This window comes from Bos grunniens, chromosome 10, assembly GCF_055505025.1.
Source record: "Bos grunniens cultivar Pamir isolate PY7600 chromosome 10, Bosgru_T2T1.0, whole genome shotgun sequence".
Classification (NCBI taxonomy): domain Eukaryota; kingdom Metazoa; phylum Chordata; class Mammalia; order Artiodactyla; family Bovidae; genus Bos; species Bos grunniens.
The window spans coordinates 79,135,540-79,207,628 of record NC_141174.1 but is presented as its reverse complement, the minus strand read 5'-3'; positions in this window follow the sequence as shown (position 1 = coordinate 79,207,628).

The window sequence follows — 72,089 nt, the reverse complement described above, 5'->3', positions numbered from 1 at the left end:
AAAATATCATGAAGACTATGAACCAATGAGTATGACGCTACTGGTGAGGGTACGGCATGGTGAAAACTTGCTTTCTGAACTGGAGCCTGAGCACAAAGGGGCCTGCCCTCTCACCTGAAGGGTAGACGGTGAAAAGAAATCTCGGCAAACAGGCCCAGGAGGAGTACAATTTGCACTGAGGAATGAATTTTCAATAGTAACAAAAGGAAATTTAATTCAATATAAATTCAGATTCATCACATAAGGGAGGGATAGATTATCCTTGATTTCTATTTGGAGACAGAGATTTTAAGAAAACTCTCTCTGTGAATAAAGGAAATACCTTCATTCCTACCCTAAGGCTAGACCCCTGTCAAGAGGCGCACCTGGCAGTTGTGGGACAGGCTGCAGGTGCTTGAAGAGCGCTGCGATGCAAAGCCCAAAAGTAGGTAGCTGAGTCTCCAGAGTGGGAGGCTGAGATACGCAAAACACTGTAAACCTTCTCTTTTCCCAGGAGTTCTTTAAAATCTTTGTCTGCCTGCTCTTTCTGGCTTGATTGAATTAAAGACAAAGATACAAGTCCTTTCCCAGGCTCCTGCTTAAACCAAACGAAGTTGTAAAATGTTTTCTTTTGATAAGTACAATTAAGATCGGCATGTGTTCTCTCCTGGGTACTCAGGAATGAAGGACTCTGGTCCAATTTATATTGGCTGCTCACCCCTGTTTGAACAGAGAACCAGAGACAAGGGAGATATATTAATGGCCGATTATTTTTTGAAAGAATATATTTCCTTTTCACAACCCCCCCCAGGTGACCCCAGTAACACTAGCCACCCTTCTATAACTTTCAGATTTATAGAGATTACTAGGATCTGCCCTTTTAATTCATAGCTTCAAAGCCAGCCAAATCACAGCACAGCTGCCAAAAAAGAACCAGGAATGAAACTCCCAAAGACTTCACTATTTTTTTCCATTCTCCAGACTCATGAGAACTCAGGTTGGGATCTGTGAGCTCTCAGACACTACCAGGTCAAGCAACTTGTTTATCTGAGTGCATATTCATGAATTTGCTGTCACAAGAAGCTGAGAGACTCCTCAGCAAATCAGAAATCAGATCTATGCCCCTGTGCACACACTCACTCAGTGTCTTCTGATCTCTGAAAAGGTAACATGGAGAGAGGACCACATCAAGATCAAGTGTAGAGTAGTTGCAGAGTAGTTGGAGAGATACATCTACTATTTATCTCCTAGATTTTTCTCTTATCTTTCTACTTATATAAAATTCTTGACCATCTACCATGTACAAGTTATAAAAATTGAATAATTAAAATCAACCTTTTCCAGGGAAAATCTAGTAAGACTCTTTTCTCTCCAATCAGTGCAAAACCTTCTCAATGAGCTGATATATATGAATTTAGTTATTGACACTGTAGCTCAGGATAATTATCTTATATCCGGACCCTGCTTCATAAGTCTTATATGGATTCTTCTTCCAATCTACATTAAATTATACAAGAAGGAAGGCATTGTCATTTTCTGTGCATAATGCCTGTGAGATAAAGAAAGCAAATGCAAAAGACATTAGCAGTCTTACCAAATATTGTCATCAGCTTCGTCAACATTTTGCTTTTATACTCAATCTACATTCTACGAGTTGCTTGACCCCACACAGAGCTGACTTCTCCCTTTTAATCAAAATTATCATCTACTTCAGGGTAGTAATGCAATATGATGGTCTTATCCTTGGGAATAACCAGGTGAGCAGTTAACTGTCTGTGTTGAGCTAGGATACCTCTATGTTAGTAGATACAAATTCAGCTATGTCTGAAAGAGAAGCATTAGCTCACTTTGAAATCGCATACAACATTTCAAAAAATGCTCCTTGACAACCTCCAGGTGCAGGTTTGTGTACAGAGTGTGAGTGCCTGGGGAGCATCGTGCACCCACCACACAGATGTAGAAGGCTGGATCGCTGAGCTGGGCAGCTGTGATGTGCAGGGAGCTGTGCTTGGCAGTTGCATCCACAGTCGCTGTGTACCGTCCATTTGACTTTTTGTTGTCACTGTAAGTCATGGTTATCAGGGAAACAAGACCTCTCCCAGTGTCCTGTGTGTACCACCTTAGGTTGTTAAAGGGGCTCACTGTAAAATTGCATTGAAATGTGCAATTCTCTGCCTCCAGGACCACCAGGGATGGAGGACTCTGTTCCACTTGGTTTTTGCCACTCACGCCTGCTCAAAAAGCAAAGAGAGATCTGAGAGATAGCTCACCCATTTTTATTGCTTTCTAATTTGCATCTCTTACTCCTTTCCAGAATGAATCCCAGCTGAACCATAACACGGTCCCAAATTCTTCTCTCCTTCTACCCCAAAGCAATACATGCAATACACCTTTTTGAAAACCTTTAAAAATATTCCCTGGACTTACTGTGTCAACCTGGCTAAAACTCTTCATTAACTTACAACAAAAATGAAGCCACAAAACCACCAGGGAGGATCTCACATGCATCTCCATTCTTCTGCACTGGGCTGTCCCCCAAAACTGACTTGTCTTTTCAATACCTTTTATTTTTTTACATTAACAAAGGATTCTCAGGGATTATGCTTAGCCAATCAGAGACTACATCCCCATTGAGCCAAAGACCAGATTTTGCTGCTTCATACTCAATCATACCCACAGGCAAGGCCAATGCAAATACTGCCATCTTGGGGTCAGAGCTATGGTTGCTCAGAAACTTGGGTTAGGCTTCTTGCTAGGTTTCCTTCTCACTATTTTGAACATAATACTGAATATAAGCCCCTGTAAGTCTCTGTAAACAGAGTAGGTTACTACATAAAACATGTTTAAAGACCCCGGTATGAATTCTGACTTATTGGATAGGAGAGTTAAGCCTCAGTTTTCTCATCTGAAAATATATATGGTAACACTTTCCTGACATTTTTGAAAGATTTAAAAGACATGATGTGGACTATCAGCATAATGGCAAAGGAGGAAGCCTTATCTCTCTTTCCTCCACAGACATGGACTTAACAATGATATTAGCAACAATATACCTTGAAGGACAATGCCAAACCCAGCTAAAAGTAAACACACTCGCGGAAGAACAAGCTGAGAGCAGTCACATTTACAGGGGAGAGAAGAGCAACTTCACTTCACCCACATCCGTCCCTCAGCCAGATGGGCTCAGCCCAGTGCCAAGGAGATAGCCTGTACCCACCGTGTCCCCCATGGGGGAGGAGAGTGACAGTGAAGCTTGCACCCGACCTTCAGTCCTCTCAGGGCACGCTCTGTGGGGTGGCTTTCTATCTTACCTCATGCCCAGTATGACAGGCACAAAGCAATCCCTTGGGATAGTGAGAAACAAAGGAAAATGCAGGACATCTCTTTTGCTGCCAGTCCTGCTCTGTGAACCTGGAAGAGCAGAACTGAGGTTCTTCCTCCACAGGGGAAAAGAGAGCTAATGGGGGGAGGAGAAGGAGCTGGCCTTACTCCTATCATTTCAGAGTAGGAATGGTCTCTATCTCCCCCTATTCAGGACGGAGCAGAGCCTGGTCCCTTGGGATAGTAAGGAACAAGGGAAGGGAGAGTGTGGTTCCACAACCAGCACTGCCCTGCAAGACTGGGAATCAGCGCAGAACTGGTTTTAACCCCACACAGAGTGAAGGGGGCCTTATGTCAGACAATTCAAAGCATCACCCATGGAGCCAGTTTCTACTTGCTTTGGGTCATACTTAGCACTGAATGTCTGGCAGGGCTTGGTCACTAGAACAGCTATCAGCAAAGGAAAAAAGAATGGCATGGTATTACAGCTACTACTGATCTGCAAGGTGGAGAAAGGATACAACTGAGGTGTTTCCTCCAAATGAAAAGATAGGAAACCAACGGGTCCTTGTCCAAATTTCCTCAGGAGTACACTCTCAAAGGGACTGGTCTCTATCTTGCCTCATATTTAGCACTGCTGACTGAGGAAGGTCTCTTCTAGTCAAGACCAGACAGACCATAAATACTGGGAGAGGTACCTGCTGCTTCAAAAGCTCACACAACAAAGCAAATCTACAAGATGCATAAAGAATTGAGAAAACATGATACAATCAAAGGCAGGAAATAAATTTCCAGTAACCAACGGAAAGAAATGGAAATCTGTGAATTACCTTAAAAAGTGTTAAGTGTAGAAGCTTGTGAAAATTTTCTTATTGCTTCTATTTTCTCAGTGAAATAGGAGGCCAACGAACACTTGAGAGTGTGGATATCTGAGGATTTATTCCAAACTTGAAATATAATGGCCAAAGATTTTGAAAGCAAAAGAATGGCAAAAGTTATATCACATAAACACTTACCTTAAAAAAGCTAACATATCATCCCCTCGTATAACAAACTAGGCCTTCAGAATAGGATTATTAGAGGTGAAGACACATGCACATTAAATTAATGCTATTGGTTCTGTTTCTCTGGGGAACCCTAATACAGAGAACTTTTAAAATTCATAAAGAAAGTTCATAAGCAAAAAACCATAGTCTCAAATTTGTATGTACCTAAAAACGACAAAAAGATCTCTGTTCGTTTCCAAGGCAAACCATTCAATATCACAGTAATCCAAGTCTATGCCCCAACCAGTAACACTGAAGAAGCTGAAGTTGAATGGTTCTATGAAGACCTACAAGACCTTTTAGAACTAACACCCAAAAAAGATGTCCTTTTCATTATAGGGGACTGGAATGCAAAAGTAGGAAGTCAAGAAACACCTGGAGTAACAGGAAAATTTGGCCTTGGAATATGGAATGAAGCAGGGCAAAGACTAATAGAGTTTTGCCAAGAAAATGCACTAGTCATAGCAAACACCCTCTTCCAACAACACAAGAGAAGACTCTACACATGGACATCACAAGATGGTCAACATCGAAATCAGATTGATTATATTCTTTGCAGCCAAAGATGGAGAAGCTCTATACAGTCAGCAAAAACAAGACCAGGGGTTGACTGTGGCTCAGGCCATGAACTCCTTATTGCCAAATTCAGACTTAAATTGAAGAAAGTAGGGAACACCACTAGACCATTCAGGTATGACCTAAATCAAATCCCTTATGATTATACAGTGGAAGTGAGAAATAGATTTAAGGGCCTAGATCTGATAGATTGAGTGCCTGATGAGCTATGGACTGAGGTCTGTGACATTGTACAGGAGACAGGGATCAAGACCATTCTCATAGAAAAGAAATGCAAAAAAGCAAAATGGCTGTCTGGGGAGGCCTTACAAATAGCTGTGAAAAGAAGAGAAGTGAAAAGCAAAAGGAAAGATATAAACATCTGGATGTAGAGTTCCAAAGAATAGCAAGAAGAGATAAAAAAGCCTTCTTCAGCGATCAATGCAAAGAAATAGAGGAAAACAACAGAATGGGAAAGACTAGGGATCTCTTCAAGAAAATCAGAGATACCAAAGGAATATTTCATGCAAAGATGAGTTCGATAAAGGACAGAAATGGTATGGACCTAACAGAAGCAGAAGATATTAAGAAGAGATGGCAAGAATACACAGAAGAACTGTACAAAAAAGATCTTCATGACCAAGATAATCACGATGGTGTGATCACTGACCTAGAGCCAGACATGTTGGAATGTGAAGTCAAGTGGGCCTTAGAAAGCATCACTATGAACAAAGCTAGTGGAGGTGATGGAATTCCAGTTGAGCTGTTCCAAATCCTGAAAGATGACGCTGTGAAAGTGCTGCACTCAATATGCCAGCACATTTGGAAAACTCAGCAGTGGCCACAGGACTGGAAAAGGTCAGTTTTCATTCTAATCCCAAAGAAAGGCAGTGCCAAAGAATGCTCAAACTACCGCACAATTGCACTCATCTCACACGCTAGTAAAGTAATGCTCAAAATTCTCCAAGCCAGGCTTCAGCAATATGTGAACCATGAACTTTCAGATGTTCAAGCTGGTTTTAGAAAAGGCAGAGGAACCAGAGATCAAATTGCCAACATCCGCTGGAAAATGGAAAAAGCAAGAGAGTTCCAGAAAAACATCTATTTCTGCTTTATTGACTATGCCAAAGCCTTTGATTGTGTGGATCACAATAAACTGTGGAAAATTCTGAAAGAGATGGGAATACCAGACCACCTGATCTGCCTCTTGAGAAATTTGTATGCAGGTCAGAAAGCAACAGTTAGAACTGGACATGGAACAACAGACTGGTTCCAAATAGGAAAAGGAGTTCGTCAAGGCTGTATATTGTCACCCTGTTTATTTAACTTATATGCAGACTACATCATGAGAAATGCTGGACTGGAAGAAACACAAGCTGGAATCAAGATTGCTGGGAGAAATATCAATAACCTCAGATATGCAGATGACACCACCCTTATGGCAGAAAGTGAAGAGGAACTAAAAAGCCTCTTGATGAAAGTGAAAGTCCACTTTCAAAAGTTGGCTTAAAGCTCAACATTCAGAAAACGAAGATCATGGCATTCAGTCCCACCACTTCATGGGAAATAGATGAGGAAACATTGGAAACAGTATCAGACTTTATTTTTCTGGGCTCCAAAATCACTACAGATGGTGACTGCAGCCATGAAATTAAAAGACGCTTACTCCTTGGAAGGAAAGTTATGACCAACCTAGATAGCATATTAAAAAGCAGAGACATTACTTTGCCAAAAAGGTCCATCTAGTCAAGGCTATGGTTTTTCCAGTGGTCATGAATGGATGTGAGAGTTGGACTGTGAAGAAAGCTGAGTGCCGAAGAATTGATGCTTTTGAACAGTGATGTTGGAGAATACTCTTGAGAGTCCCTTGGATTGCAAGGAGGTACAACCAGTCCATTCTGAATGAGATCAGCCCTGGAATTTCTTTGGAAAGAATGATGCTAAAGCTGAAACTCCAGTACTTTGGCCACCTCATGTAAAGAGTTGACTCACTGGAAAAGACCCTGATGCTGGGAGGTATTGGGGGCAGGAGGAGAAGGGGATGACAGAGGATGAGATGGCTGGCTGGCATCACTGACTCGATGGACGTGAGTCTCAGTGAACTCTGGGAGTTGGTGATGGACAGGGAGGCCTGGAGTGCTGCGATTCAAGGGGTCGCAAAGAATTGGACACAACTGAGCGACTGATCTGATCTGAAATAATATATATTGTGAGTTTTACATACTTTTGTGAACATTTGTTATATTTCACAATAAAATTATTTTTAAACATTGATGGCTCAAAGAAATGGTTGATTAGAAATGCTTACTTCAGAGAAGGATGAAAACAGAATCAGTCCAGGAAAATCAAGAGCAGAAGAGATGAGAGAAGACAAGAGAGGAGAGAGGCAAAGGGAGCAGGAGAGGAAGAGGAGAGAGAAGGAAAGAGCCTTAGACCACAGAGCTGTCCATACCTGTTCTGCTTAAATTAGGGGCAAGATGTTCGAAATACAGTAATCAATTTTCAACAGCACCCTCAACAGAAGCAAGGATAGTTACTAAAGTAGATTTTTACAAACTTCATCAAAAATCAATGTGGCAACAGAAAAAAAAAAATTAAAATGTCCTACAAAGCAATGACAGAGTTCAAAACACTGAGGCAGCTGCAGATTTCAAGGCATTTCAAGTAGATGTGATTCTTCCAAACTCTAAATACCAGTCCTCATTATTTAAATCTTCTTCAAGAAGACAGATGACACAAAATCGTTCTTGTTCTCCAGTGTTGATTGTCCACCTCCCATCCTTGTGAGGACTAATTGTGAACATGTTTTTAGCAACTTTGCCTGGGTCCCCGACTGACAGAGCTGGGAACACAGGCAGATAGTTTCCATTGCCTGAGATGATGCTTCATACACATCTTGTGATGCAATGGGGTGGATTCATCTCTCCCTCCTTCTCCAAAGGCAGCTCTCCCAGCCACATTGTTTTCTCTATGTTTCTAGCACAGGCTTGAAGTTGACTGGACATGTATTACTTACATATCCAGTAAGCAACTGGCAAAAAGCACTGCTAATACTGAGATATAAATATTGACCAGAAAAGAATGCCTGGGTTGAAAATCTTAATAAGGAAAAATGAAAGAGAGAGGAAAAAAGACAAATATAACATTTAAAAATCAGAAGAAAAATGAGCCATTCAAGATGTTGAGCCTGGATAGCTGCCTCAAAATAAACAAAAACTGAGAAAAACAGATAGCCTTAACCTCAACCTCAACTCACACACACACACACACACACACATGCAAATTTAAAGCCAAAACTAATCTGAGATAAATTAAAGTAAATATGAGATAAAATTTTATCATTTAAGGTGCTACAGATTGTGAACAATGAAATATATAACTCAGAATCCATAAAAGAAAATTTTCATAAATTTACTACATACTATTTTTAAAATTCTGCATAGCAAACATAAACAAAGTCAAAAAGATTGTGTTAAACTTTTTAAAGACATATATATGACACTTGTATGACAACTTTCTTAACAGAGAATACTCTTTCAAATCTATATTTAAATGACTCTAATACAGGTATTGTTTTAGTCGCTAAGTCACATCCAACTTTCATGCACCCCATGGACTACAGACCACCAGGATCCTCTGTCCAGGGGATTTCCCAGCAACAATATTGGAGTGGGTTGCCATTTCCTTCTGCAGGGGCTCTTCTGGACTCAGAGATTGAACCCTCATTTCCTTCCCACTGAACCATCTGGGAAGCCCCATAACACAGTAGGGAATGGTAAGATACATGAATAGAAAATTTACACAAAAACATATAAATGACTTTTAAATGAAATGAAGTTCCGTCTCATTCATAAACTTTAATATTTTTTTTAAATTTAAATCTTAGCTGATAAGCAAAAGTCCAAAACCTCAGTCATACACAAAGTTTAAGGAAAAATTGGTGGTAAAACTTATCTAGAAGAAAATTTAGTTGAATCATAAAGACTATGGGTATGTTACTTTCTTAAATAATATTTTATTTCCCTAAAGTGAATACTTAATTATTATATTTTAAGTTTTTAATTATTTTGGCTTTCTTACTTACATGTGCCATTTCTCAATTCATCACTGGCTAGCTTCCAATTTTCTGCTGGGTTTGGGAAGTGATCACTGCTTATTATACAGGCTCTGGTACAGAACATAGGTAGTCTCTGCTTATATATTTTAGTTCTCCTATTTTCAACCTTCACTCCCTGAATGACCTCGGAACACACAAACACACAAACACACACAACATGTCATCCACCCTAATTATTCAAATGTAATTGATGTTTCTGGTCTCTAAATTTTTCTGCAAGGGTACAGCAGCATCCCAATGCTTCTTGTTTCTTTTTTCAATGGCCCCAAGTCTCACTATTTATATGACTTTACCCTGAAATTACTTTAATCCTTGACAAGGAACTATTGCTGTCATACTCTTTTGCTAAACTCACTAATGAGATTTGGGTATGGGGAATATTCACTTCTGATTCTTATGTCCTCGTCATTTGTATGAGTTCTGTATCAACCAGAGACTGAGAGACAAAACACCATAGACTGTGCCACAGAGTGGATCAGATAGTCGGATGCTCAGCACCCAGGCCCCGCTGCTGCTCAGAGTGTGCTCAGCTCCCCCTGCAGTTCCCTTCTCTGTGTCACTCAGAGCACAGTAGTACACAACTGAGTCTGACTCTTGGACTGAAGCTTTCTTCAAGTGGAAGGATTTTGATTTTCTGTGGTATGTGGCTTCAAACTCTCTGCTGATTCTCTTCTCATTGTCCTTCGTGGCTTTCAGGAGGATCTGTGGACCTTCTCTTGAATACTGACCATACCAAAAAAGAGTGGGGTACCCGGTGACTGAATAAGTGCAATTGATGATCACGGTAGACTTTTTTGGAAGAATCACTTAGCTGCCTAACTGGGTTACTGAGTCTCCACGGGTTTGTCCTGGGGAAAAATAAAAGAGTTCTGCGTGATCTTAGGCATAAAGCTCTGGGATAAAATTATGATTAAAGGTTTTGTTGACATAACAGAGGAAAGAATCCAGATTTTTGAAGGCATTTTGCTTATCCAGCAGGAAGAGTATTAACGGTCACTAAGCCTGAAGAAGAACTCATCTCTAGAGTATCTCTGAATAACGTTCTTGACTCTTAACATGAAGAAATGTTGAAGTCACAGTGAAATTTAGTTTCACACAGAAAATGTGTCTGTGTTAGAAAACTGCACCCTCTGGTGTTACAGGACAGAAAAGTGATGCATGTATCCTGGACTCCTCTGCAAATCAGAAAAATGTTATCCTTGACTTTATCCATGAGGCATATGTCAGTCTTCAGGTGGGGCTTGGAAATCTGATCAACAGCTGTCAACACCTCTCAGGTCTGTTTTGTGTTTAGGATACTACCTGACTTGGAAGTTCTTTAACAAAGCATCCCAGGTATTTCTGTAGCTAAGAAGATATCAGTTTTCTTAAGCACGTTAATATGGTGCTTTATAGTCTCAAGTATCCATGTGGGCCAACCTATAATCCACTGACTGTCAAAAAAGAGTTTTGTGGCTGATTACAGAGGAAGTAATAAGAAGTTGCCAGTATTGACTGAATCTCTGTTTCTCAGCATTGTACCCCAATTTATAGAGTAGTGACTTACATTTATTACATGCTCACTGAGTATTTGCTATACCAAGCAAAAACAATGAATAAACGGTCTTTGATTTAGGAATCACTACTACTTGAAATATAGTATTTTATCATTTCTAAAATAATATCATTTGTAAGAAATGCTATCGTTTTAATAAAATATTTTCAGGGGAAAAATTCACACTATCCTATCTATAGTCAAATAACTTTGAATTTCAAAACCATTAAAACATGAAAACAAAAGAACTATCATAACTGAATTTATCAAATCCTTATAGAATGATCTGACATCAATATCTTATTCTTCTGTTTCTCTGATTTCAAGATAAGATGGCTAATCTATCTGAATCAGCCAAGATTAACCCCATACTCTTAGTGAAAATCTAGCTTCAGGACTGATTCTCTTAGAATCCATGTGCCACATTTTGTTGCCAAACTTTAATCAAATAATTTTCCTCCATCAGGTTGGGAAACCTAAAAATGTGGATTTCTGTCAAAAGCCTGGAGCATGAGTTAGTCTGTTCTTTCCCAGCTTTTCAAATTATTAAAGACATAGCTGATATTCATACAACAGCTGATAATAGAATCAATGTGTGATTGATTTAAATGACAGATTCAGGAATCCCAACTATAACTTCATGAATTGTACTTTTCAGGATTGAGACCAAAAAGTGTAATTTTTTTTTTTCCTTGACCCACTGCACAGCTTGTCGGATCTTAGTTCCCTGCCCAGGGATGGAACCAGGGCCCTCAGCAGTGAAAGAACAGACTCCTAACCACTGGACCACCAGGGAATTCCCAGAAGTTAATAACTTTTGAAACTTCCAGATGGTTTTGTTGCAGCCAGTTCGATACTGGTTTATAAGATTTCTTTTGTAATCAGTGTCCTAGAGCAAGATGGCCATCAATGATCAGGGAGAAAGGAAATTTTTTAAACTGGTTTTTTGCTATGAAGTAGCAGCAGCAAAAACAAGTACTTCTTTAGCTTACTGTTTATGAATATTCATTTTTGAAAAAAATAAAAAATCCTGAAGGCTATCAGGATGAAGTTCTGGAGTGGAACACACCTTCTGCAAAACCCTATAACCATGCATCCCTAGACACACATGCTTGGGTACTCAGTTGCTTCAGTCGTAACCAACTCTTTGCAATCCTATGGACTGTAGCCTGTCAGGCTTCTCTGTCCATGGCATTCTCCAGGCAAGAAAACTGGAGTGGGTTGTCATGCCCTCCTCCAGGAGATCTTCCTGACTAAGCAATCAAACCCACAACTCCTGCATCTCCTGCATTACAGGAAGATGCTTTACCGCTGAGCCACAGGGGAAGCCTTCCCCTGACACAAAGATGGAAGTTCAGCTCAGTCTGATTCCTGGAGTTTACTCTCCACAGATTTGTATCAGGCAGCTTCATCAGTCCAAAGTCCATACAAATAATTTCCCTGATGCAGATTTAAGTAATAAAATCAGGCTCAGATTCTCTTTTGGATTCATATAGTCCTTCCTTTCTCCTTCATTTTCCAACTCTGTTGTCAAAAATGGCCTCAGAACTATGCTAGGGAGGAATTCTGAAAAAAATTGACACATTAAACAGAAAGCAAAAAATATGTTTACATGATGCTGGGTTGAAAATAAATAGAAAGTTGCTATCCACACATTTAAAAAAACATATAGGACCAGAACATACAGGAGAAATACTTGGAATTGAGGTCACATTAGAAGATTCATGCAACATTGAAGAAAGACATTTGCAAAATTTGGATTTTTAATTGTTTAATTAATACACAACATTCACAAAACTATACTGCACTTATTTTAAGTAAACTAATTAAAAAGATTTGACATGTGCACACGATTGTGAAGCTATTATTCCAATCAAGATAATGAACAATGCATCACCCAAAAAAGTGTCCTCACATCTCTTTATAATCTCCCCTCAATCCTCTCCCCACCTCCTACTCCAATTTTTATGCAGCACTTCCGTCATGAATTAGTTTACATATTTTATATGATATAAACGGAATCATATGCACTCTTTTGTCTAACTTCTTTCACTCAGCATAATTAAGATTCTTTCATGATTGTAAGTATCAATGGCTCATTCCTTTGTATTGATGAAAAGTCTTCCATTACATAGATATAAAACAATTTGTTAATGTATTCACCTGTTAACAAACATTCTTGTTAGCTGTAGTTTGAGGCTGCTACAAAGTTGCTTTGAGCTATTGTATGTCACATTTTTAATAGACATGTGCTTTCATTTTTCTCTTGGGTGAATATCTGGGAGTGGAATTCCTGGAGCATATGGTAGGTGTTTATTTGACTTTAACTTTCTTATTGTTTCTAATAGGTTTTTTTTTTTTTTATTGATTCACTTGGATTTTATACTCAGATAATTATGCTGTCTGTAACTAAAGATAGGTTCACTTCTGCATTTCCAAGCTGTCTGTTTTTTGTTTCTTTCTCTTGCCTTTTTACACTGGCTAGAATCCCTAGTAAAACACTAAATACAGAAGGTGAGAGCCAAAATTCTTTCCCTAGTGCTGAAATTAGGGGGGAATCATTCATTCATTCACCATCAAGTATGGTGTTTGCTGTAGTTTTTGTAGAGGTTTTTTATTAAGTTGAGGAAATTCCTTAGGTCCTAATTTGCTGTAAGTTTTAAAACAGGAATAGATGCTGAATTTTCTCAATTGCTTTTTCTGTATCTATTGAGGTTATTCTCATTAATTAATCAACTGCTACTTGTCAGCCCCTGTGACTACACTGTTGATAACTTGCCACAATAAAATGTCAAAGAATATATCACTCTCCCATTTTATATAATAAAACAAGGCTCACAAGTGTCTAGAAAGTTCATGACAGAACTAATAATTTTGAATAGAAATCTCTCTGATAGCAAAACTTGATTCCCTGTTTTTTATACTATAGATTATTTTCAGGGGCTTCTCTGGTGGCTCAGTGGTAAAGAACCCACCTGCAATGGTTGGATCCCTGCAGGTTGGATCCCTGAATTGAGAAGATCCCCCGGGGGAGGAAATGGCAATTCACTCTGGTATTCTTGCCAGGATAATCCCATGGACAGAGGAGCCTGGCAGGCTACAGTTCACTGTTGGGGGCCAGAGTGAGGCACTCGGCCCATGGCAAAGGTCATGAGGAAGGAGGCTCGACATACGCAAAGGCGGGATCTAGCCTCAGGAGTCCCCCTGGAAATCCTCGAGCATCTACCCCCATAACCAGAGCCTGCCTACTTTACTACTTTGTGCTCCCACCTACACCTCTGACTTTACGGGGCCTGTCCCCTACCACCTCTTTCGGAGAAGGAGTTAACCTAGAGCTCCAGTTAATAAAAACTCCTGGGCATGACAAGAGTGTTTTAACCTACAAACTCCTCTGAAGGTTCTCTAGCCTGCCTGACAGGCTTGTCCGGCCACATGTGATTGCTCACAGCCTCCCAACCGTGAGAGGCATGAGATGCTTTAAACCTTCTAAAAACAGGTTCCTTAGAAAAGTTAGAAAACTATTAGTATAAGTATAATGGGCTGATTAGAAATTGTATTGGTGAAGGGTTTTACATTTGTTGAGCAAATGTTTGTTGCTAAGTCTCCACATCCCATGCCCTTACACACATTAATGAATATGTAGAAGAAATAAGTATTAACCTTTGATATTAATCATGTTAGACCTTAGGCTAAGTAAATTCTTTCCTTAACTAAAACCCACTACACCCTCACCCTATAGGAACGTAACTGTATTTGGGTGGCGTCTGTTTTAAGAATAATCACCCCTGGAGAAATAAGTGTCCTGGTTGACTGACCGCTGTCACAAGGAGAGGGTCATAAATTGTCAGCAGGCCCCCTGGCCAGAAGATGATGTAACACCCCTAAGACCTCTGTATACATTTGTATGAAGAACCTGACTTTGATAAAAGTCAGGACTGCTGACCCCCTGTGACTTTTGCATAACATCTCAGTGTATAAAAGTAGACCATGGAAAATAAAGAATTGGGATCAGTTCCTCGAAAGACTGGTCTCCCCATGTCACTCTCTCTCTCACTCTGGCTGAGTCTCCATCTGGAGCGCGGAACCTGCCATGCTTACTAATTATGCCTGGGCTTCTAAGTTCCGACCGAGGAGGCCTCAGTGTCTCCTCTCCTTCGGGAGAACGGAAGCATGCCTGTGGCCTACGTAAGTGGTGCAAGCTTCTTGTCTTGAAGTTTTATTGGTCTCCCGCGTACACCAAGCTACTCAGCCTCTTTTCTCCACTGAATTTTCCTGCTGAGCATCTCTAATTAATATCTAATTGAAGCTATTGTATCCTGATGCTCGCCGACGCCATCCCTGCTTCGAACTCCCTGGATCAGCCAGGGCTGGACCCCGGCAGGGGGTCACAAAGAGCTGGACATGACTGAAGCAACAAAGCACACATGCACACAATACAGTCTGTTAACAACTTTCTTCTTTATTTCTGCACATTGAACTAATAAAAAGTGACTAAATAATCACAGATTTGACCCTTTCACCAAAAGAGGACTGCAACACATTAGAAAGAATATCCAAGCTGCAGTTCAAGCCGTTCCTTTCAGATCAGTTGTTAGGCACCTGAGGAGCAATGCACTATAGCAAAGATGACAGATTTTTCTGGGTTTAGGTGAACCACCAGAGTCCCAAAACTTCATTCACAGCTCCTGATCACTCGCTTTCTTTAGTCCTTGAAACTGGCTTGTGATAAAGTGGTCTAGAGGAGAGCTGTTCAAATTAACTAGGATAAACATTTCTAAAAAATTTTAAAATATAAGTGCCATATGATTCAGGAATTCCATTTCTAATTATATCAAAAATTGAAATTTTGGTATTTACCCAAAATACTGAGATATTTATATATCTATGTTTCCATCAAAAGGTGGAAGCAACCCAAAAATCAACAAAAGAATAGATAGACGAAGTATGGTCTATACTTACACTAGAATATTATTCAACCCTAAAAAGGAAAGAAATTCTAAAACATGCTAGCTACAACATAGATGAAACTTGAGTACATCATGATAAATGAAATAAGACACAAAATGACCTGTGTTGCATGACTCCACTTATACAGGATGTCTAAAGTAGTCAAACTCAGAGAGAGCAGAATAGTAGTGGTCAGGAGCTGGAGGGACAGGGGAATGGGGAGTTACTCTTTAATGAGTACAAATTTTCAGCTTTTCAACATGAAAAAAGTTCTAGAGATGAATAATGTTGTTGTTTAATAATAATGCAAATGTATTTACTATCACTGTGTTATACACTTAAAATTATTAATATGGTAAAAAAATGTCTGTTAGGATGGTAAGATTTTTTGAATTAAACAAATTTAAGACTTTTTAAAATTAATTTTTACTGGAGTACAGTTGATTTACAAAGTCAGTTTCCAATGTACAGCAAAGTGAATCAGTTGTACATATACAGCATATCCACTCTTTTTAGAATTATATTCCCATGAAGGTCATTACAAAGTATTGAGTAGAGTTCCCTGTGCTCTATAGTAGGTTTCTTATTAGTTATCTATCTATATTATATATATAGTAGTGTGTGTATGACAATCCCAACCTCCTAATTTATCCCTCCCCTACCTCCCCCTTGGTAACCATTAATTTGTTTCCTATTTCTGTGACTCTACTTCTGTTTTGGAAATAGGTTCATTTGTACCATTTTTTAAGATTCCACATATAAGTATTATAAATATTATATGATATTTGTCTTTGTTTGACTTCAATCAGTATGACAATCTCTATCCATGTTGCAGCAAATGATATTATTTCATTGTTTTTTATGGCTGAATAATGTTGCATTGTATATATGCACCACATCTTCTTTATCCATTCTTTCCATAGGCATATAGGTTGCTTCCATGTCCTTGGTATTGTAAACAGTGCTGCAGTGGACATTAGCGTACATGTATTTTTTCAAATGATGGTTTTCTCCAGATTTATGCCCAGGAGAGGAGTTGCTGGGTCATATGGTAGCACTCTTTTTAGTCTTTTAAGGAACTTCCATACTGTTCTCCATAGTGACTATACCAATTTACATTTCCACCAACAGTGTAGAAAGGTTCCCTTTTCTTCTTTTCTCCACACCTTCTCCAGCATTTATTGTTTGTAGATTCTTTGATGATGGCCATTCTGATCGTGTGAGTGAAAGTGAAAGTCACTCAGTAGTGTCCAACTCTTTGTGACCCCATAGACTATACAGTCCATGGAATTCTCCAGGCCAGAATACTGGAGTGGGTAGACTTTCCCTTCTCCAGGGGATCTTCCCAACCCAGGGATCAAACCCAGGTTTCCCACATTGCAAGCAGATTTTTTTTACCAACTGAGCCACCAGGGAAGCCCAAAGATCAGTGTGAAGTGATATCTCACTGTAGTTTTTATTTGCATTTCTCTAATAATTAGTGGCGTTGAGCATCTTTTCATGTGCCTTTTGGTCACCTGTACATGTTCTTTGGAGAAATGTCTATTGGATCTTCCCCTCATTTTTAATTTGAGTTGCTTGTTTTTTTTTTTTTTTTTTTATGGATCTGCATAAGCTGTTTGTATGTTTTGGAGACTAATCCCTTGTCAATTCTGTTGAAGATATTTTCTCCCATTCTGTGGATTTTCTTTCTGTTTTATTTATGATTTCCTTTGCTATGCAAGAGCTTTTAAGTTTAGTTAGGTTCCATTTTTTTATTTTTGTTTTTATTTTCATTACTCTGGGAGGTAGACCAAGAAGAGATTCTATTGTGATTTATGTCAAAGAGTGTTCTGCCTATGTTATCCTCTAAGAGTTTTATAGTATTTGGTCTTTTATTTAGGCCTTTAATCCATTTTCAGTTTATTTTTGTGTAGGATGTTAGAGAGTGTTCTGATTTCATTCTTTTACATGTAGCTGTCCAGTTTTTCCAGCCTCACTTATTGTAAAGAAGATTTCTACTCTACACAGTTGCTTTTCAAATACAAATATAAGAGGCAGCTACTATACAAGATAGCTTAGCAACCACCCATTACCATTCAACTTTTAAAACACTGAGAAAAATGGGATTCGAGGTAGAAGGAGGTGGGATTCTGTAACAATGATTGAAAGAGAGGGCCTAGAGGGGTGAAAAATCAGGCACATGATGGCAAAAATGCTTTTGGAGGCATGTGCAGTGAAAGGCAAGACCAGAGACAGAACATAATTCATACAGTATTTCGCAAAATGTCCTTCTAAGAGCCACTAATTATTGATCTTTTTGTGGATAAGACTGAAGAGAGGCAGGAAAAACTTACATTATGAAAATTGAGCCGTTCAGTGATAGAGGTGTTAATAAGAAGCAATGAGTATTAGCACAAAGTAGGCACCTTAGAATGTAAATTAAGGGTACTATTAACTCAGCTAACAAAACTAAAATGAATGAATTTATTAAATGGTGTGAAACAACATGATATTCAAAAGAAGGAAAATCACACAGAGATTTCATGACAAAACAATGCCTGTAATATAACATATAGTCAATTAATATTTAATGAATTACTAAGAAAATTAAATAGTCTTGTTTGGGCTTCAGAGACAAAGCAGAACAGGCTTCTGACCTTGCTTCTAACCTGCCTGGACACTGCCCTGACTGTGAGTTGACTGTAAGTAACTGTCTGCTGTGAGTGCAAGACTTCCAGCACCATGGATAAGATGGGGAAGGAATCTTGAGATTGTTGAGCTCCTAGAGGGACCCCCCAAGCCTTAGCAACACTCCAAGTTTTATATGACTAAACAAACAGCATTAACATGAAACCAGAGCTGCAATTTGGTCACAGACTGATGATGATATCAGTTTGCAGCTGCCCTGGGATTGTAAATGGGAGCCCTGAACTGCAATCTTTGAAGTCTCACCCACGGATAGGACTCTTTTCATAATTGGGACTTCAGATGGGCTGTGACCTGGGACTTCCCAGTGCTGAAAACTCTCAGGTCTGGGTATTGACCTCCATCCAAGTCTGGATGTTGGTCAAAACCGAATTTGGTGATGTATCATAGATAATTCTCCAATAAACACCTATATTACTTATTTGTATATAACAAATGGCTTATTTTGTTAACAAATCCTTTGAACCTGAGATAAAAGTGAAAACTTTTGGTAAATCATAAATAAATTGATCATAAGGCAGTTCTATTTCCAGTTCCCACTGCTGGGCATACACACTGAGGAAACCAGAAGGGAAAGAGACACGTGTACCCCAATGTTCATTGCAGCACTGTTTATAATAGCCAGGACATGGAAGTAACCTAGATGTCCATCAGCAGATGAATGGATAAGAAAGCTGTGGTACATATACACAATGGAGTATTACTCAGCCATTAAAAAGAATACATTTGAATCAGTTCTAATGAGGTGGATGAAACTGGAGCCTATTATACAGAGTGAAGTAAGCCAGAAGGAAAAACATAAATACAGTATACTAACGCATATATATGGAATTTAGAAAGATGGTAACGATAACCCTATATACGAGACAGCAAAAGAGACACTGATGTATAGAACAGTCTTATGGACTCTGTGGGAGAGGGAGAGGGTGGGAAGATTTGGGAGAATGGCATTGAAACATGTGAAATGTCATGTATGAAACGAGATGCCAGTCCAGGTTCAGTGCACGATGCTGGATGCTTGGGGCTGGTGCGCTGGGACGGCCCAGGGGGATGGTATGGGGAGGGGGAGAGGGAGGAGGGTTCAGGATGGGGAGCACGTGTATACCTGAAATAAAAAAAAAATAAAAAGAAAAAGAAAAAAAATAAATAAATTGAAATGAAAATCCAACAATTCACACATATTTTTACTGATTTGTAATTCAGACATTTCTGAATGTCCTCAGTCAATTCTTCTAGCTCATACTAATCACTACATGGCAAGGATTTTATGTGGCTAATTTTTGTCCTGAATACATAATTTTACATTTTTAATAAATAAATAATTTAAACCTAAATTTTAGGGATAAGGATTTTTTTATGAATGATAGCTCTGAATATGGCCTCTGAACCTAGAGAACTATTTTCTTAGAATGAATATCTTCTCTCTAACCCTATGCCTGTGCAGCCCTAATTGCTTCCTGTCTGTGCTGCCAACTCCCTGCCCTGGTCCCCACAGCAGGTGGAGAGGGCCCTGGATTTTGGTGCAGGTCCCTCCTACACACACTCACTGTGGGTCTCTCAGTGCACAGAAATACACTGCAGAGTCCTCCAGCTGTGAGGCTGCAATGACAAGTGTGACAGATTTTCTTGCTTTCTGGAAGTTCAATGAGTAGCGACCTTCTGTGGCATTTTGCTGGTTAGAAGAATCCTGACGAATAAGGAGAATCATCCCCCCACTGCTGGGCTGCTCGTACCAGAATAAACTATAACGTGAATCACTGGTGTCATACTTGCAGTCCAGGGTCACAGCTTCCTTCTCCTGCCCTAATACTTGTGGTTGGTCTTGAGTTACCTTCTGGGCAATAATGGATCCTAAAGAAAGAAAATAGAATCAGAATTTTAGGAATGTGGTATGGAATAAAGAAATCCTATTTTAGACCCACTTCTTCCCAGGGTTCCCATAAGACTGCCTGTTCCGCCAGTCCTTAGGTCACAGAGGAGGCACAGTTCCACCGGGACCATCCTTACCTAAACACAGTGAAGCCACGACCACCTTCAGAAGGCTGGAGAGAAGCATGTTTCAGCTCTTCTACTAGATGGAAAACATCTTCTTCTTCAATGTCAAGGCCTTGCAAGGTGAGCCTGACAGGGTGAGGGAAGAGTTGCTGGGCATGTGCTGCTGCTGCCCCACAACAGGAAACAGGGGTTTCCTGGAGTAGCAAGTTGCTGTGGCTCATGTCAACTTCTCTATGGACCAGGAGAGTGTCTCACTCACCCCAACCTTCCTTTTGCATTAACCAGCTCTTCAGTTCAGTTCAGTCAGTCGCTCAGTCGTGTCTGACTCTGCGACCCCATGAATCGCAGCACGCCAGGCCTCCCTGTCCATCACCAACTCCCGGAGTCCACCCAAACCCATTTTCGGTTGATACCAATTACATGTGAAAATAAACACAAGTCAAATTTGATAACAAAAGGAAGAGTGATAATTTGACGAACTACTGTGTTCAGCTGTTGCATCTATGATGGAACTTGTTTTAAGATACTGCATGTAATGGATTATGGAAACAACATAAGATGTAATGATCATTTATCCTCATATCTACATATGCTTTCTTTCACTTAAGATAGAAAATAAATTGCTTTATGAAAAGAAGAAAAATCTGTTTGTGTTAATTACTGCAGCTTTCTCAACCTACATGTCAATATAGCAATCACTATAATTCTTCACCACAACATCTGTTCAGTTATCTAATTTGGGACTTAATAGTAGGAGAAAAGATAATCTCCCTTTGCAGAAGGCTAGGATGAATCTCGCAGACATGGAGTCCTGTCACAGTGGTCCCTTTCTCTTCTCTATTTGTTCTGACAGCCCAGGTCTGTTCAGAGAGGGCAAATAGATGCTAGATTTTGGACATCGGGTTATCAAACCTTTGAATTTATATTGTTCCGATTAATTCAATTGGAACCCTCTCAGTCAGGTCTGACTCTTTGCCACCCCAGATCTGCCAGGCTCCTCTGTCCATGGCATTCTCCAGGCAAGAATACTGGAGTGGGTAGCCATTCCCTTCTCCAGTGGATCTTTCCAACCCCAGGATTGAACCCAGGTCTCCAGCAATGTAGGCAGATTCTTGACCATCTGAGCCACCAGAGAAGCCCCCAAAAGCCACACAAAGCCTCTATATTCTGTGCACCTAGTTCTAAGGGAATATACCACAAGAGACCTCCATAAGACAGTTGATCATAAATAAGACCACTACTGATCATAATATTTGTGTAAGACTGTAAAAGGAAAGCCATGCCTAAGGATATTACTAAACAACATGGTGTCAACTACAAACTGGCACTTGCCAAGAGTATTTGCCAGCCATTGACTAACAGTAAGGGCATCTGTCTTCTGCCTCTGCAGAAACTGAACTCTGTGCTGCTGCAGCTGCTGACCTTCAACACCCCGCTGAGGGGAGTGCAGGGTGGAGAGTGAGGCACTCTGTGCTCCAGGGAAACTGGTGAAACAGGACTTTACATGGTTAGATATTTTCAGGAACTGATTTCATGATCCCAATCCTTGCATCTCTTCATATCTAGAAATGCACTAAATCCCTTCATGGTGACGTCAGCTCCTTGTGACTAGCAGAAAATCTTTTGTAAAGTAAGCACTTGATTGCATTGAATTCCCCCTTCACCAAAATCTTAAATATTGACTTTCCCCCGCTACCTCTTGGAGCAGTCTCTCAGAGCTATCTGAGCTTCGGTCTCCCCAGCTGCAGTCCTCATTTTGCCCCAAGTAAAACTTAGCTCTCAACTCTCACGTTGTGCATCTTTTTAGTCAACAATGGCAAACAGCAGAGAGCTGTTACCTACAGTGGCCTACCCCTTATATAACTTACCTTCTTATTTCAAAGTAATCACAGCCTCAGCTAAACTGGTTGAAGTTTTTTCAGATCCTGTCCTGGAATCTCCATTAAATCTGATAGTACCACACATAGCACAAATTGTTCTCCAACCTAAAACCCCCAACCTTTTTCTACCAATCAGTTGACTAATATAAAATATTAATTTCCCCTCAGGTTATTCAACTTTGTTACCCTTCTCAGTGAAAGGTTCTTCTGATAGCACCTCTGCTATTCAAAATACCTTCATGTCCTGAACAGATTTTTTTAACACTCTCATACCAAATGTGAATTAATGTGTTTTAAAATAATCTTATCTTAAGTATTGAAAAGAAACAATACCAGGCTGTCTATGTAATAACTATTCTAAACTCCTTTTTAAACCAATCATTAGCAAAAACGAAATTAACAAAGTAGCTGAACTTGTGGATCTATCTTGGATACATTAAATTGCAAAAAGTATACTTACAGTGGTAGTTATAGGTTTTTAACACAGTTCATATATCATGTATGTCTGTTAAAGTGAAAGTGAAAGTCGCTCATCATGTCTGACTCTTTGTGACCCCATGGACTATATAGCCCATGGAATTCTCCAGGCCACAATACTGGAGTGGGTAGCCTTTCCCTTCTCCAGGGGATCTTCTCAACCCAGCAATTGAACCCAGCTCTCCCACACTGCAGGTGGATTCTTCACCAGCTGAGCCACAAGCAAAGCCCAAGAATACTGCAGTGGGTAGCCTACCCTTTCTCCAGCAGATCTTCCCAAACCAGGAATTGAACCAGGGTCTCCTGCATTGCAGGAGTCACCCTTTCTTATTTCTTTAACAAACATCTACTCATAATCAACTATGTAAATGGTGAATGCTCAATTCAACATATAATAGTAAGTGAAAAACACTATAAGCCCATTGTAACAATAATTCTTTAAAAAGGTAAGCTGAATATTCACAATATTATATGATTGCAGAATTATCAATATCATATTTATTGGATATCACACATTTCCTTATAATTGGCATGAAATATATAATCAGAAAAATAATAAATGCTGTTTTCAAAACACAGTATTAAAAAAATCCATTCATAATAAGGATTGGGAATTGATACCAAGAGGTTATTTATAGAAAAGGAGTGTGAGTGGCAAATGTAAAGGCAATCTTACATTTCAAAACAAAACAATGCTAACTCCCTTCAAGAATTCAGTAAGCAGCAATTATCCATAAAATGTGTCATACTTTCTGGGTCATCTTGAACCTAACCTTCTTATTCTATGCTTGTCTAACGCATCAGTTTCCACTTGCAGGCACACAATATGACAAATGCTACTTTGAAGGTTGCACCAAAGGAAGGGGGCTGCCCCAGTCACAAGTATGAGTACAGGTAGCTGGTGCCTGGAAAGCACTGTGTCCTTGCTGCACAGAAGTAGACAGCTGAGTCTCCAGTTTGGATGGTTGTGATGTGCAGGGAGAGATGTTTGGTGTTCTTATTCAATAAAACAGTCAGTCTCTGGTCTTTTTTTTCACCCATATTTGAATGAATAGCTATAAGGAGTTGGGGACCTTTCCCAGGTTCTTGTTTATACCAAGGGAAGTAGTCTGAAGCTGTGTCTGTATAAGTGCAGGTGATAACAGAGCTGTTTCCTTCCTGGACACTCAGGGTAGAAGGATGCTGCTCCACCTCATTTCCAAGGCTGACACCTATGGAGAAAGTAGAAGTCAGAAGAAGGAGAAGGGTTGTCAGATTATTAAGTTCCACAATTTACCTTCCCTTTTCTACAATAACTAAAGAAACCTGAATAAAGTCAGTCTCAGCGTCTAACGAATATCTACTAATACACTGTTTCCCTTAAACCCTCAACTCATAGTCCAGCTGCAGCCATAAGAACGTGATCAAAACTCCAATGGGTGTCTTCATTATTTTTCCCATTTAGGATCAATTGTGGACCCCCAGTCTCCAACCAGGAGACCTGCTTCTATTACCAAGTGATCCCTTCTTTTCTCTACTGGTTTCTTTCGTTGTCTACCCAGCCAATAAGAAAAAGGCTCTGCTTCTGCCCAAAGCCTATGCATTCAGAACCCACTCACATGAACCCTTCACATGTTCTGATCAGCAGAGGTGCACCACCATCTGGTGGTCACATCTCTAACTACTGAACTCTGGCTAAATGTCCTTTCATGGCTGTGCCTACGAGGGACATGCATAAAAACAGCAAAGGTCAAACAAATTATGTCTCAGATTGAAGTAATCTCAATTCAGTTCAGTTCAGTCACTCAGCCATGTCCGACTCTTTGTGACCCCATGAACTGCAGCATGCCAGGCCTCCCTGTCCATCATCAACTGCCAGAGTCCACCCAAACCCATGTCCATCAAGTTGGTGATGCCATCCAACCATCTCATCCTCTGTCATCTCCTTCTCCTCTTGCCCTCAATCTTTCCCAGCATCAGGGTCTTTTCAAATGAGTCAGTTCTTTGCATCAGGTGGCCAAAGTATTGGAGTTTCAGCTTCAACCTCAGTCTTTCCAATGAACACCCAGGACTGATCTCCTTTAGGATGGACTGGTTGGATCTCTTTGCAGTCCAAGGGACTCTCAAGAGTCTTCTCCAACACCATAGTTCAAAAACATCAATTCTTCAGCGCTCATGCACAGTAAGAATGTAGAGATAGAGAATTTGTTTATAAGCTGAAAAGAGGTAGATGCTGTTGCTCTTTATTCAATGATGGGCCTGATATATAGTTTTTAAATTATAAAAGCACCATGATTTACTCTCCTAAACAAACAAACCATATATATATATATATATATATATATATATATATATATATATATGAAACTATCAAGTTCAGCCAATATACCATTTTCATTTGCCTGTTATGGAGGAAAACTCTCTCTAAAAGGAGCCTGTAAGCCAAAGTAACAGAGAGTAACAGAGAGAAGATCATTTGACATTTCAACTGCCTGTTATGTCAGACTATCTCCCCTAAGCTGGGTTTTAGTGGCACCTTGCTTTTCCAGAGAATTGACAGTAGAAACAGTTGAAATGTATCCTAAAATGCAATTACTAAACGGCAGAGAGCTAAGTGTTGCAGTTTGCATTAGACAGCTTTTCTTTGCTCAGCAACAAGGGTCTAGAAGAAGGAGATAGAAAAAGAACATTAAGGGGGAGGTGAGGATATCCAGTTTATCCTCTACTTTCTACTGCTAGCTCATTTGATCTATTTTTTAATTATATAATTTTTCATTCTGTCATCTTGGATCTAGTTCCTGTTTTGTAAAATGACATTAAACTAAACCCTGTCTACAGGCTCAGCTCTAAATTCTTTTATACTATTTAGCAGAACAAATCTTTATTGAGGCCTGCTTATATACAATGTAAAGTGATGAGAGAGAGTGGGGAGAAACCCCTTGCACTCTGGAACCCCAAAACTATTTTCGCATCCCCTGCAGTCTTCGGGGGCTGCAGTTGTCACTAATTAACCCTAGGACCTTCCTTGGAATGAATCCCTATCTGTGATTTCATTTCTCCTATAAGATCAAGGAGAATATAAATCTATAGTAAAATGGCATAATGGGACATGGCTCACTGAATGTAAGCATCATCATAGACAGTGAGGTCAAAGGGGCTTTGTGACTGAATTGGTAAGAAGATGTTCTTTTGGTGATTCATTCTATCTATAAGTCTTATTTCATCTTGTAGAAATAAAAGAAAAAACATCTGCACGAGTGGAGGACCTGGAGGAAGTAGATGAATTGCCAACAGGTAAAGCAAGAGGCTCTTTCTAAAGCAACCAAATTGCTTTCTGGCTTCTGTCTTTCTCCTTGCAAGTGCAGGTGGGGATCACCTATATCATTTTTAGAAACAGTGCAAAATGAAAATTTGAAATCTTCTTTACAAGAAGCAGAGTAAAGTTTCAGTAGGTAATGTTTCTAGTGGGCTTCCCTGGTGGCTCAAATGGTAAAGAATTTGCCTGCAATGCAGGAGACCTGAGTTCAATTCCTGGGTCCATCCCTGGGTCCAATCCCTGGGTTAGGAAGATCCCTTGGAGTAGGAAATGGCAACCCACTCCAGTATTCTTGCCTGGAGAATTCTGTGGAAAGAGGAGACTGGCAGGCTACAGTCCATGGGGTCACATAGAGTAGGACAGGATGGATCGACTAACACTTTCACTTTCAATGTTTCTAGTGGCACCATTTTTCTAAAATGCTTTAACTCTTCATACAAATTAGTTTCGTGTATCTGAATCTAATTTGTTGAGACTTTCGGTCATCTTGGGTTCACGGAAAAATTAAAGAGAGGACGCAGAGGTTTCCAATATACTTCCCACTCCCACACTTGCATAACCTCTCTTCTTATCAACTTCCACATGAGACTGGTCTATTTCTCACAACTGATGAGCCCATATTAACACATTATAATCACCCAAAGTCTACAGTTTACCAGGATTCACTCTTGGTGTTGTACATTCTATGGGTTTACACAAAGGTGTAGTGACATGTGTTCACCATTATAGTACCACGGAGAGTAGTTTCACTCCTAAAAATCCTTTGTGCTCTGCCCATTCATCCTTCCACTCCCCTCAATCCTTGCAATCACTGGTTTTCACTGTCTTTATAATTTTTCATTTCCCAGAATGTCATATAGTTGGAATCATATAATAGGCAGCCTTTTAGATTGACTTCTTCACTTAGTATCATACATTTAAGTTTCCTCTGTATTTTTATGGCATGACAGCCCATTTCTTTTTAACACTGAATAGTATTCCATTGTTTGGATGTACCACAATTTACTTATGCATCCTCTTGTTGAAGGACATCTTTGTTAGTCCCAAATTTTGGTAATTATGAATAAAGCTGCTATGAACTCCCATGCTTTCTCTTAGCTTGTGGCAACTGCCATCAGTGTTTGGTGCTCCTTGGCTTTCAGACACATCACTCCAGTCTCTGCCTTGTCTCAACATAAAAAGTTATTTTTCTCATATTTGTTATTCAGTTCAGTTCAATTTGCTCAGTCGTGTCCGACTCTTTGCGACCCCATGAATCGCAGCACGCCAGGCCTCCCTGTCTAGCACCAACTCCTGGAGTTCACTCAGACTCATGTCCATCGAGTCAGTGATGCCACTCAGCCATCTAATCCTCTGTTGTCCCCTTCTCCTCCTGCCCCCAATCTCCCCCAAGCATCAGAGTCTTTTCCAATGAGTCAACTCTTCTCATGAGGTGGCCAAAGTACTGGAGTTTCAGCTTCAGCATCATTCCCTCCAAAGAAATCCCAAGGCTGATCTCCTTCAGAATGGACTGGTTGGATCTCTTTGCACTCCAAGGGACTCTCAAGAGTCTTTTCCAACACCACAGTTCAAAAGGATACCAGGACTCAAAAATCTGAATACAGACTTTAAAAACATTGCATTTAATTCCCTTTTCACTTTGAAGGAACACACACGTGCAGTTAACCAAAAAATTGAGTCATCTCTTTATATTTGTTGATCACCATATATTTTTCCAAGCATTTTCCATCACAGAAATTTGTATGTAGCTTACATTTTATCTGTCAGGTGCACTAGATTGTTTTAACAGGACACTGAATATTGGCATCTACATCAGTTATGACAATGGCTCCATATTAGAGCTTTGTATGCATGAGAGATTTCTGGGAAGAAGAAGGGCAAAAAAAAAAAAAAAAAGTGAAATGACAGTCCTGAAGGATCTGATCTTCAGAGGAAAAAATGCTGAATTATGAATCTGGAAACCCAAAGAGGTAACAAGGGTACTTGAACGGTGTAGTACTGTGGAGGGCTGGGGCTGAGGCAGCTGCAGTTTGGGTACAGGCTGCAGGCTGCCTGGGAGCACTGTGCCTCCACCACACAGAGGTAGGTGGCTGAGTCTTCCAGCTGGGAGGCTGTGATGTGTAGGGTACTATACCGCTCCTTAGAATTCACTGTGGAACTCATCCTTTCATTCTTCTTCGTCCCGGAAGCTATGAAAAACAGCCTGGTGAGGCTGCCTCTGGTATTCTGCTGGAACCACTGCACACTGTTCACTGTGTCAGAAAAATTGCACCTCAGAGTAGAGTTGGCTCCCTCCTGGAGGCTCAAGACTGAAGGACTCTGCTCCACCTTCACTCCCCTCACCCCTGCTTGGAAAGAGAGAGAAGCAAACACATATGATGTCACGGATAGGGTTTCCAGACCAGAAAAGTATCTCAGGAAACACCTGAGGATGTAGGACCATCTAGGAGCTCCAGGTCAGCTTTCCTCCCCTCCCTCCCATTGACAGCTGTGGAGACTCCCCAGTTCCCTTTCTGGGATGACCCCAACTCACAGCAAATCTGGACCCACAGAAACCCTATCAGGGCTCCCCATTTTCTCTTCATGATCCCTTGCCCAGTTACTGAGGTGCCTTCGCCTCTACTCTGAAGAATATAGAGTCTTGGGGCCAGAGAAATTTTGTTCTTACTGTCAGTATGTTCCACCAGAATCACTGAGTACCAATCACATCTGAGGTGAGTCAACTCACTTAACAGGAAACTCCACCCACCGTGGCCTAGTGAGACTGCAGTAAGGTCAGCAATTTCTCCAAAATTGAGGTTTGGGGGGACAGAGCAGAGAGGTAAAAGAAATATTTCCGATATGTGAAGTCGTAAAGAATTTTTCTTTCTTAAAAGACTATATGTAAGAGAAGATTGTGGGATAGTGTGTGAGGAAAGGTAGATGGTATTTCTACAAGAATTGTGTCAGGATGGATTACGCAGAATCTTGAGGAATTATACGGAAGGATGACCCATTTTTCAAATTGCATAGTTTGGCAGAGACTTTGATAATTTGGTTATGTGAAAATTCTGATCAAGGAAAACTATCTGATACATGCATTGTTTATTGCAGAAGTAAATACAATTTCTTGAAATCATTTAGAAACCAAGATATATAGTTGGCCTCTGCACAGAAATGATCCCAATAAGAATTTGGTTGTTGAAAAACAGGACATGCGTATAATGTTCACTCTGCCTTAATTTGCACCTCTCTCTTCCTACTGTCCAACTCTTGGATGCCCTGTTGGCCCACAGCTAATTCTGATCTGGCCACACTTTTTTGCTCAAATTCAATATTGTCTTTCTCCTTTCCTTCTATTTTTGTTCCTTATTCTTTCCTCTTTCTATTCTTGTTCTTTCTACTCTTGAGGAAATATATGAAAAGGTAGGAGGTCTGGGGTATTAGAGTAATTCCTGGGTCAGTGGGTTTGGGGAATTCAGTCATAAAAATTTTAAAAATGAATCCAGGTAACGCAGATGTTTTCTGTTGAGCTTCCATGCTCTCAGAGCTCAGTAGTATCTCTATTTCCCTACCTCTGCTCAGAGAATCATCCTCACCTTGGATTTACAGAGGTAAGGGCTACAGCTTTCCAAACCTTATATAGAATGACAAAGCTGAAATCTGAGATGAACTTTACACAAACACTGTTCCCCTCTCTGCACCTTTGCTGTCTATAATTTGACTGTTCCCCATGCTCTCTGGGCTCCTCTCTTAACTGTTCCATCTTTAGAATCATCAGAAAAAGTTTCATGCTGGGTAAAGCCTACAGTGACCCCTACTGGACTGAAACCATCAACAAAGACCCCTTCAGACTAACAATTGCAGCATCACAAATCCCCAGTCCCATTCACTGCATGCTTCCTGATGAAGAAAGTAGTCAGAAAAAAAAACAGTCACTGCCTAGATTGAATGGAAACTAAAAGTAAACTTTTACTCTTAAAATGTCATTTGATGGAAATTTATGCCTTAAAAAATTTGACAAATTTCATCTTGTGCTTTTTTTTTCATTTCTTTAGTTCAAAATAAATCCTTATTTATAAAAGTTGTGCTATAAATATGGTAATTTACTTAAAAGAACAAAATTTTGCCATTTGCAGCAACAGGGACGGACTTGGAGGGCATTATGCTAAGTGAAATATGTCAGAGAAAGACAAATACTGTATGATATCATTGGTGCATAGAATCTAACAAACACAATAAACTAGTGAATATAACAATAAAAGCAGACTCATAGAGAACAAACTGGTGGTTATTAGTGGGGGCAGGGCCAATAGAGGGGTGTGGGTGTGGGAGATGCAAACAATTGGGTATAAGGTTGGCTTAAGGATGTATTGTTACAACACAGAGAATATAGCCAATATTTTGTAATAACTGTAAATGGAAAGTAACCTTTAAAATTGTTACATAGCCATTGTTATGGCTACAGTCCACAGGGTCACAAAGAACCAGACAGGACTGAAGCGACTGAGCACACACATACATAAGTGAAAGAAACCAATCTGAAAAAGCTACATATCATATGATTCCAACTATATGATATTCTGGATGAAGCAAAACTATGGAGACAGTAAAAAGATCAGTGTTTGCAAGGGGTTATAGCAAAGAAGGGGAAAAAAATTTACAGAACACTTTTAAGAAAAGAAAGCCTAACCAATGAGTAAAAGTCAAAAAGTTTAATAGTAAAATTTAACAAACTTGGGTAGCTCAGCTGGTAAAGAATCCGCCTGCAATGCAGGAGACCCCAGTTTGATTCCTCAGTCAGGAAGTTCCCCTCGAGAAGGGACAGGCTACCCACTCCAGTATTATTGGTTTTCCCTGGTGGCTTATACAGTAAAGAATCTACCTGACCTGGGTTCGATTCCTGGGTTGGGAAGGTCCCCTGGAGAAGGAAATGGCAACCCACTCCAGTATTCTTGCCTGAAGAATTCCATGGACAGAGGAGCCTGAGACAGAGGAGCCATAGACAGAGGAGTCCATGGGGTTGCGAATAGTCAGACACAGCTGAAGTGACTAAGCACAGCACAGCACATACAAAGTTTGGGGAATTTTTTGTGTTGTTCTCAGTTCATCAAAGACTGACTTTCACTTTTATGCTGAGTTTAGAAAGTCATCATTGCTTGTCATAAAGAACTGTGGAGAGCACGGCTATTCTTTGCTTACAAGTGACCTCACTCAGGCCTCCTGTTTTCGTGCTCCCCAAAACCCTCAGCACTCACACATGTGCACTTATGAGGGCAACACCGTCTTTCTCAATTATTCAAAGATGATCGGTGCCTTGTTTTCTTAACCTTTGCACAGGTGTTCAGCACGCATTGTGATGCATCTCACACTAGGTCTAGGTTCCTTCTTCAACTATTCTACAAGTCTTCGTTCTTCCTTATACTTCTCATCCTCTGAAATTTGTTGATAGCACTCTGCGCTGCTAACTCCTTTTCTGTTCTCTGTATTTTCAGGTGTATACCCATTCTATTTTATTTACTATCTTTTAAATAGAGTTTCAGGGGTATAAAGAGATGAGTGTGAATAAAATCCTTTCCTCTCTTTCCACTGTTTCATTATATATGAGATCCTGTTCCTCCTCCTTTCATCCTATCTTTCTCTACTAAGAATGATAATTTTTGGAGGCTGTGGCTCTCCTATCACCCCTCACGCCATGCTCTGTCAGGAAGACATTGTGCAGACCACACCTCAACTGGCACACTTTGATTCTATGAAAGTATAGTAAGGCATAGTAATACCCACCTGGGTGACTTGGAACAACTTGTGGAAGCAAGACTTTGCAACAATATGCAAAACACCACTTCATTGCTTATGTGGTTTTACCTTGAAATTACTTTGACCCTGGAAAAGGAACTATTGGTGTCAGAGAGTTTTCAATTTCGCTAATAAGTTGGGTATGAGGAATATTGCAAGAGAGTTCCAGAAAACCATCTATTTCTGCTTTATTGACTATGCCAAAGCCTTTGACTGTGTGGATCACAATAAACTGTGGAAAATTGTGAAAGAGATGGGAATACCAGACCACCTGACTTGCCTCTTGAAAAACCTATGTGCAGGTCAGGAAGCAACAGTTAGAACTGGACATGGAACAACAGACTGGTTCCAAAGAGGAAAAGGAGTACGTCAAGGCTGTATATTGTCACCCTGCTTATTTAACTTATATGCAGAGTACATCTTGAGAAACACTGGGCTGGAAGAAGCACAAGGTGGAATCAAGATTATTGGGAGAAATATCAATAACCTCAGATATGCAAATGATACCACTCTTCTGGCAGAAAGTGAAGAGGAACTAAACAACCTCTTGATGAAAGTGAAAGAGGAGAGTGAAAAAGTTGGCTTAAAGCTCAACATTCAGAAACTAAGATTATGGCATCTGGTTCCATCACTTCATGGCAAATAGATGAGGAAACAGTGGAAACAGTGTCAGACTTCATTTTGGGGGGCTCCAAAATCACTGCATATGGTGACTGCAGCCATGAAATTAAAAGACACTTACTCCTTGGAAGGAAAGTTATGACCAACCTAGATAGCATATTCAAAAGCAGAGACTTTGCTAACAAATATCCGTCTAGTCAAAGCTATGGCTTTTCCGGTGGTCATGTATGGATGTGAGAGTTGGACTGTGAATAAAGCTGAGCACTGAAGAATTGATGTTTTTGAACTGTGGTGTTGGAGAAGACTCTTGAGAGTCCCTTGGACTGCAAGGAGATCCAACTAGTCCATTCTAAAGGAGATCAGTCCTGGGTGTTCATTGGAAGGACTGATGCTAAAGCTGAAACTCCAGTACTTTGGCCACCTCATGTGAAGAGATGATTCATTGGAAAAGACCCGGATGCTGGGAGGAATTGGGGGCAGGAGGAGAAGGGGACAATAGAGGCTGAGATGGCTGGATGGCATCACCGACTCGATGGGCATGAGTTTGATTAAGCTCCCAGAGCCGATGATGAACAAGGAGGCCTGGCATGCTGCGGTCCATGGGTTCGCAAAAGTCGGACACGACTGAACTGAACTGAACTGATGGGGAATATTCACTTCTTATTCTTATGCTTTAGCCATTTGTATGTTTTTTGCATCAACCAGAGACTAAGAGACAAAAAACCATAGGCTCTGTTGGAACCAGAGTGGATCCAGGCCCCATTGCTGCTCAGTTTGTACTCAGTTCCCCCTGCAGTTTCTGTCAGTGTGCCACTCAGAGCACAGTAGTACACAGCCGAGTCTGACTCTTGGACTGAGGCTTTCTCCAAGTGGAAGGAGGTGATTTCTGTATTGTATGCAGCTTCAAAACCTTTGTTGTTTCCCTTGTCGTTAGCCTTCATGGCTTTCAGGAGGAGCTCTGGACCTTCTCCAGGATACTGGACACACCAGAAAAGAGTGGGGTACCTGATGGCTGAATAAGTACAGTTCACAGTCAAGGTAGCCCCTTCCAAAAGGGTCACTTGGCCGTCCATCTGTCTCACTGAGTCTCCATGGGTTTGTCCTTGGGGAAAATAATAGAGTTCTCTGTGATCTTGGGCATGAAACTCTGGGATAAAATTATGCTTAAAGGTTTTGTTGACATAACAGAAGAAAGGATCCCAATTTTTAGAGGGGTTTTGCTTACCCAGCAGGAAGAGTATCACAGCCTGGAGAAGAGCTCATCTCTAGAGTGTCTCCTGAATAACGTTCTTGACTCTTAACATGAAGAAATGTTGAAGTCACAGTAAAGTTTAGTTTCTGTGAGGTTTAGACACAAGGAAATGTGTCTGTGTTAGGAAACTGCACTCTCTGGTGGACAGGGACAGAAATGCGATGCATGTATGAAAGAAAGTGAAAGTGAAGTCTCTCAGTCCTGTCCTACTCTTTGCGACCCCGTGAACTGTAGCCTACCAAGCTCCTCTGTCCACGGGATTCTCCAGGCAAGAATACTTCCTTCTCCAGCGGATCTTCGCGACCCAGGGATGGAATGCAGGTCTTCCGCATTGCAGGCTGACGCTTTACGCTCTGAGCCACCAGGCAGCTTGATGCATGTATACTGGAAAGAAAGTGATGTTGCTCAGTCGTGTCCAACTCTGTGTGACCCCATGGGCTGTCGCCTGCCAGGGTCCTCCATCCATGGGATTTTCCAGGCAAGAATACTGGAGTGTGTTGCCATTTCCTTCTCCAGGGGATCTTCCTGAACCAGGGATCGAACTTGGGTCTCCCACACTGCAGGCAGACTCTTTACCGACTGAGCCACCAAGGAAGCCCAAGTATCCTGGTCTCCTTCCTAAATTACAAAAACGTTATCGTTGACTTTATCCATGAAGCACATGTCAGTCTTTAGGTGGACCTTGGAAATCTGATCTGATAGACAGAGGGCCTGATGAACTATGGACAGAGGTTCGTGACATTGTACAGGAGACAGGAATCAAGACCATCCACAAGAAAAAGAAATGCAGAAAAGCAAAATGGCTGTCTGAGGAGGCCTTACAAATAGCTGTGAAAAGAAGGGAAGTGAAAAGCAAAGGAGAAAAGGAAAGATATACCCATCTGAATGCAGAGTTCCAAAGAATAGCAAGGAGAGATAAAAAAGCCTTCCTCAGTGATCAATGCAAAGAAATAGAGGAAAACAACAGAATGGGAAAGGCTAGAGATCTCTTCAAGAAAATTAGAGATACCAAGGGAACCTTTCATGCAAAGATGGGCTCAATAAGGACAGACATGATAAGGACGTAACAGAAACAGAAGACATTAAGAAGAGGTGGTAAGAATAAACAGAAGAAGTGTACAAAAAAGTTTTTCACGACCCAGATAAGCACGATGGTGTGATCACTCACCTAGACCCAGACATCCTGGAATGTGAAGTCAAGTGGGCCTTAGGAAGCATCACTACAAACAAAGCTAGTGGAGGTGCTGGAATTCCAGTCGAGCTGTTCCAAATCCTGAAAGATGACGCTGTGAAAGTGCTGCACTCAATATGCCAGCAAATTTGGAAAACTCAGCAGTGGCCACAGGACTCGAAAAGGTCAGTTTTGATTCCAATCCCAAAGAAAGGCAATGTCAAAGAATGCTCAAACTACTGCACAATTGCACTCATCTCACATGCTAGTAAAGTAATGCTCAAAATTCTCCAAGCCAGGCTTCAGCAATAAGTGAACCGTGAACTTCCAGATGTTCAACCTGATTTTAGAAAAGGCAGAGGAACAAGAGATCAAATTGCCAGCATTCACTGGATCATCAAAAAAGCAAGAGAGTTCCAGAAAAACATCTGTTTCTGCTTTATCGACTATGCCAAAGCCTTTGACTGTGTGGATCACAATAAACTGGAAAATTCTGAAAGAGATGTGAATACTAGACCATCTAACCTGCCTCTTGAGAAACCTGTATGCAGGTCAGGAAGCAACAGTTAGAACTGGACATGGAACAACAGGCTGGTTCCAAAGAGGAAAAGCAGTACGTCAAGGCTGTATATTGTCACCCTGTTTATTTAACTTATATGCAGAGTACATCATGAGAAACACTGGGCTGGAGGAAGCACAGGCTGGAATCAAGATTGCTGGGAGAAATATTAATAAACTCAGATATGCAGATGACACCACACTTAGGGCAGAAAGTGAAGAACTAAAGAGCCTCTTGATGAAGGTGAAAGAGGAGAGTGAAAAAGTTAGCTTAAAGCTCACCATTCAGAAACTAAGATCATGTCACCTGGTTCCATCACTTCATGGCAAATAGATGGGGAAACAGTGGAAACAGTGGCTGACTTTATTATTCTGGGCTCCAAAATCACTGCAGATGGTGATTGCAGCCATGAAGTTAAAAGATGCTTACTCCTTGGAAGGAAAGTTATGACCAACCTAGACAGCGTATTCAAAAGCAGAGACTTTGTCAACAAAGGTCCGTCTAGTCAAGGCTATGGTTTTTCCATTGGTATGTATGGATGTGAGAGTTGGACTATAAAGAAAGTGGAGCACCAAAGAATTGATGCTTTTGAACTATGGTGTTGGAGAAGACTCTTGAGAGTCCCTTGGACTGCAAGAAGATCCAATCAGTCCATCCTAAAGGAAATCAGTCCTGAATATTCATTGGAAGTACTGATATTGAAGCTGGAACTCCAATACTTTGGCCACCTGATGCGAAGAGCTGACTCATTTGAAAGACCCTGATGCTGGGTAAGTTTGAGGGCAGGAGGAGAAGGGGACAACAGAGGATGAGATGGTTGGATGGCATCACCGACTCAATGGACATGGGTTTGGATGAACTCTGGGAGTTGGTGATGGACAGGGAGTCCTGGCATGCTGCATGGGTTCACAAAGGTCAGACACAACTGAGCAACTGAACTGAACTGAACTGATCTGAACTGAACTGATTTGAACTGGAAATCTGATCAAAAGCTGTCAACACTTCTCAGGTCTGTTTTGGTCTTAGGACACTACCTGACATGGAAGTTCTTTAACAAAGCATTCCAGGTATTTTTGTAGCTGAGAAGATATCAATTTTCATAAGCACTTTAATATAGTATTTTATATTCTTATGTATCCATTGTGGGCCAACCTATAATTCACAGACTGTCAGAAGAGTTTGTGGCTGATTACAGAGGAAGGGATAAGAAGCTAGGTCATTATTGAGTGAATCCCTGTTTTTCAGCATTGTACCCAAATTTATAAAGAGTAACTGAGAATTTTTTGTTGTTTAGTTGCTGAATCAATCATGTCTGACTCTTTTGCAACCCTAAGGACTGTAGCCTGCTAGGCTCCTTTGTCCATGGGATTTCCCAGTCCAGAATACTGATGTCAGTTGCCATTTTCTTCCCCAGGGGATCTTCCCAATCCAGGGATCGAACCTGAGTCTTTTCATTGGCAGGCAGATTTTTTACCACTGAGTCACCAGGGAAGCCCTGACTGATGTTTATTACATGCTCACTAAATGTTTGCTATACCAAAAAAAGTAATGAATAAAGGGTCTTTGATTGTGGAATCACTACTACTTGAAATAAAATATTTTCTCAGTCCTAAAATAATATCATTTGTAAGAAATGTTATCTAATAAATTTTTTAAGGGAAAAAGTCACACTGTCTTATCAATAGTCAAATAATCCTGAATTTCAGAATCATTAAAATCTGAAAACATAAGAAATATCATAAATGAAATTATCAAATCCTTGTAGAATTATCTAAGAGCAATATCTTATTCTCCTACTTCTTCCTTGACTCTAAGATAAGAGGGTTGGCCTATGTAAATCAGACAAGTACTAATCCTATTATATATTCTTAGTTGATATCTAGCCTCAAAGATACTTTCTATTCCATCTGCCACATTTTGTTGCCAAACTTTAATCAAATAATTTTCCCTCAGTGTTTGAAACCCTGAAGATGGGGATTTGTGTCAAAAGCTCAGAGAATGAGTTAGGACCCTCTTCCTTCCCAGCTTTTCAAATTGTTAAAGACCTCTCAGCTGATATTCACATGACTGCTGAAAGTAAAATTAATGAGTGAATGATTTAAAATTACAAATTCTGGGCCCACCCATAACTTCATGAATCACATTATCCAGAGTTGAGACCCACAAATCTGTAATTTTTAAGCACTCCCCAAGAAGTTGGGTGGCAGCCAGTCCAATGTTGGTTTACAAGTTTTCATTTGGGACAGATGTCCTAGAGCAAGGTAGTTGTCAAAGATCAGGGAGCAACAGGATGTTCCCAGAACTGCATACATTCTCAAAACTCTCTTTTTGAGTACCAGCAGAAAAAACAAGCACTTCTTTAGCTCTCTTTTTATGACCATTCGTTTTATAAAACAAAACCTCTGAGGAGTATCAAGATGAAGTTCTAAGAAGCATTCATCTTCTGTAAAGCCCTGTAAACATAGATCCCTAAACACACAGATGGCAGCTTAGCTCATTCTGTTTCTGAGAGTTCACTCTTCTCAGATTCACATCACGGAATTTCATGAGTCCAGAGTTAGTACATGAATCATTTCCCAAATCCAGATTTAAATTAAAAAAAAACAGGCTTGATACTGCTTGGATTCACATATCCCTTCCTTTCTTCTCACCTTCCAAATCACATACTGAAAAACTGCCTATAGAAAGAAATTCTGGAAAATCAGTTACAGACTTCAGTTCTGGTAGGTGGGTTTCCCTGGTGGCTCAGATGGTAAAAAATCTGCTGGCAATTCTGGTATATAGAAAGAATGCAAACTAGGTTGTAATGATGTAGGACTGAAAAATAAATGTATAGCACATGGATGCAGATAGTTGTTATCTCTACTTTAAAAAAAAAACATAGTTTAAGGTCAATGAGTACATATAGGAGAAGTATTTTTGCACTTTGGGGCCATAAAAGAAGACTTGTACAACACTGAATAGAAGTATTTGCTGTATTTGGATTTTAATGGCTTCATTAATGCATGAAAGTGAAAGTGAAGTCTCTCAGTCGTCTCCAGACTCTTGGCGACCCCATGGACTGTAGCCTACCAGGCTCCTCCGTCCATGGGTTTTTCTAGGCAAAAATACTAGAGTGGGTTGCGATTTCCTTCTCCACGAGACCTTCCCAACCCAGGGATTGAACCCGGGTCTCCCGCATTGTAGGCAGACGCTTTTACCGTCTGAGCCACCAGGGAAGTCATTAATGCATAGTTCTCTTTAAAATAAATTGTACCTCCTTAACTTAATAAGATTGACATATGTATAGACTTGTGAAACCATCACCATAATCAAGATAATGAACAATGGACCATCCCAAAAGTCTCCTCTTGTCTCTTTTTAGTCTTCTCAGCCCTCTCTTCACTTCCTACTCCCATTTTCGAGCAACATTTCTCTCATAAAATAGCTTTCATATTCAGTAATCTCAAATAAATGGTATGATATGTACCTTTGATAGCTTCTTTCATTCAGCATAATTATGTTAAGATTCTTCCATGGTTATTATAACCATGTTTCATTCCTTTGTACTGTTGAGTAGTATTCCATTATATAGATATGATTTATCTATAGATACATTTATCCATTCACCTATTAATGGGCATTTAGGTTAGTCCTAGTTTGCGATTGTTATAAATAAAATTGCTATGAACATGTGTGAATAAGATTTTTTATAGTCACACTTTCATTTCTCTTGGGTCAATATCTGGGAGTGCAATGACTGGAGCATCTACGTTAGGTATATATTTGACTTTGTTTAACTTTCTTATTTTTTCTAGTAGCTTTTTTGTAAATTCTTTTGGATTTGATGCTCAGATAATTATGCTGTCTGTGACTAAAGATAGATTCACTTCTTCCTTTCCAAATTGTATGATTTTTGTTTCTTTCTCTTGCCTTATTGCACTGGCTAGGACCCTTAGTACAATATTCAATACAAAGTGGTGAGAGTCAAAATTCTTCCTTTATTCCTGAAATTTGAAGGAAAGCATTCAATCTTTCACCATCAAGTGTATTTGATGTAGATTTTTTGTAGAGGAACTTTATTAAGTTAATGAATTCCCTTAAGTCCTAATTGGCTGGGAGTTTTTAATCAAGAATAGATACTGAGTTTTGTCCAATGGTTTTTCTGTAGCTATAGAGGTTGCTGTCATTAATCATCTGCGACTTGTTAATTTCTGTGGATACATTACTGATAAATTGTCACAACAAAATATGAAAGAAGATATCACTCTGTCATCTTACAAATAGTAAAACAAAGCTATCTAGAAACTTAAATTTAGAGTTAATAGTTTTGAACACAGACCTATCTAATAGTAACAATCTGTTCCCTTTTTTCCCCTATAGATTTTTTTCAGAGAAATTTTGAGAGAGAGAGGGCAGCAAAATTACTTCTCGAATCTTTAAAATATTTTAAGACAGTCTTTTAATAGGTTCTGTACTTATGCAAATTGAACTAATTAAATAATTATAGATTTGGCCCTTTTGCCAAAAGAGGAAAGAAATATAAGGAATACTCATGAACTTGTTTACAAAACAGAAACAGACTCACAGACATAGAGAATGAACTTTATGGTTGCCAAAGGGGAAGGATGGGGGGAGAGATAGTTAGGGAGTTTGGGATGGACATGTACACACTGCTATATTTAAAATGGATGACCAAAAAGGACCTAATGTATAGCATAGGAAACAGTGCCTAATGTTACATGGCAGCTTGGATGGGATGGGAGCTTGGGGGAGAATGGGTACATGTATCTGTATGGCTGAATTCCTTTGCTGTCCACCTGAAACTATTACAACATTGTTAATCAGTTATACTCCAATATAATATAAAGTTAAAAAAAAATTCAAGCTGCAATTCAGAAGATGACCATGAGGTAGTACCTTGACCATTCCTTCCAGACTACTAATTACTTGGCACCTGAGGAGCAATACACCATACCCAGGGTGACAAACTCTTCTAGGTTTCCATAAACCACTACAATTCTGAAACCCCATTCATGACTACTGATCACTCTATTTCTCTTTCCCTTGAAACTGGCATGTGATAAAGTAGTCTAAAGCATAGTTTTTCAGACTAACCAGGATAAACGTTTCTCAAAAATTTAAAAATTGTACTGCCATGTGATCCAGCAATTCTACTTCTGATTATATTATATTCAAAACACTTGAAAGAATTTGAATATATAACCCAAATACTGAGATATTCATATATCCATGTTTCTACCAAAAGATGGAAGGGATCCAAATGTTCATCAACAGTTAAATGAGTAGCAAAAAGTAGTGTATATGTACAATGGAATATTATTCAACCTTAGAAAGGTATTTTAAAAAATTTACAACATGGATGAAATTTGAGGACATTATAGTAAAAGAAATGTCACAAAATAACCAATATTTTATAATTTGACTTATAGGAGTTATCTAATGTAGTCAAACTCATAGAAAGAGAAAGTAGAACAGTAGTGGCCATGGGTTGGAGGGACAAAGGAATGAGGAGTTAGTCTTTGTTTTTTGTTTTGTTTTTTTTTTTTTTAATTTTTGGTTGCACATTGAGGCATGGGGAATATCAGTTCCCTGACCAGGGATCAAATCTGTGTCCCCTGCATTGTAAGCATGGAGTCTTAATCACTGAACTACCAGGGAAGTCCTGAAGAGTTAGTCTTTAATACGTATAAATTTTCAATTTTCAAGATGCAAAGAGTACTAGAGATGGACGGTGCTTGCTGAACAACAATGTAAATGTACTTAGTATCACTGGGTTGAACACTTAAAATAATTAAAGTAGTAAAACTGAATGTCAAAATGATAAAAACTTAATTTTAAAAAATTTAAGGGAGTATTTTAAGAATTCTAATTTACACATCTGCTACCAAATGCAAATATAAGAGGGAGTTATAATACAAGACTACTTATCAATCATCCATTACCATTCAGATTTTAAGGCGCTGAGAAAATGAGGTTAGAGGTAGGAGGAAATTGGAGACAAGGGTATTTTGGACTATGTTAACACTGATTGAAAAAGAGGACCTAGGAGGCGGTCCTAAGATGGTGGAGGAATAGGACGGGGAGACCACCTTCTCCCCCACAAATTCATCAAAAGAACATTTAAACGCTGAGGAAATTCCACAAAACAACTTCTGAATGCTGGCAGAGGACATCAGGCACCCAGAAAAGCAGCCCATTGTCTTCGAAAAGAGGTAGGAAAAAATATAAAAGACAAAAAAAGAGACAAAAGAGGTAGGGATGGAGCTCTGTCCCAGGAAGGGAGTCTTAAAAAGAAAGAAGTTTCCAAACACCAGGAAACACTCTCACTGCTGAATCTGTGGCGAGCCTTGGAAGCACAGAGGGCAACATAACAGGGAGGAAAAATAAATAAATAATTAAAACCCACAGATTATGAGCCCAACGGTAACTCCACCAGAGGAGAAGCAGCACAGACGCCTGCAACCACCACTAGCAGGCAGGGGCTGGGCAGGGAGGCGCGGGCTGCATTGCTTAGAGTAAAGGTCGGGCCTGAATGCCCCGAAGGTAATCAGAGCAAAGTAACTTGGGCTAGCAAACCAGACTGTGGGATAGATATGACGTGAAAAGCTCTAACCTAAGACTCCGCCAGGACCATGCACAGAACAAAGGACTGAACAGAATTAGCCAGCTGCCGACCATCCCCCTCCGGTGACAGGCAGCCAGAGCCGGAAGGGGGCAATTGCAGCCCCAGAGAGACATTATCTACCAAACTGCAAGCAGGCTTCTTTGCTAACTAAGACTTCTTGGGGTTCAGGACAGTCATCATCCACCTGAGAAAGTGTGCTAGTTGTACACCCAGAAAACTGAGCAGCAGGAACGGGAGAGGCGATAAGTCACAGTGACCACACTCACCAAACACCTCATCACCTAAGCTACTCGGACCTGGAAAGAGCACAAAACGCAGGCACAATGGAGTCTGCGCCTCTGAGGACTACCCGAGTGCCTGGACCTGAGTGGCTTAGACCTAGGAGGTGCATGCAGCCCAGGGCCGGCCTTGGACGGTTCCCGGTGGAGCAACCTAGAGCCTGAGCTGTGTGGGCAGGGAGGGCACATGTGCCATGAGCGAGCACAGGCCCAGTGTGGCTGAGACACTGCGAGCACACACCAGTGTTATTTGTTTGCAGCATCCCTCCCTCCCCACAGCACGACCGAACAAGTGAGCCTAAAAAAAAAATGTGTCCACCACCGCCCCCCTTGTGTCAGGGCAGAAATCAGACACTGAAGAGACCAGCAAACAGAAGAAGCTAAAACAGAGGGAACAGCCTTGGTAGTGAAAGGTGCAATAGATTAAAACCCTGTAGTTACTACTGACTACATAGGAAGGGGCCTATAGATCTTGAGGAATATAAGCTGGAACAAGGAACTATCTGAAAATGAACTGACCCCACACTGCCGACAACACCACCAGAGAAAGTCCTAGATATATTTTTATTATTTTTACAATCATTCTTTTTTTTTTAACTTTTTAAAAATTTTTAAGTACTCTATTACTTGTTTAATTTTCATTTTTAAACCTACTATTACTTTTCAAAAAAAAGACCCTATTTTTTAAAGCAAACTTCATATATATATATATATATATATATACATATTTTAAATAATTTTTGTGACTTTTGTTTTCTTTTCTTTAATATTGTATTTTTGAAAATCCAACCTCTACTCTAGATTTTTAATCTTTGCTTTTTGGTATTTGTTATCAATTTTCTACCTTTAAGAACCCAATCTTCAGTACCCATTTTTACTTGGGAGCAAGATTACTGACTTGACTTCTCTCTCCTCCTTTGGACTCTCCTTTTTCTCCAGCAGGTCGCCTCTGTCTCCTCCCTCCCCCTTCTCTTCTCGACTCAACTCTGTGAATCTCTGTGTGTTCTAGACGGTGGAGAACAGTTAGGAACTGATTACTGGCTGGATCTGTCTCTCTCCTTTTCATTACCCCCTTTTATCCTACTGGACACCCCTGTCTCCTTCCTCCCTCTTCTCTTCTCTGTATAACTGTGTGAACATCTCTGAGCGGTCCAGACTGTGGAGCACACATAAAGAAGTGATTATTGGCTAGCTTGCTCTCTCCTCTTTTGATTCCAACTCATCTCATTTGGGGGAGAAGGCAATGGCACCCCACTCCAGTACTCTTGCTTGGAAAATCCCATGGACAGAGGAGCCTGGTAAGCTGCAGTCCATGGGGTCGCTAAGAGTCGGACACGACTTCCTGGAGAATCCCAGGGACGGTGGGGCCTGGTGGGCTGCCATCTATGGGGTCGCACAGAGTTGGCCACGACTGAAGTGACTTAGTAGCAGCTGCAGCAGCAGCATCTCATTTGGGTCACCTCTAACTCCCTCCTCCCTCTTCTCTTCTCCATGTAACTCTGTGAACCTCTCTGGGTGTCCCTCACTTTGGAGAAACTTTTCATTTTTAACATAGATGTTTTATCAATGGAGCTGTATAGAAGAAGTCTTGAGACTACTGTAAAAATAAGACTGAAAACCAGAAGCAGGAGGATTAAGTCCAAATCCTGAGAACACCAGAGAACTCCTGACTCCAGGGAACATTAATAGATAGGAGCTCATCAAACGCCTCCATACCTACACTGAAACCAAGCACCACCCAAGGGCTAACAAGTTCCAGAGCAAGACATACCATGCAAATTCTCCAGAAACACAGGAACACAGCCCTGAGCTTCAATAAACAGGCTGCCCAAAGTTACTTCATAACCATTGACATCTCATAACTCATTACTGGACACTTCATTGCATTCCAGAGAGAAGAAATCCAGCTCCACCCACCAGAACACTGACACAAGCTTCCCTAACCAAGAAACCTTGACAAGCCACTGATACAACCCCACCCACAGCAAGGAAACTCCACAATAAAGAGAATTCCACAAACTGCCAGAATATAGAAAGGCCACCCCCAAACGCGGCAATATAAACAAGATGAAGAGACAGAGGAATACCCAGCAGGCAAAGGAACAGGATAAATGCCCACCAAACCAAACAAAGAAGAAAGAGATAGGGAATCTACCTGATAAAGAATTCTGAATCATGATAGTGAAAATGGTCCAAAATCTTGAAATCAAAATGGAATCACAGATAAATAGCCTGGAGACAAGGATTGAGAAGATGCAAGAAAGGTTTAACAAGGACCTAGAAGAAATAAAAAGAAGTCAATATATAATGAATAATTCAATATATGAGATCAAAAACACTCTGGAGGCAACAAATCCTAGAATAATGGAGGCAGAAGATAGGATTAGTGAAGTAGAAGATAGAATGGTAGAAATAAATGAATCAGAGAGGAAAAAAGAAAAACCAATTAAAAGAAATGAGGACAATCTCAGAGACCTCCAGGACAATATTAAACACTACAACATTTGAATCATAGGAGACCCCGAAGAAGAAGACAAAAAGAAAGACCATGAGAAAATACTTGAGGAGATAATAGTTGAAAAATTCCCTAAAATGGGGAAGGAAATAACCACTCAAGTCCAAGAAACCCAGAGAGTCCTAAACAGGATAAACCCAAGGCGAAACACCCCAAGACACATATTAATCAACTTAACAATGATCAAACACAAAGAACAAATATTAAAAGCAGCAAGGGAAAAACAACAAATAACACACAAGGGAATTCCCATAAGGATAACAGCTGATCTTTCAATAGAAACTCTTCAGGCCAGGAGGGAATGGCAAGACATACTTAAAATGATGAAAGAAAATAACCTACAGCCCAGATTACTGTACCCAGCAAGGATCTCATTCCAATAAGAAGGAGAAATCAAAAGCTTTACAGACAAGCAAAAGCTGAGAGAATGCAGCACCACCAAACCAGCTCTCCAACAAATGCTAAAGGATCTTCTCTAGATAGGAAACACAAAAAGGGTGTATAAACTCGAACCCAAAACAAAAAGTAAATGGCAATGGGATCATACTTATCAGTAATTACCTTAAACGTAAATGGGTTGAATTCCCCAACCAAAAGACAAAGACTGGCTGAATGGATACAAAAATGAGACTCCTATATATGTTGTCTACAAGAGACCCACCTCAAAACAAGAGACACAAACTGACTGAAAGTGAAGGGCTGGAAAAAGATATTCCACACAAATAGAGACCAAAAGAAAGCAGGAGTAGCAATACTCATATCAGATAAAATAGACTTTAACATATAGGCTGTGAAAAGAGACAAAAAGGACACTACATAATGTTCAAAGGATCAATCCAAGAAGAAGATATAACAATTATAAATAGATATGCACCCAACATAGGAGCACCACATTATATAAGACAAATGCTAACAAATATGAAAGGGGAAATTAACAATAACACAATAATAGTGGGAGACTTTAATACCCAACTCACACCTATGGATAGATCAATGAAACAGAAAATTAACAAAGAAACACAAACTTTAAATGATACAATAGACCAGTTAGACCTAATTGATATCTATAGGGCATTTCACCCCAAAACAATGAATTTCACCTTTTTCTAAAGTGCACACTGAACCTTCTCCAGGATAGATCACATCCTGGGCCATAAATCTAGCCTTGGTAAATTAAAAAAAAAAAAAAAACTGAAATCATTCCAAGCATCTTTTCTGACCACAATGCAGTAAGATTAGATTTCAATTACAGGAGAAAAACTATTAAAAATTCCAACATATGGAGGCTGAACAACATACTTCTGAATAACCAACAAATCACAGAAGAAATCAAAAAAGAAATCAAACTACACATAGAAATGAATGAAAATGAAAACACAACAACCCAAAACCTGTGGGACACTGTAAAAACACAGCTAAGGGGAAAGTTCATAGCAATACAGGCATACCTCAAGAAACAAGAAAAAAGTCAAATAAATAACCTAACTCTACACCTAAAGCAACTAGAAAAGGAAGAAATGAAGAACCCCAGGGTTCATAGAAGGAAAGAAATCTTAAAACTTACGGCAGAAATAAATGCAAAAGAAACAAAAGAGATCATAGCAAAAATCAACAAAGCCAAAAGCTCGTTCTTTGAGAGGATAAATAAAATTGACAAACCATTAACCAGACTCATCAAGAAACAAAGGGAGAAAAATCAAATCAATAAAATTAGAAATGAAAATGGAGAGATCACAACAGACAACACAGAAATACTGAGGATCATAAGAGACTACTATCAACAATTATATGCCAATAAAATGGACAACGTGGAAGAAATGGAAAAATTCTTAGAAAAGTACAACTTTCCAAAACTGGACCAGGAAGAAACAGAAAATCTTAACAGACCCATCACAAGCATGGAAATTGAAACTGTAATCAGAAATCTTTCAGCAAACAAAAGCCCAGGTCCAGAAGGCTTCACAGCTGAATTCTACCAAAAATTTAGAGGAAAGCTAACACCTATCCTCTCAAACTCTTCCAGAAAATTGCAGAGGAAGGTAAACTTCCAAACTCGCTCTATGAGGCCACCATCACCCTAATACCAAAACCTGACAAAGATGCCACAAAAAAAGAAAACTACAGGCCAATATCACTGATGAACATAGATGCAAAAATTCTTAACAAAATTTTAGCAATCAGAATCCAACAACACATTAAAAAGATCATACAGCATGACCAAGTGGGCTTTATCCCAGGGATTCAAGGATTTTCAATATCCGCAAATCAATCAATGTAATACGCCACATTAACAAATTTAAAAATAAAAGCCACATGATTATCTCAATAGATACAGAGAAAGCCTTTGACAAAATTCAACATCCATTTATGATATAAAAAAAAAAAACTCTCCAGAAAGCAGGAGTAGAAAAAACATACCTCAGCATAATAAAAGCTATATATGACAAACCCACAGCAAACATTATCCTCAGTGGTGAAAAATTGAAAGCATTTTCCCTAAAGTCAGGAACAAGACAAGGGTGCACACTCTCACCACTACTTTTCAACATAGTTTGGAAGTTTTGGCCACAGCAATCAGAGCAGAAAAAGAAATAAAAGGAATCCAAACTGGAAAATAAGAAGTAAAACTCTCACTGTTTGCAGATGACATGATCCTCCACATAGAAACCCTAAAGACTCCACCAGAAAATTACTAGAGCTAATCAATGAATGTAGTAAAGTTGCAGGATATAAAATTAACACACAGAAATCCCTTGTATTCCTAAACACTAATAATGAGAAAATAGAAAGAGAAATTAAGGAAACAATTCCATTCACCATGGCAATGAAAAGAATAAAATACTTAGGAATATATATACCTAAAGAAACTAAAGACCTATATATAGAAAACTATAAAACACTGGTGAAAGAAATCAAAGAGGACACTAACAGATGGAGACATATACCATGTTCATGAATTGGAAGAATCAATATAGTGAAAATGAGTATACTACCCAAAGCAAACTATAAATTCAATGCAATCCCTATCAAGCTATCAACCGTATTTTTCACAGAGCTAGAATAAATAATTTCACAATGTGTATAGAAATACAAAAAACCTCGAATAGCCAAAGCAATCTTGATAAAGAAGAACGGAACTGGAGGAATCAACCTGCCTGACTTCAGTCTCTACTGCAAAGCCACAGTCATCAAGAGAGTATGGTACTGGCACAAAAACAGAAATATAGATCAATGGAAAAAAAAATAGAAAGCCCAGAGATAAACCCACACACCTATGGACACCTTATCTTTGACAAAGGAGGCAAGAATATACAGTGGAGAAAAGACAATCTCTTTAACAAGTGTTGCTGGGAAAACTGGTCAACCACTTGTAAAAGAATGAAACTAGAACACTTTCTAACGCCATACACAAAAATAAACTCAAAATGGATTATAGATCTAAATGTAAGACCAGAAAATATAAAACTCTTAGAGGAAAACATAGGCAAAACACTCTCCAACATACATCACAGAAGGATCCTCTATGACCCACCTCCCAGAATATTGGAAATAAAAGCAAAAATAAACAAATGAGACCTAATTAAAATTAAAAGCTTCTGCACAACAAAAGAAACTATGAGCAAGGTGAAAAGACAGCCTTCAGAATGGGAGAAGATAATAGCAAATGAAGCAACTGACAAACAACTAATCTCAAAAATATACAAGCAACTCCTGCAGCTCAATCCCAGAAAAATAAACGACACAATAAAAAAAAATGGGCCAAAGAACTAAATAGACATTTCTCCAAAGAAGACATACAGATGGCTAACAAACACATGAAGAGATGCTCAACGTCACTCATTATAAGAGAAATGCAAATCAAAACCACAATAAGGTACCTTTTCATGCCAGTCAGAATGGCTGCTATCCAAAAGTCTACAAGCAATAATGCTGGAGAGGGTGTGGAGAAAAGGGAACCTTCTTACACTGTTGGTGGGAATGCAAACTAGTATAGCCACTATGGAGAACAGTGTGGAGATTCCTTAAAAATCTGGAAATAGAACTGCCACATGACCCAGCAATCCCATTGCTGGGCATACACACCGAGGAAACCAGAATTGAAAGAGACACGTGTACCCCAATGTTCATAGCAGCACTGTTTATGATAGCCATGACATGGAAGCAACCTAGATGTCCATCAGCAGATGAATGCATAAGAAAGCTGCGGTACATATACACAATGGAGTATTACTCAAACATTAAAATGAATACATTTGAATCAGTTCTAATGAGGTGGATGAACCTGGAGCTGATAATACAGAGTGAAGTAAGCCAGAGAGACAGAGAAGGCAATGGCAACCCACTCCAGTACTCTTGCTTGGAAAATCCCATGGATGGAGGAGCCTGGTAGGCTGCAGTCCATGGGGTCGCTAAGAGTCAGGCACGACAGAGCGACTTCACTTTCCCTTTTCACTTTCATGCACTTGAGAAGGAAATGGCAACCCACTCCAGTGTTCTTGCCTGGAGAATCCCAGGGACGGGGGAGCCTGGTGGACTGCCATCAATGGGGTCGCACAGAGTCAGACATGACTGAAGCGACTTAGCAGCAAGCCAGAGAGAAAAACATCAATACAGTGTACTAAAACATATATATGTAATTTAGAAAGATGGTAACAATAACCCTGTATGCGAGACAGCAAAAGAGACACAGATGTATAGAACAGTCTTTTGGACTCTGTGAGAGAGTGCGAGGGTGGGATGATTTGGGAGAATGGCATCAACATGTATAATATCATATAAGAAACGAATGGCCAGTCCAGGTTTGATGCAGGATACAGGATGCTTGGGGCTGGTGCACTGGGATGACCCAGAGGGATGGTATGGGGAGGGAGGTGGAAGGGGGATTCAGGATTGGGAACACGTGTACACCCGTGGTGGATTCATGTTGATGTACGGCAAAACCAATAAAATATTGTAAAGTAAAAAAAAAAAAAAAGAAAGAAAGAGAGGTGGGATGAGGAGGGAGGTGGAGGGATGTTCAAGTGGGAGGGGACATGGGTAAATCGATGACTGATTCATGTTGATGTTTGGTAGAAACCAACACAGTACTGTAAAGCAATTATCCTTCAATTAAAAATAAATAAATTTAAAAAAAAGCAGAGACATTACTCTGCCAACATAAGTCCATCTAGTCAAGGCTATGGTTTTTCCAGTGGTCATTATGGATGTGAGAGTTAGACTATAAAGAAAGCTGAGCACCAAAGAATTGATGCTTTTGAACTGTGGTGTTGGAGAAGACTCTTGAGAGTCCCTTGGACTGCAAGGAGATCCAACCAGTCCATCCTAAAGGAAATCAGTCCTGAATATTCATTGGAAGGACTGATACTGAGGCTGAAAACTCCAATACTTTGGGCACCTGATACGAAGAACTAACTCATTGGAAAAAACCTTGATTCTGGGAAAAATTGAAGGTGGGAGAAGAAGGGGACAACAGAGGATGAGATGGTTGGATGGCATCATCGACTCAATGGACATGAGTTTGAGTAGACTCCAGGAGTTGGTGATAGGCAGGGAGGCCTGGTGTGCTGCAGTCCATGGGGTCACAAAGAGTCAGACACAGGTGACTGACTGAACTGAACTGAACTGATCTGAAAGACCAATAATAAACACATATTTTTAACTGATTTTTAATTCAGACATTTCTGAATTTCCTTAGTCCATTCTTCTAGTTTAATCTAATCACCAAATGATAAAGATTTTTGTGGTTATATTTGTCTTTGATAAGAAATTTAAATCCAAATTTCCAGGGATAAGAATGTTTTTGATGAGCGATAGCTCTAGACATGGTCTATGAACCTAGAGAAATACTTTCTTAGAATGAGTGTTTCCCCCCTAAACCTACACCTGTGCTGCCACAGTACTAACCACTTCCTGTCTGTGAAGGCAATTCCCTACCCTGGTCCCTACAGCAGGTAGATGTATCAATTAGAACTCTAGGTTTTGGTACAGGTCCCTCCTACACGCCTCTCACTGTGGGCTCGTTCAGTGCACAGAAATACACTGCAGAGTCCTCCAGTTGTGAAGCTGAGATGATAAGTGTGATGAATCTGCTTGCCTTCTGGAAATTCAATGAGTAGCGACCTTCTGCAGCATTTGGCTTGTTACAAGAGTCCTGGTGAATGAGGAAGGTCATCACCCCACTGCTGTGTTGCTTGTACCAGAATAGACTATAAGTTGTATCACCGGTGTCATTTGTGCAATTCAGGGTCACAGTTTCTCCTGCACTGACATCAGTGGTTGGTCTTGAGTTACTTTCTAGGCAATACTGGATCCTAGAGGAAAAAAATAGAAGTAGACTGTAGCCATGAAATTAAAAAAAAAAAAAAAAAAAACACTTGCTCCTTGGAAGGAAAGCTATGAAAAAGCTAGACAGAGTATTAAAAAGCAGAGACATTACTTTGCCAACAAAGATCTGTATAGTCAAATCTATGGGTTTTCCAGTAGTCATGTATGGATGTCAGAGTTGGACCAGAAAGAAGGCTGAGTGCTGAAGAATTGATGCTTTCAAACTGTGGTGCTGGAGAAGACTCTTGAGAGACCCTTGGACTGCAAGGAGCTCAAACTAGTCAATCCTAAAGGAAATAAACCCTGAATATTCATTGAAAGGACTGATGCTGAAGCTGAAGCTCCAATACTTTGGCCACGTGAGGCAAAGAGCAGACACATTGGAAAAGACCCTGATGCTGGGAAAGATTGAAGACAAAAGACAAAGGGTGCAGCAGAAGATGAGATGATTTGATAGTATCACGGACTCAATGGACGTGAATTTGAGCAAACTCCAGGAGATAGCAAAGAACAGGGGAGCCTGGTGTTCTGCAGTCCATAAGGTTATAAAGAGTCAGACACAGCTTAGCTACTGAACAAAACCAATAGAGATTTAGGAATAAGTGATGTAGAATAAAGAAATTCTACTTTACACTCAGCTAGGCTTCCTTCCCAGGGTACCCTTAAGACTGCCTGTTCCTTTGGTTCTTAGGTCACAGAGGAGGCACAATCCCTTCAAGACCATCCTTACCTAAACACAGTGAAGCCACGACCACCTTCAGAAGGCTGGAGAGAAGCACGTTTCAACTCTTTCACTAGATGGAAAATATCTTCTTCTTCAATGTCAAGGCTTTGCAAGGTGAGGTGAGCCTGACAGGGTGAGGGAAGAATTGCTGGGTATGTGCTGCTGCTGCCCCACAACAGGAAACAGGGGTGAGTTGATGTAGCAAGTTGAGTAGCAAGTTGATGTGGGTTACATCAACTTCTCTATGAACCAGGTGAGAGTCCTACTCACCCCAAACTTCCTTTTGTATTAACCAGTTCTTCTACTGATAGCAATTACATCTTAAAATAAACATGAGTTAAATTTGATATTGCAAAGAAGACCTCCCCCACCCCCACCCCACACACACAATGCTGTGTTGGGTCATTGCTTCTGTGAAAGAAATGAGTGAGTAGCTCTTATTTAAAAATATTATCTGTAATGTATTATGGAAATAATATAAGACATACTAACCATGCAGCCTCACTTTTGTGTTCAGTACTTCCACCTAAGGTAGAAATAAATCACTTTATGGTAAGAAGGCAAAGCACTTTTGCTCTTCTATTCTGCCTATTGTTACAATAATGCTTCTCCTCACTATCAATATTTTTAGTTGCCCATATTGGGGCTAAAGCAGGAAAATCTAATCATCCTTTTCTAAAGAGTTTAGGCTGAGGTTGCAGAGATTGACTCCTGTCACAGAAATCCCTTTTTATTCTCTACTAATTTTGACAGTCCAGCTCTGTAGATATCTTAGTTTTGTCATTAGGTTATCAAGCCTTTGAATTTATATTCATCCCATTAACTCAACTGGGACCATAAATGAGCCATACCAAACTGTTATATATCCTGTATACCCAGCTCTAAAGGAAGTACATAGCAGGTGATCTCATACACCTCCATAAGACAGCTAACCCTAAGATCACCACTGATTCCACCCCCAACCCTACACCTGTGCCACCACATCCCTAAGCACTTCCTGTCTGTAATAAATCTTTGTGAATGAATATAACAGGAAAGCCATGCCTAGGGATATGACTCCACACCATGGCAAACAACAAAGACCCACTGCCTATCACAGCCTATTTCTTGATAAATTAGCCAAAATTTATCTTCCCCCGATAGCTCAGCTGGTAAAGAATCCACCTGCAATGCAGGAGACCCCCGTTCAATTCCTGGGTCAGAAAGTTCCACTGGAGAAGCAATAGGCTACCCACTCTAGTATTCTTGGGCTTCCCCTGTGGCTCAGCTGGTAAAGAATCTGCCTGCAATGCGGGATACCTGGGTTCAATCTCCGGGTTGGGAAGATCCCCTGGAGAAGGGAAAGGTTACCCACTCCAGTATTCTGGCCTGGAGAAATCCATGGACAATATAGTCCATGGGGTCACAAAGAGTCAGACATGATTGAGTGACTGTCACTTCACTGTTCACTTCACATCTTCCTGTCTCAGTAATGACAGCCTCAGAGAAATTGTTTGAAGCATCTTTAGATTTTGTAGTGGAATCTTTATTAAGTTTAATGAAACCACATAAAGTAGAAATTGTTCTCTAATTTAAAAACACCCAACTTTTTCTAACAACTGGTTGACTAAATATGAAATATCATTCATTTCTCTTCATATTATTTAAGTCTTTTAAACTTCTCAGTTAAAGGATCTCATGACTGTATTCTGTTACTCAAAATACATCCATACCCAGAACAATTCTTTGGACAGTCTCATATCAAACTCTGAATTTATATTTTTTTAATTTTTGGAATGAGTTAGGTATGGGTGGGGGGTGCTTCCCTGGTAGCTCAAATGCTAAAGAATCTGCCTGCAATGCAGGAGACCCCAGTTAAATTCCTGGTTTGGGAAGGTGCCCTGGAGAAGGGATAGGCTACCCACTCCAATATTCATGGGCTTCCCTGATAGTTCAGTCAATAATCTGTCTGCAATGTGGGAAATCTGAGTTTGATCCCTAGGTGGAAAGATCCCCTTTAGAAGGGCATGACAACCCATTCCAATATTCTTGCCTGGAAAATCCCAGTGGACAGAGGAGACTTGGTGGGCTACAGTCCGTGGGGTCGAGAAGAGCTGGACACAACTGAGTGACTAAGCACAGCACAGCACAGGAATGGGGAGTTTGTCGTTACAAAAGGAGAGCGTAGGGAGTTTTAGGGAGTGGTGAAACTGTTCCGTATCATTATCCTATGATGACTTCATGATCTCTACAATGGATTAAAATTCAAAATAAACAGAAATATAAATCACAAATAGTCAAATTGTCTATGTAATTACTTAGGAATTAAGATTTAAAGTACTGAACTCAAAATAGCAAAATAGGAACCTTCTACCATCTTTTCACCCCACCAAAAACACGAATTTTCACAGTAATACTCCAAGGGAGCTTTGAGAAGTTCAGAAATCCAGCAGAGAAGTTCCAACACACTGTCTGATGTCAGACACACTGAAGAGGGTTAGCGGAACAATTTCACATTACCTTCATCACTCCTCCCCTCAAAGCACACAGCTGGACTCCAGGGGAAACATTCTTGACCTGCGATTTCTCCACAGAGGAAAGTGAGGGCCTGTGAGTTAGCATCTGCTCTCCAGCTTTGGGAGAACCTACAGAAAAGACTCTCTCCTTTCTCACCTCACCCAGAATACTTAGGTGTGCTGCTCAGCTGGGGAGTGGGGAGCACCTGGGAACAGCAGCCAGGTCTCCAGGAGGACATTAAAATGGACACGTTTCCTACAATCAGGGCACTGGCTCCATCAAGACTGCCCACCAGTCGCTGGATGCCTTGCCTGCCAATCATCAAAAGTGGCCCAGGGATACCAGCCATCACACAACATCTGACTCAAACACCACCCCACCCTGTCACTGCTCCCAGGGCACAAAGAACAGCCAGAGTGAGGCTTTGCAGATGCCTAGTGAGCAAGTGCAGAAGGCGGCCCCACTCTGCTGGCCTGGAAGAAACAAGACAGGTGTAAGCAGCCAGCATGCCCCTAAGGAAAGGAAGAAAAATGGAGGCTATCAACACCCAGAATGGCCTCCTAGGATCAAGAGAAGGCCATGAAGTTTGCAGTAAATTGTCCAGACAGGAGAAAGCAAATACACCATTTGATTTGCAATCATTTGAACATGACATTTTCAAATCACTTTCTATCTTACTTTTCCTCAAATATACAAAAAATATATACTATTACTGGGCACTAAAGAAAAACACATGTCACATTTTCTCAATAAGAAAGTGGTCAATGCACATAAAGGGGATGTCAAACAATGTAAAATTGTAATTTATTAATATTTCTCATACAGCTATTTCAAAGCTGATGTTTGGGAACAAGACAATGAAATGGGAATGCTCAGTTCAATATTTAATATTAAGTGGAAAAGATACTAATTAAGATAGGAATTTATAAAAAGAGTAAACTGAATATTAGCAACATTGTGTGATCATAGAATTGTCAATATCATATTAATTATATAAAGCATTTTCTTATATTTGGCATGCAATTTGTATAATCAAAAAATATGCTGTTTTCAAAGCACAATATTTTTAAAATCCATTCATAATAAGGATTGTGATATGGATAACAGGAAGAGTATTTATAGAAGAGTCTGAATGGCAAAATGTAAATTTGGTCTTACAATTTAAAAATAAATCAGTAAATTACTAACTCTCTTCAAGAATTCATTAAGCAACAGGTATCCAACAACATGTTCTAACCCTTTCTAGCTACCCTTGAGCCTAATATTCTTATCCAATGCTTTTTATGGCTTCCCTGATAACTCAGTTGGTAAAGAATTGCCTGCAATGCTGGAGACCCCGGTTCGATTCCTGGGTCTGGAAGATCCCCTGGAGAAGGGATAGGCTACCCATTCCAGTATTCTTGGGCTTCCCCTGTGGCTCAGCTGGTAAAGAATCTGCCTGCAATGTGGGAGACCTGGGTTTGATCCCTGTGTTGGGAAGATCCCCTGGAAAAGGGAAAAGCTACCCATTCCAGTATTCTGGCCTGGAGAATTCCATGGACTGTGTAGTGCATAGTGTAGCAAAGAGTTGGACACGACTGAGTGACTTTCACTTTCTTTCACATGTTTTTTATGACTAGCACATCAGTTTCCACCTGCAGACAAACAATATAACATTTGTCATATTTGAAGGTTGCACCAAAGGAAGGGGGCTGCCCCAGTCACAGGTTTGAATACAGATAGAAGATGCCTGGGAAGCACTGTGTACTTGCTGCACAGAAGTAGACAGCTGAGTCTCCAGCTTCAGTGGTTGCGATGTGAAGGGAGAGATGTTTGGCTGTCTTATTCAATAAAACAGTCAGTCTCTGGTCTTCCTCTTTGGCCTTATTTGAGTAAATACCTATAAGGAACTGGAGACCTTTTCCAGATTCTTGCTTATACCAAGGGAAATACTCTGAGTTACCATCTGTATAAGTGCAGGTGATAACAGAGCTGTTTCCCTCCTGGACACTCAAGGCAGGACTCTGCTCCACCTTGTTTCCAAGGCTGACACCTATGGAGAAAGTAGAAGTTGGAGAAAGGTTGTTAGATTACTTAGCTCTAGGGTTTACTTTCCCTTTTCTACAATAACTAGAAGAAACCTGAATAAAGCCAGTCTTGGCATCTAAAGAATATCTACTAATACACTCTATTTCCCTTAAACCCTCAACTCACAGTCCAGCTGCAGCCACAAAAATGTGATTAAAGCTCCAATGGGTATCTTCATTATTTTTCCTATTTAGAATCAACTGTGGACCTGCAGTCTCCGGCCAGGAGAGCTGCTTCTGTTACCAAGTGATCCCTTCTTTTCTCTAGTGGTTTCTTTCATTGTCTACCCAGCCAATAAGAAAAAGGCTCTGCTTCTGCCCCAAGCCTACCTATCCATTCAGAACCCACTCAATGAACCCTCCACATGTTCTGATCAGCAGAGGTGCACCGCCATCTGGTGGTCACATCTCTACCTACTGAACTCTCTGGTTAAATGTCTTTATCATACTTGTGCCTATGAGGGACTCTGATGCATAAAAACAGCAAAGATCACAAATTATGTCTTAGATTGAAAATTTAAATGCACAGTAAGAATATAGAGATTAAGATTTACACCTCTGCACACAACTGAGTCATTTTTAGTAAGTTAGAAGGAGGTAGATGCTGTTGCTCTTTATCCAATGATGGGCCTAATATTAGTTTTGAAATTAGAAAAGCACCATGATTCACTCTTAAACATAAAAATATAAAACTTTCCTTTTCAGCCTGTATACCATGCTCTTTTGTCTACTATGGGGAGAAAATCTTTCTAAAAGGAACATGTAAGCCAAAGAAGAGTATAAGAGAAAAAAGATCATTTGATATTCCAAATTCCTATTATCTTAGATTGTGTTCCGCTAAGCCAGTCTTGCCTGTTAATTGTGACTGTAGTTAACAATACTGTACTTTTTCATTTGAAAGTTACTCTGAGTGCAGACCTTAAATAACTGACCATAATAACAACAAGACAAAAACCCTGGTAATTATGTGCAGTGAAAGATGTGTTCACTAACCTTATCAGTGTTATCACTTCAAAATATATACATGTATCAAATCATTATATTAGACACCTCAAACTCACACATATCTTAAAAGCAGTGAATGACTAAGCCTTAGTGGAATTTCCTCCAGAGTACGAGTATGAGTCAGTTCTACTGGCATGCTTCTGCTGCCTTGGCCATCGCTGGCTCAAAGTGTATATTCTATGATTTTTATTCCAAACTCCACTACAATGTAGTTTCCCCAAGTCACTGACAATGACATTTCCCCAATAAAAGGTTCTTTCCACAAGACATTTCCCCTTAACTTCTGTGAGCTTCCAGAATTATCTTCCTCTGCCAAAACCACTTTGATTACTTGGAATTTTCTGATTACCTCTGTGAGAATAAATCCAAGAAAGCCTCAATATTGCCTGTGTCTTCTAGAGAAATAGTGCAAATAGAAGATTGACCCTAAAGAACCTGTCATAAGAAACAGTCCCTGGGCAACCAAGACTAGCTCATTTCCAGAGATAGAAGCCCCTCTCCTGTGATTTGGATTCTCTGGCCCTGTGGATTACAAAGAATAAATTAACCTCTGTTTCATATCTCATACCTTTAAAAACTTACACAGCTATGGTGAAGAATATCTACTCTATATATAAATATGTATATTTATTAAAATGTGCAGGTTTTATGTGTGTTAAACTTCTTGCATTGCAAGCAGATTATTTACCACCTGAGCCACCAGGGAAGCCCAGGTAATACACAAAGTTTGGAACAATTTTGTATGTGACGTTCTTAATTCATCAAAGACTAACTTCCACTTTTCTTCTGGATTTAGAAAGCAATTTTTGCTTGTTATAAATTCCCTGGTGGCTCAAACAGTAAAGAATCCGCCTGCAATGCGGGAGACACGGGTTTGATCCCTGGGTCAGGAAGATCCCCTGGAGAAGGGAATGGGAACCCACTCTAGTATTCTTGCCTGGAAAAATCCCATGAACAGAGGAACCTGGCAGGCTACAGTCCATGGGGTCGCAGAGTCAGACATGACTGAGCGACTAACACTACTATAAAGAATTGTGGAGAGCACTGGTGTTCTTTACTTATAAGTAATCTCACTCAGGCCTCCTATTTTAGTGCCCGCCACAAACCTTCCACCCATACATACACAGGCACTCGCAAGAGCAACACCATCTTTTCCAACTGTTCAAAGATAACTTGTCCTTCTTTTTTAAACTCTTCCACAGCACACATTGTGACACCTCTTGCACTAAACCTAGGTTTCTTCTTTGTCTAGTCTGTAACACAAGCTTTAATTCTTCCTTACACTTCTCACCTTCTGAAATTTTGTTGACATCACTATGTGCTGTGATCTCCTTATCTATTCTTTTTGTGATTGCAGGTTTATACCCTTTCTGATTTCTTTACTATCTTAGAGATAAGTGTGCATTATTAATCTACTATGTTTATACAAATTTCAGAGAAAACATTTTATTGCACAACATTTTGTATTGTTTAAAGTATACTTTGACCAAACCTAGGTCTCCCGCATTGCAGGCAGATGCTTTATCCTCTGAGCCACCAGGGAAGGGTTATGTTTATACAAATTTCAGAGAAAACATTTTATTGCACAACATTTTGTATTGTTTAAAGTATACCTTGACATGCATTTTATTTATAAAATTTTAAAAATAAAATTCGCCTTTAAACCAATCTAATAAAAAATTAACTAGATATAAACCAACAATGCATAACTAATATATACTAGATTTAAACCAACAGTGCATAACAAAAATATATTAATGTTATGACTATAGCTCATTCATAAAGCCTACAAATACAGCCTTTGAAAAAAGTAGAAGAAAATTTTCATGAAGGTGGAAGAATGAAGTAAACAAAAATATTTTAGAAGCAGCAGGCATTTCAAGGTCAATAACATTTTAAATCATTCTTACCATGATAGCCACTGCAGAAACAGAAAACATATGTTGTTTACTTCTGTGCTTAAAACTTTCTTCCAGGCAACAAAAATACTCTAGTGTGCCAATAAACAGATGTTAGTAAATAGGATTGCACCAATATTTGAAAAGACCAGCAGTATATTTGCAGTGCAATACAGAGATTGATTGCTCTATTATTCTTTTTAATATACCATCTTCTCTTACTTCCTTATCTTTCACAATTTCAAGATTATTACAAAATACTCAATATTTTGCAAAACTCTATAAGGGGAAATCTGAAAAAGAATACATATACTATGTGTATACATATTATACTCACGTACATAACAATTACTTTGCTGTACACCTAACACTAACACAACATTGTATATCAACTATACTTCAATTTAAAATTAAAAGTTTATTAAAAGTCATGGTTTTGAAGACTGTAGCTCTGCTAATACTCCTCCTGCATGCTTTGTCATGAAGACACTATGCAAATGACACCTTCTCTGGTGCACTCTGGCTCAGTATATTGTATACAGTATAAAGTATATTGTATACTAAAAGTATAATAAAACTTGGTAAAGCAAAACCCATCAAGTTGGCCTGGAACAGCCTGCAGGGCATGGATTTTGACTGCAAGGATGAGCAAGGGACTATTGCATTGTTTATGTGGTTTAACCTTGAAATTACTTTGGTCTTTGATAAGGAACCATTGGTGTCCGACAGTTTTTAGGTTCACTAATAAGAGGTTGGGTAAAGGGAAATTTCCCCAGTGATGCAGTGGTAAAGAATCCACCTTCAATGCAGCAGACCCAGGTTAGATCTCTGGGTCAGGAAGATACCCTGGAGGAGGGCATAGCAACCCACTCCAGTATTCTTGCCTGAAGAATTCCATAGACAGAGGATCCTGGAGGGCTACAGTCCATGGGGTCCCAAAGAGTCGGACATGACTGAAGTGACTGAGTACTCACACAAGGGAAATGTTTACTTCTTGTTCTTATGCTCTAGACATTGGTATGATTTTTGTATCAACCAGAAACTGAGAGACAAACCACCATAAACTCTGCTGGGACCAGAGGGTATCAGAGACACTCAGCATCCAGGCCCCATTGCTGCTCAGAGTTTGTGCTCAGCTCCCCCTGCAGTTTCGTCACTGTGTCTCTCAGAGCACAGTAGTACACAGCCGAGTCTGACTCTTGGACTGAGTCTTTCTCCAAGTGGAAGGAGATAGTTTCTGTACTATATGTGGCTTCAAAACCTTTGTTGGTTCCCTTGTCATTGGCCTTCATGGCTTTAAGGAGGAGCTCCGGACCTTCTCCAAGATACTGGACATACCAGAAAAGATTAGGGTACCCAGAGATTGAATAAGTGCAGTTTATAGTCACGGAAGTCCCTTCTGAACGACTCACTTGGCCATCCATCTGGGTCACTGAGTTTCCATGGGTTTGTCCTGGGCAAATTATAAAAAAAAAAATTCTGTGTCACCTTGGGCATATTTTTCTAGGATAAAATTATGGTTAAAGATTTTGCTGACATATTAGAAGGAAGAATCCATGTTTTAAGAGGCATTTTACTTACCCAGCATTAACAGTATCACAGTCACTAAGCCTGGAGAAGAGCTCATCTCTGGGGTGTCACCTGAATGAAGTTCTTGACTTTTAAGAGGAAGAAAGGTTGAAATCACAGTGAAGTGACAACTCGAAGCCTGCATTTCACACAGGAAATGTGTTGGTGTCAGGAAGCTGCACCCTCTCGTGGACAGAGAGAGGAATGGGACGTGTGTAACCTAGTCTCCCAAACATGTTCTCATCCCCAGCTTTATTTTTGAGACATATACCCGTCTTCGGGGCTTCCCTTGTAGCTCAGTCGGTAAAAATCCTCCTGCAGTGCAGGAGACCCGGGTTCGATCCCTGGGTTGGGAAGATCCCAACCCATTTCCTTGGAGAAGGAAGTGGCAACCCATTCCAGTATCCTTGCCTGGAAAATGTCACGGACAGAGGAGCCTGGTGGGCTGCAGTCCATGGGGTTGCAAAGAGTTGGGCACGACTGAGCGACTAACACTAACACTATACCCGTCTTGAGATGGCATTTGGAAATCTGAACAAGTTGCTCTAACCTCTTAGGTCTGTTTTGTTGTTAGGCCTCTACCTAACAGAAGTCCTTTAACAGAACATCCCTAGGGTATGTCTTTAACTGAAAAGATACCAATTTCCTTGAGCGTGGTAAAACAGTCCTTTACATCATCATGTATTCCATGTGAGCTAGTCGTAATTCATTGAATATCAGAAAAGCATTTGGGGTTGAACTTAGAAGAAGTAATAAAAAAACCAAGTCATTACTGAGTGATTCTTTACTTTTCAACACTGTACCCTAATATGTAGAGCAGTCAACTGAGATTTATTACATCACAAAATATCTGTCCAATTAAACAAAAATGATGAATAAACAATCTTTGAGGAATCACTACTTTATGAAATGCACTATTTCCTTGGTTGGTTGGTTTAGTCACTAAGTCTTGTCCAACTCTTGCAACCACATGGACTGTAGCCTGCAAGGCTCCTCTGCCCATGGGACTCTCAGGCAAGAATACTGGAGTGGTTTGCCATTTCCTTCTCCAGGGGATCTTCCTGACCCAGGAATCAAACCCGGATCTCCTGCTTTATAGGCAGATTCTTTACCAACTGAGCTATGAGGGACTAATCCTAAATTATATCAATGGTAAGGAATTCTATCTTTTAATAAAATCTTTTAAGGAGGAAAAGTCACATATCTTACTAATAGTCATGTATTCCTGAGTATAAAAATCATTTGAAAATGAAAATATGAATTCTAGTCAGAAATAAACACCATAAATTGAATTTATGAAATTCTACTTGATGTTCTGATATGAATATCTTATTCTCTCACAGTTTCAAGCTGGCTAAGTATTAGTCATTTAGTCCTGTCTGATTCTTTGTGACCCTATTGACTGTAGCCTGTCAGGCTCCTCTGTCCATGGAATTCTCCAGGTGAGAATACCAGAGTGGGTTGCCATTCCCTTCTGCAGGGGATCTTTCCAACCCAGGGATCGAACCTGTGTCTCCCTCATTGCAGGCAGATTCTTTACTGTCTGAGCAACAAATACTAATCTTACTAAATCCTACTAATAATACACTCAGTAGATATCTAATCTCAAGTACACTTTTGATTACTTAATGTAATAAGTAATAAGCAAAATGTAATACCAACATTTTGATGCCAAACTTTAACCAAACAATTTTCCTCCACCATATCTGGAACCCTAAAGATGTGAATTTCTGTCAAAAGCCTGGAGCTTGGGTTAGGACTGTTCTTTCTCAGCTTTTCAAATTGTTAAAGATGTATAAATTGATATTTATACAACAGCTGATGATAGAATCAATATGTGCATGATTTAAAATTACAAATTCTGGATGCACCACTAATTTCATGAATCATTTTTTCCAGAATTGAGACTTGTGAATTTGTAATTTTGAAAGCTCCCTAGGAGGTTTTGTTGAAAACAGTCCAACAAAATTTCGTTTATGATCAATGTCTAGACAAAGATAGTTGCCAAGGTTCAGGGAGAAAGCTGTGGTCTCAGAATGGAAAAATGTTTCCATGACTACACTGTGCTAAGTCACTTCAGTTGGGTCAGACTCTTTGTGACCATATAGACTGTAGCCCACCAGGCTCCTCTGTCTATGTGATCCTCCAGGCAAGAATACTGGAGTGCATTGCCATATCCTCCTCCAGAGGATCTTCCTGACCAAGGGACTGACTCTCATGTTGGTTCTTTACCACAAGCACCACCTGGGAAGCCTATGACTATACAAGTTGTGTTAAATGATTCTTCTCTGTGAAGTACCAGCAGCAAAAAGAAGTCTTCTTTAGTTCACTTTTTTTTTTAGCTGGCTTTTTATGAATGTTCATTTTATTTAAAAAAAAAAAAAAAGAAAGAAAGAAACCAAAAAACCCTGAGGGCTATCATGATAAAATTCTGGAGAAGGAAACAGCCCCTAAAGCCCCTGTAATTATTAGTCCCTAGACACATAGATGGAAGCCTAGCTCAGTTTCTTTCATGGAATTGACTCTCCACAGTTTCAGATCAGGACGTTCAATGAATCCAAAGTCAACATGTGACTGGTTTCCCATATTCCAATTAAGTAGGAAAAGCAGACTCAGATAGTCATTGGCCTCACATATTTCTTCCTTTCTGCTTCACCTTCCAAATCACATTGTCAGAACCTGCCTCAAAATTATGCTAGAAAGGAATTCAGGAAAAGCAGCTAAAAACTTTTATTCTGACATAAAGGGGGAAAGCAATACGGATTTGACGATGCTGAGTTGAAAAACTAAGTATAGAATGCACGGATGCAGAAAGTTGTTATTCATGCTTAAAAAGAAAACATATTTTAAGGCCAGTAAGAATGTAGAGGACAAATATTTGCATTTGAGTCACACCAGAAGTCTTGTACAACAATGAAGAAAGATATTTGTTAAATTTGGATTTTAATGCCATTATTAAAGCATAATTTTCATAAAAATATACTGCACTTATTTAAAGTAAGCTTTCATAAGATTAGAGAAATATGTGTGTATTTCTCTAATCTTAAAATTAATCATAAAAATATATGCATAATTGTGAAACCATCATCACAATCAAGACAATGAACTGTGCATCACCACCAAAAGTTTCCTCACATCTCTTTGTCGTCCTCTCGACCCTTTTCCCATCTCCTTGTTATTAATTAGTTTACATATTTTATAACATGATATAAATGAGATAATGTATACTTTTTGTCTAGCTTCCTTGATTCAGCATAATTATTTTAAGATTCTTTCATGGTTATAAATATCAATGGCTTATTCTTTTGTTTTGCTGAGTAGTATTCCATTATATGGATACAAAACAATTTTCTTATCTATTCACCTGTTGATGTACATTTAGGTTAGTCCCAGTTTAGGGCTGTTACAGATAAAGTTGTTATTAATATGTGTGAATAAGGTTTTTTTTTATAGACATGCTTTCATTTCTCTTGGGTCAATGTCTGGGGTGAAATGGCTGAATCATATGGGAGGTGTATATTCGACTTTAACTTTGTTATTTTTTCTGGTAGATTTCTTTCATAGATCCATTGGATTTTATACTCAGACAATTATACTACCTGTGACTAAAGATAAGTTCACTTTTCCTTTCAAAACTCTTTGTCCTTCGTTTCTTCCTCTTGCCTTATTGCACTGACTAGAACCCTTGGTACAATATTAAATACAAGTGCTAAAAGCCAAAATTCTTCCCTTTTTCTTGTCTTTATTCATGAAGCCTGGTTCTTTCTATACTGCTACTTTATTTAAATCATGGTTTGACCTGTACGGAATCATCATGATTGTGAGACTTCCATAAGATTATGAGAGGTCTGTGGACAGAAAGGAGAATAATTTTCAGATGCACTCCAGAAATCTGAAGCATCTATACATCTCATAAATTTGAACCACAGTTACTACCCCAGCACCTTCTAGAGTAAAACCTGGAGACCCTCACAATAAAAGACAAATACACAAGCAGTAAGTGGAAGCCAAGATTTCAATATAAATACGGTTGAGAAAAACTCATCATTTTTTTCTTATACACCACAGAAATAACCTAAATGCAACACGGAGATTAAAGAAAAGGAATAAATGCTATATCTATAATTTCAGTCAAATTAGAGAGGAATCCAAATATCAGATAAGAGCTACCAAAATCAGATAAGCTTGCACAAATACATATGTTCTGAAGAGCTATAGTGAGTGAATCATGCCAGGTCGAAAGGAAATCTTTCCAGATCAAATCCATGTGTTAATACACTTCCAAGTATTAAAATAATCCTTTTTAAAAATGTCAGGTTATGGTTTTATTATTGATTTTATTATTTTCCCCTGATCAGTCAATTTCTGCTTTATCTTTAATTCCTTCACTTTCTTTCATTTTGTTTTATTGTTCACACTAATTTCTTGAGTTATATACTATAGATATTTAATCTAAATAACATTTTTGTACTTGGAAATTAAAAATAAATATAAAAAAAGAAAGTTAAATTAATTATGTATAGAGACATGAACATGTAGGAATATAGAGAGGGAAATTTGGTAAGATAAGGTAAAAACTAAAATATAAAGAAAAATATTAAAAGTCCTTTACAACTGAGAAAAATTGCATAGTAGTCACCTTAGAAAGTAAATATGAGTACCATGGACTCACACCAAACAGACCTAAATCAAACTAATTCAGAAATAGTATAAAACAGCATGGTCTATAAAAAGAGACATCATTCTGAGAGGACCTTCATTATTGAAAACAATGCCTATAACATAATTGAAGGAAACCAGAATCAGTTCAGTTCTGTTCAGTTCAGTCACTCAGTCGTGTCTGACTCTTTGCAACCCCATGAATCACAGCACACCAGGCCTCCCTGTCCATCACCAACTCCAGGAATTCACTCAGACTCATGTCCATCGAGTCAGTGATGCCATCCAGCCATCTCATCCTCTGTCGTCCCCTTCTCCTCCTGCCCCCAATCCCTCCCAGCATCAGAGTCTTTTTCAATGAGTCAACTCTTCGCATGAGGTGGCCAAAGTACTGGAGTTTCAGCTTTAGCATCATTCCTTCCAAAGAAATCCCAGGGCTGATCTCCTTCAGAATGGATTGGTTGGATCTCTTTGCAGTCCAAGGGACTCTCAAGAGTCTTCTCCAACACCACAGTTCAAAAGCATCAATTTTTCGGCACTCAGCTTTCTTCACAGTCCAACTCTCACATCCGTACATGACCACAGGAAAAACCATAGACTTGACTAGACGAACCTTTGTTAGCAAAGTAATGTCTCTGCTTTTGAATATGCTGTCTAGGTTGGTCATAACTTTCCTTCCAAGGAGTAAGCGTCTTTTAATTTCATAGCTGCAGTCACCATCTGCAGTGATTTTGGAGCCCAGTAAAATAAAGTCTGACACTGTTTCCACTGTTTCCCCAACTATTTATAGGTCAGTTTAATTCTTAGGCCTAACCAGGGACACAAAGAGGGTACAGGAGAATTTTTATTCCTCCATGCAATATATAATACATAAATATTTATTGAAAAATTGATCTGAAAAACCAGCAATGCACACATATTTTTACTGATTTTTCCATCATATGTTTCTGAACTTCCTTAGCCAATTGTTCTAGCTCAATATGATCACCAAATGGCAAAGATTTTATGTAGCCTTTCTTTCTTTCTGATCTTTAGCTTAAAATGCTATGTGTCTACCTTCAAGACCACGAGTCAGGGATAAAGGTGTTTTTGATGATAACTCTGAACATGGTCTATGAACCTAGAGAGGTATTTTCTCAGGGTGAGTGTCTTCCATCCAACCCTACACCTGTACTGTCATCCTAGCCACTTCCTGTCTGTGCTGCCAATTCCCTGCCCTGGTCCCTACGGCAGGTGGAGCAGAGCCCTGGGTTTTGGTACAAGTCCCTCCTATGTGCATCTCACTGTGGGCTCTCTCAGTGCACAGAAATACACTGCAGAGTCCTCCAGCTGTGAAGCTGAAATGACAAGTGTGATAGATTTGCTTGCTCTCTGGAAATTCAATGAGTAGCGACATTTTGCAGCATTTTGCTCGCCATAAGAATCCTGACGAAGGAGAAAAATCATTGCCCCACTGCTGGGCTGCTTGTACCAGAATAGACTGTAACTTGAATCACTGGTGTCATATGTGCAGTCCAGGGTCACAGCCTCCTTCTCCTGTGCTAACATGGGTTGTGGTCTTGAGTTACCTTCTGGGCAATAATGGATCCTAAAGGAAAAAAAAAAAAAAAAAAGAATCAGAACTTTAGGAATAAGTGGTGTGGAATAAAGAAATCCTATTTTAGATCCTATTACTCCTTCTTCCCAAGGTTCCCATAAGACTGCCTGTTCCCCCAGTCCTTAGGTCATAGAGGAGTCACAATCCCCTTGGGACCATCCTTACCTAAACACAGTGAAGCCACGACCACCTTCAGAAGGCTGGAGAGAAGCATGTTTCAGCTTTCCACTAGATGGAAAATATCTTCTTCTTCAATGTCAAGGGTGTTCAAGGTGAGATGAGCCTGACAGGGTGAGGGAAGAATTGCTGGGTATGTGCTGCTGCAGCTCCACAACAGAAAACAGGGCTTTCCTGGAGTAGCAAGTTGATGTGGGTATGTCAACTTCTCTACAGACCAGGTGAGCGTCTCACTCACCCCAAACTTCCTTTTGCATTAACCAGCTCTTCAGTTGATATCAATTACATCTGAAAGTAAAAACAAGTTAAATCTAATATTGCAGTGAAGATTGATGACCCCATCAATGTTGTGTTCAGTCATTGCATCTGTGAAGGAATTGAGTAGGTGGCTCTTATTTTTAAATATTACGTGTAATACATTATGGAAACAGTGTAAGATATAATAAGCATGCATCCTCACATCTATGTATGCTGTTCTTCCACCTAAGGTAGAAATAAACCACTTAATAATAAGAAGGGAAAGCTGTTTGGACTAATTATTGTAACTTTTTAATTCTTGCTGTTAAAGCACTATTTCTCTTCACTATCAATGTTCAGTTGCCTGTCTTGCAGTCAAAAGCAAAAAAATCTAATCACAAGTAGCTGAAGAATTTACACTGAAGCTGCTCAAATTAAGGGGCTTCTTTGTGGCTCAGACAGTAAAGAAACTGCCTGCAATGCAGGAGAAACAAATTTGATCCCTGGGTTGAGAAGATCCCCTGGAGGAGGACACGGCAACCCACTCTAGTATTCTTGCCTGGGGAATTCCTTGGACATAGAAGCCTGACAGGCTACAGTCCATGGGGTTGCAAAGAGTTGAACGTGACTCAGCAACTGGCTTCACAAGTGGTGCTGGGGTAAAGAACCTGTGTGCCAACATAGGAGACTGGCAGGCTACAGTCCATAGGGTCACAGAGTCGGACACGACTGAAGTGACTTAGCATACACGCACACTCACACTGAGTCCTATCACAGAGGTCCCCTTCACTTCTCTATTAGTTTTTACAGCCCAGCTCTACTTATTCATAAAACCATTTAGACACCAGAGTTTGGTCATCAGGTTATCAAACCTTTGAAATTACATTTTTCCCTTTACTTCAGTTGAGACCCTAAATGAACTACAATAAGCTTCTATAGTCTGTATGCCCATTTCTATGGAGAACATATCATGCTGCTAAGTCACTTCAGTCGTGTCCAACTCTGTGCGACCCCATAGATGGCAGCCCACCAGGCTCCCCCATCCATGGGATTTTCCAGGCAAGAGTACGGGGGTGGGTTGCCACTGCCTTCTCCGCAGTTCAGCTCAGTTCTGTTCCATCACTCAGTCGTGTCCGACTCTTTGCGACCCCATGAATTGCAGCACGCCAGGCCTCCCTGTCCATCACCAACTCCCGGAGTTCACTCAGACTCACGTCCATCCAGTCAGTGATGCCATCAAGCCATCTCATCCTCTGTCGTCCCCTTCTCCTCCTGCCCCCAATCCCTCCCAGCATCAGAGTCTTTTCCAATGAGTCAACTCTTCACATGAGGTGGCCAAAGTACTGGAGTTTCAGCTTTAGCATCAGTCCTTCCAAAGAACACCCAGGGCTGATCTACTTTAGAATGGACTGGTTGGATCTCTTTGCAGTCCAAAGGACTCTCAAAAGTCTTCTCCAACACCACAGTTCAAAAGCATCAATTCTTCGGTGCTCAGCTTTCTTCACAGTCCAACCTGCACATCCATACATGACCACTGGAAAAACCATAGCTAGGCTCACTGCAATAATAAAAACAGCTTCTTATTAAAACTTTTCATCCTCTCTATAGAGAAGCTGTGGAGAAGGCAATGGCACCCCACTCCAGTACTCTTGCTTGGAAAATCCCATGGACTGAGGAGCCTGTTAGGCTGCAATCCATGGGGTCGCTAAGAGTCGGACACGACTGAGCGACTTCACTTTCACTTTTCACTTTCATGCATTGGAGAAGGAAATGGCAACCCACTCCAGTGTTCTTGCCTGAAGAATCCCAGGGACTGGGGAGCCTGGTGGGCTGCCGTCTATGGGGTCGCACAGAGTTGGACACGACTGAATTGACTTAGCATAGCATACAGAGAAGCTGTAAAGTTAGGCAAAGTTCCCAGGTAGCTCACTGGTAAAGAATTCACCTGCCAATGCAGGAGACACGTGTTCAATCCCTGGTCTGGGACGATCCCACATGTGATGAAGCAACTAAGCCCGTGTGCCACAACTATTGAACTTGTGGTCTAGAACCTGGGAAGTGCAACTACCAAAGCCCATGTGCCCTAGAGCCCCAACTGCATAGCAAAAGAAGCCACTGCTGTGAAAAGGCCGCACACCATAACTAGAGAGTACCCACCCCCACCCCCACCCCCCCAAAAAAAACAAACAAACTAGAGAAAGCCCTCGTGCAGCAATGAAGACCCTGTAGGCCTAAATAAATAAATTTTAAAAATTTAAAAACAAAACTGCTTGCATTTTAACCCAAGTTCTGTCACCCTGCAAACACCACTTTACTTAAGCCTCTCAGGGCCTCAAGCTTCCTGAGTGGTTACAGGGGAAAACAAAAGTGCTTATCTCAAGTCATTAGACTTCTGAAATGAGTCAAGGCAAGCCAAGAGACTATCAGAGGTCCTGGTGTGTAGGACAACAATTAATCACTTTAAAATTACTATCTGTTTTTTTTTTAGAACATATCATAGGTAACACCATGTACCTACAAAGGACTGTGATTGCAGTATTATTGACGGTAATGAAAATTTTCTCTGCATATGCATGTTAAAAGTAAAGCCATGCTCTAGAAATATTATTCAACATCATGGCAAATAACAAAGACCCCTGGCCTATTATTCTACCTCTTGATACAGTAGCCAAAGTTTATCAGCCTTGTCTCAAAATAACAGCTGCTGCTGCTGCTGCTAAGTCACTTCAGTCATGTCCAACTCTGTGCGACCCCAGAGATGGCAGCCCCCCAAGCTCTGCCATCCCTGGGATTCTCCAGGCAAGAACACTGGAGTGGGTTGCCATTTCCTTCTCCAGTGCATGAAAGTGAAAAGTGAAAGTGAAGTCACTCAGTCGAGTCTGACTCTTCTCGACCCCATGGATTGCAGCCTATCAGGCTCCTCCGTTCATGAGATTTTCCAGGCAAGAGTACTGGAGTGGGTATCCATTGCTTTCTCCAAAATAACAGCAGCCTCAGCTAAATTGGTTGAAGTGTTATCAAATCTTGCTCTCAGTTCAGTTCAGTTCAGGTGCTCAGTCCTGTCCGACTCTTTGCGACCCCATGAATCGAAGCACACCAGGACTCCCTGTCCATCACCAACTCCTGGAGTTCACTCAGACTCACATCCATCGAGTCAGTGATGCCATCCAGCCGTCTCATCCTCAAAGAAAGGCAATGCCAAAGGATGGGCAAACTACCGCACAATTGCACTCATCGCACACGCTAGTAAAGTAATGCTCAAAATTCTCCAAGCCAGGCTTCAGCAATACATGAACTGTGAGCTTCCAGATGTTCAAGCTGGTTTTAGAAAAGGCAGAGGAACCAGAGACCAAATTGCCAACATCCGCTGGATCATCAAAAAAGCAAGAGAGTTCCAGAAAAACATCTATTTCTGCTTTATTGACTATGCCATAGCCTTTGAGAGTGTGGATCACAATAAACTGTGGAAAATTCTGAAAGAGATGGGAATACCAGACCACCTGACCGCCTCTTGAGAAATCTGTATGCAGGTCAGGAAGCAACAGTTAGAACTGGACATGGAACAACAGACTGGTTCCAAAGAGGGAAAGGAGTACGTCAAAGCTATGTATTGTGACCCTGCTTATTTAACTTCTATGCAGAGTACATCATGAGTAACACTGGGCTGGAAGAAGCACAAGCTGGAATCAAGATTGCTGGGAGAAATATCAATAACCTCAGATATGCAGATAACACCACCCTTATGGCAGAAAGTGAAGAGGAACTCAAAAGCCTCTTGATGAAGGTGAAAGAGGAGAGTGAAAAAGTTGGCTTAAAGCTCAACATTCAGAAAACTAAGATCATGGCATCTGGTCCCATCACTACATGGGGAATAGATGGGGAAACAGTGTCAGACTTTATTTTTTGGGGCTCCAAAATCACTGCAGATGGTGACTGCAGCCATGAAATTAAAAGACGCTTACTCCTTGAAAGAAAAGTTATGACCAATCTAGATAGCATATTGAAAAGCAGAGACATTACTTTGCCAACAAAAGTCTGTCTAGTCAAGGCTATTGTTTTTCCTGTGGTCATGTACGGATGTGAGAGTTGGACTGTGAATAAAGCTGAGTGCCGAAGAATTGATACTTTTGAACTGTGGTGTTGGAGAAGACTTTTGAGAGTCCCTTGGACTGCAAGGAGATTCAACCTGTCCATTCTAAAGGAGATCAGCCCTGGGATTTCTTTGGAAGGAATGATGCTAAAGCTGAAACTCCAGTAGTTTGGTCACCCCATGCGAAGAGCTGACTCATTGGAAAAGACTCTGATGCTGGGAAGGATTGGGGGCAGAAGGAGAAGTATCTCCATTAAATCTGATGGTACCACGTGCAGTACAAACAGCTCTGCTCTCTGAGTTATACAGTATAACTCTCTGAACACACTCAACATTTTTGTGTCAGTTGGCTGAATAAATATGAAATATTATGAATTTATCCTCCCATTATTCAACTGTAATATATTTTTCAATCAAAGGACTCTCATGATTGTACTTGTGTCATTTAAGAACTGTCTATGTCCAGAACAGATCTTTCAGACATTCTCATACAAATATCTTCATTGATAAGTATTTAATCTTAAAAATTGAAAGGGACAATACCAGGCTGTTTATGCAATAATTACTCCAGATCCCTTTATAAAACTCAATCCTTAGGGGAAGTATAATTAATT